Source organism: Fonsecaea nubica (genome assembly GCF_001646965.1).
Source record: "Fonsecaea nubica strain CBS 269.64 chromosome Unknown Scaff62, whole genome shotgun sequence".
Classification (NCBI taxonomy): Eukaryota; Fungi; Ascomycota; class Eurotiomycetes; order Chaetothyriales; family Herpotrichiellaceae; genus Fonsecaea; species Fonsecaea nubica.
Window position 1 is genome coordinate 1 of NW_019173735.1, and position 66,311 is coordinate 66,311.

General features: G+C 54.0%; 22 protein-coding genes across 22 annotated transcripts in view; 4 read left to right on the plus strand and 18 right to left on the minus strand.

Moving 5' to 3' along the window:
* Positions 1 to 641: 641 nt before the first annotated feature.
* On the minus strand, positions 642 to 2,301 carry AYO20_08141 (hypothetical protein; the record flags this gene model as incomplete). Its single annotated transcript, XM_022646422.1, has 4 exons — positions 642 to 1,509; positions 1,567 to 1,789; positions 1,856 to 2,114; positions 2,176 to 2,301. 4 exons carry the CDS (start codon positions 2,299 to 2,301, stop codon positions 642 to 644), a joined length of 1,476 nt encoding a protein of 491 aa, XP_022497545.1.
* A 555-nt stretch (positions 2,302 to 2,856) lies between these two features.
* Positions 2,857 to 4,551, minus strand: AYO20_08142 (protoheme IX farnesyltransferase; the record flags this gene model as incomplete). The annotated part of the gene is made up of 1 exon (XM_022646423.1): positions 2,857 to 4,551. One exon carries the CDS (start codon positions 4,549 to 4,551, stop codon positions 2,857 to 2,859), a length of 1,695 nt encoding a protein of 564 aa, XP_022497546.1.
* Positions 4,552 to 4,732: 181 nt separating this feature from the next.
* On the plus strand, positions 4,733 to 5,523 carry AYO20_08143 (hypothetical protein; the record flags this gene model as incomplete). Its single annotated transcript, XM_022646424.1, has 2 exons — positions 4,733 to 4,857; positions 4,905 to 5,523. The coding sequence occupies 2 exons, from the start codon at positions 4,733 to 4,735 to the stop codon at positions 5,521 to 5,523; spliced, it is 744 nt and encodes a 247-aa protein (XP_022497547.1).
* A 45-nt stretch (positions 5,524 to 5,568) lies between these two features.
* AYO20_08144 (hypothetical protein) lies at positions 5,569 to 6,711 on the minus strand (the record flags this gene model as incomplete). The annotated part of the gene is made up of 1 exon (XM_022646425.1): positions 5,569 to 6,711. The coding sequence occupies one exon, from the start codon at positions 6,709 to 6,711 to the stop codon at positions 5,569 to 5,571; it is 1,143 nt and encodes a 380-aa protein (XP_022497548.1).
* A 1,236-nt stretch (positions 6,712 to 7,947) lies between these two features.
* AYO20_08145 (hypothetical protein) lies at positions 7,948 to 9,846 on the minus strand (the record flags this gene model as incomplete). Its single annotated transcript, XM_022646426.1, has 5 exons — positions 7,948 to 8,652; positions 8,708 to 8,723; positions 8,792 to 9,465; positions 9,530 to 9,643; positions 9,754 to 9,846. 5 exons carry the CDS (start codon positions 9,844 to 9,846, stop codon positions 7,948 to 7,950), a joined length of 1,602 nt encoding a protein of 533 aa, XP_022497549.1.
* Positions 9,847 to 10,418: 572 nt separating this feature from the next.
* On the minus strand, positions 10,419 to 12,291 carry AYO20_08146 (hypothetical protein; the record flags this gene model as incomplete). Its single annotated transcript, XM_022646427.1, has 3 exons — positions 10,419 to 11,145; positions 11,229 to 11,440; positions 11,542 to 12,291. 3 exons carry the CDS (start codon positions 12,289 to 12,291, stop codon positions 10,419 to 10,421), a joined length of 1,689 nt encoding a protein of 562 aa, XP_022497550.1.
* A 489-nt stretch (positions 12,292 to 12,780) lies between these two features.
* On the minus strand, positions 12,781 to 14,538 carry AYO20_08147 (hypothetical protein; the record flags this gene model as incomplete). The annotated part of the gene is made up of 2 exons (XM_022646428.1): positions 12,781 to 14,274; positions 14,326 to 14,538. 2 exons carry the CDS (start codon positions 14,536 to 14,538, stop codon positions 12,781 to 12,783), a joined length of 1,707 nt encoding a protein of 568 aa, XP_022497551.1.
* Positions 14,539 to 14,899: 361 nt separating this feature from the next.
* On the plus strand, positions 14,900 to 15,532 carry AYO20_08148 (hypothetical protein; the record flags this gene model as incomplete). Its single annotated transcript, XM_022646429.1, has 1 exon — positions 14,900 to 15,532. The coding sequence occupies one exon, from the start codon at positions 14,900 to 14,902 to the stop codon at positions 15,530 to 15,532; it is 633 nt and encodes a 210-aa protein (XP_022497552.1).
* A 1,565-nt stretch (positions 15,533 to 17,097) lies between these two features.
* AYO20_08149 (hypothetical protein) lies at positions 17,098 to 18,510 on the plus strand (the record flags this gene model as incomplete). Its single annotated transcript, XM_022646430.1, has 3 exons — positions 17,098 to 17,392; positions 17,470 to 17,715; positions 17,804 to 18,510. 3 exons carry the CDS (start codon positions 17,098 to 17,100, stop codon positions 18,508 to 18,510), a joined length of 1,248 nt encoding a protein of 415 aa, XP_022497553.1.
* A 5,054-nt stretch (positions 18,511 to 23,564) lies between these two features.
* On the minus strand, positions 23,565 to 24,802 carry AYO20_08150 (hypothetical protein; the record flags this gene model as incomplete). Its single annotated transcript, XM_022646431.1, has 2 exons — positions 23,565 to 24,540; positions 24,600 to 24,802. The coding sequence occupies 2 exons, from the start codon at positions 24,800 to 24,802 to the stop codon at positions 23,565 to 23,567; spliced, it is 1,179 nt and encodes a 392-aa protein (XP_022497554.1).
* A 3,004-nt stretch (positions 24,803 to 27,806) lies between these two features.
* On the minus strand, positions 27,807 to 28,623 carry AYO20_08151 (hypothetical protein; the record flags this gene model as incomplete). Its single annotated transcript, XM_022646432.1, has 2 exons — positions 27,807 to 27,896; positions 27,952 to 28,623. The coding sequence occupies 2 exons, from the start codon at positions 28,621 to 28,623 to the stop codon at positions 27,807 to 27,809; spliced, it is 762 nt and encodes a 253-aa protein (XP_022497555.1).
* A 312-nt stretch (positions 28,624 to 28,935) lies between these two features.
* Positions 28,936 to 29,301, minus strand: AYO20_08152 (dihydroorotate dehydrogenase (fumarate); the record flags this gene model as incomplete). Its single annotated transcript, XM_022646433.1, has 1 exon — positions 28,936 to 29,301. The coding sequence occupies one exon, from the start codon at positions 29,299 to 29,301 to the stop codon at positions 28,936 to 28,938; it is 366 nt and encodes a 121-aa protein (XP_022497556.1).
* A 1,982-nt stretch (positions 29,302 to 31,283) lies between these two features.
* On the minus strand, positions 31,284 to 34,636 carry AYO20_08153 (hypothetical protein; the record flags this gene model as incomplete). Its single annotated transcript, XM_022646434.1, has 2 exons — positions 31,284 to 32,139; positions 32,187 to 34,636. The coding sequence occupies 2 exons, from the start codon at positions 34,634 to 34,636 to the stop codon at positions 31,284 to 31,286; spliced, it is 3,306 nt and encodes a 1,101-aa protein (XP_022497557.1).
* Positions 34,637 to 35,222: 586 nt separating this feature from the next.
* AYO20_08154 (hypothetical protein) lies at positions 35,223 to 36,805 on the minus strand (the record flags this gene model as incomplete). The annotated part of the gene is made up of 2 exons (XM_022646435.1): positions 35,223 to 36,600; positions 36,678 to 36,805. 2 exons carry the CDS (start codon positions 36,803 to 36,805, stop codon positions 35,223 to 35,225), a joined length of 1,506 nt encoding a protein of 501 aa, XP_022497558.1.
* Positions 36,806 to 38,245: 1,440 nt separating this feature from the next.
* On the minus strand, positions 38,246 to 39,590 carry AYO20_08155 (hypothetical protein; the record flags this gene model as incomplete). The annotated part of the gene is made up of 3 exons (XM_022646436.1): positions 38,246 to 38,793; positions 38,841 to 39,210; positions 39,276 to 39,590. The coding sequence occupies 3 exons, from the start codon at positions 39,588 to 39,590 to the stop codon at positions 38,246 to 38,248; spliced, it is 1,233 nt and encodes a 410-aa protein (XP_022497559.1).
* Positions 39,591 to 44,461: 4,871 nt separating this feature from the next.
* Positions 44,462 to 46,531, minus strand: AYO20_08156 (hypothetical protein; the record flags this gene model as incomplete). Its single annotated transcript, XM_022646437.1, has 2 exons — positions 44,462 to 46,349; positions 46,479 to 46,531. 2 exons carry the CDS (start codon positions 46,529 to 46,531, stop codon positions 44,462 to 44,464), a joined length of 1,941 nt encoding a protein of 646 aa, XP_022497560.1.
* A 7,027-nt stretch (positions 46,532 to 53,558) lies between these two features.
* AYO20_08157 (hypothetical protein) lies at positions 53,559 to 54,658 on the minus strand (the record flags this gene model as incomplete). The annotated part of the gene is made up of 4 exons (XM_022646438.1): positions 53,559 to 54,144; positions 54,202 to 54,437; positions 54,503 to 54,577; positions 54,629 to 54,658. 4 exons carry the CDS (start codon positions 54,656 to 54,658, stop codon positions 53,559 to 53,561), a joined length of 927 nt encoding a protein of 308 aa, XP_022497561.1.
* Positions 54,659 to 55,415: 757 nt separating this feature from the next.
* AYO20_08158 (hypothetical protein) lies at positions 55,416 to 55,918 on the minus strand (the record flags this gene model as incomplete). Its single annotated transcript, XM_022646439.1, has 2 exons — positions 55,416 to 55,526; positions 55,589 to 55,918. The coding sequence occupies 2 exons, from the start codon at positions 55,916 to 55,918 to the stop codon at positions 55,416 to 55,418; spliced, it is 441 nt and encodes a 146-aa protein (XP_022497562.1).
* A 534-nt stretch (positions 55,919 to 56,452) lies between these two features.
* On the plus strand, positions 56,453 to 58,099 carry AYO20_08159 (hypothetical protein; the record flags this gene model as incomplete). Its single annotated transcript, XM_022646440.1, has 1 exon — positions 56,453 to 58,099. One exon carries the CDS (start codon positions 56,453 to 56,455, stop codon positions 58,097 to 58,099), a length of 1,647 nt encoding a protein of 548 aa, XP_022497563.1.
* Positions 58,100 to 58,570: 471 nt separating this feature from the next.
* AYO20_08160 (hypothetical protein) lies at positions 58,571 to 63,724 on the minus strand (the record flags this gene model as incomplete). Its single annotated transcript, XM_022646441.1, has 1 exon — positions 58,571 to 63,724. One exon carries the CDS (start codon positions 63,722 to 63,724, stop codon positions 58,571 to 58,573), a length of 5,154 nt encoding a protein of 1,717 aa, XP_022497564.1.
* A 458-nt stretch (positions 63,725 to 64,182) lies between these two features.
* AYO20_08161 (hypothetical protein) lies at positions 64,183 to 65,094 on the minus strand (the record flags this gene model as incomplete). Its single annotated transcript, XM_022646442.1, has 1 exon — positions 64,183 to 65,094. The coding sequence occupies one exon, from the start codon at positions 65,092 to 65,094 to the stop codon at positions 64,183 to 64,185; it is 912 nt and encodes a 303-aa protein (XP_022497565.1).
* Positions 65,095 to 66,077: 983 nt separating this feature from the next.
* The window catches only part of AYO20_08162 (hypothetical protein), a gene marked incomplete at both ends in the record, with an annotated part of 1,961 nt that continues 1,727 nt past the window's right edge, over positions 66,078 to 66,311 (minus strand). The window contains one exon of the mRNA XM_022646443.1: positions 66,078 to 66,311. This exon is cut by the window's right edge and continues 260 nt beyond it. Coding sequence (XP_022497566.1) covers positions 66,078 to 66,311 — 234 coding nt within the window.

Sequence of the window (66,311 nt, forward strand, 5' to 3'; positions counted from 1 at the left end):
CTCTCTCTCTCTGTCTGTCTCGCATACGCCCAAACACATCACGCTCGGTTGGTGAGGGCCGGGCAGCACCGCCGTGATTTTGGCCAGAAGATCAAATCACTAACGCAGCCGTGCCCCGCCAAATTTAGGATGATGTACGATCAGAACCAAAAGGCCATGGGGAAGCCGACGAGCGACGACCAAAAGAAGGACGACATTCTGAAAAAGTTCATGAAGGAGCATCCCGAGATGGACTTTTCGAACGCAAAGATCGGATGAGACACGAGCGGCGAGCGAGCGAACCGGAAGATATCTGATGGGAGATTGGGAATGACAATGACGACTTGGTGGACAGCTCCCCCGATTTCCTGTTCCCTGTTCCCCGTGTACAAATTGAATGGATGATGCTATTTGGGACGTTATAGAACTCTACGATTTACGAGTAAAACAAACGGAATGAAAGCTACAGCATAGTCAAGGAGTTTCGACAGGCGGGTCGGTCGTCAATAGCGTCGGCAGCATTCCTCGGACCGAACGGTATGAAAACAATCAAGCTTGATACCATCAATAACGCATGCTACGAAGCTCTAAGAAATGTGGTCGAGGGAGTTGTTCCTGTCATAGCTTCTCGTCTCCAGAGCCCTCCTCATCCTTTCCAGGAGTTACAGCTCGTCCCGCTTGCCTGCTCCTCCAGCCTCTCTCAACCGCCACATCTGAATCCCATGTCTCGGCACCTCAGCCTGCAACATCCCACCGCCTTGAACAGTCCCAGCCGGCGTGCCAATCAAGAGGGGGTTGCTCTGATTCAGCCCCGTGGCCCAAGTTGTCTCGCTGGCATTATAGTACCCCGTCGCGTTTCCCACCGCAAGCGTGCCGTTCAATATCTGGGCTGCCACTTCGGTGCTCATGACCGTCTGGTTGCCCCAGACATCGAACAGATCCCAACTCTTTTGGGCATTCGTGTTTGTGCGCAGGCCGCCAAAGACGTCGACAAGGCTGTAGGACATTGAGCGCGAGATGTTGCCGGCGTTGAGGAAGGCGACCACCTGGTCGCCATTGCTCAGGCTTCCCTGCCACACGTGAACCTCTCCGAACCCCCACGCGTCCTTGTCGTCGACCTGTTGCCTGACTGTCCGTGAAACGGCGCTGACACTGGGGTCCTGTGATATGGCCAACACGGCTGGGTTGATGAGGATCGCGTAATCTTCCGGAGACAGTTGGTCGAGTTTGTTCCCCATGATCAATGGAGACTTGATGGCGGCCCACATGCTAAAGTGTACTTTGTATTCGTCGTAGGACATGCCGCCGTTTCCAACCTCGAGCATGTCGAGGTCGTTGTAGTATCCCGCTTGGGTTTTGCTGCGGATGGAGCTCGCCTTGCCAAGAATGTTCATGACCGAGCAGCCATAGCCAGGCAGCTGGCAGTAGTACTCGTCGGGACCACACGGGCACGACGTCGTAGGCATGGAAAAGCTGTCCTGGATGTCGCCCGAGATGCGGGCACTGTTGGCGATGGTGGACGCCCACTCCCTATTGCCGTGATCAGTCTGGGATCGGCCTAATCGCCTCGTGAAAGGAAGAACTTACCACGGTTTGTCGTCTCCCCAGTTACACAGCGAATACACAAAGTCCCGACCTGTACCGTTCAACGCGTTCGACATGGCGGCGTAGCGATCTTGGCTCAGCTTCGGCGTGCCCGAGAGGCCTTCGTTGTAGCAGTTGTCGTATTTCAGATAGTCTGCACCAATGCTCGCCCACCATGCGGCATCCTGAGTCTCGTACCCCAGGCTTCCAGGGTATCCTCCGCAAGCTGTCGAATTCAAGAAAAAATTTGGTCAGTGCCAGGAGACGCGTGACAAAAAGGCGGGCGACAAACTGTATTTGCCCGCACTGCTGTACACGCCAAAATACAGTCCATAGTCGTGCAGTTGATTGGCAATGTTCTGAAGGCCCGAGGGGAATTTGGCAGCGTTTGCAGTCAAGGTGCCATCCGCACTGCGATTGAGCTCCGTCATGGCATCATCGAAGATGACGACGCGGTAGCCCAGATCACGGAAACCGAGGGAGACCAGGCGCTCGGCGTTGGTGAGGATTGTGGACTCGTTGTATGCGAGGCCATAAGCGTTGTATGTGTCCTGTCACGAGCCAGTGGTCAACATATATTCAGCGTTAATCGAGTGCCGACAGGGGCCTTACCCAGCCCATTTGAGGCGTTTGAGCGAAGCCATTGTAGCTCAGGCTTGCCGCCCTCACGTTCTGCAGAAGCAGCGCAAGAACCAGTGAGCTGCTCCTGGCGGTGAACGACCCGAACTTGGAAGGCATTGTGGTTCCACAGAAAATGCAAGTCAAGTGAGCAGCGAACAGGAAAAGATGGAAGTGGTGAGAGGAAGGCAGCACCGGGAGGTGTCGTTATAACAATTCATAGTATTCTGCATGCACGCCCGTGGGATATGTTACATTTGCCCGCTTGAGCTGACGGCTATTGAACTGGTAGAGTTCCATTGAATGTTGGATCAACACTGACTCTTCCCCGCATTGTGTGTCGAGGAGACTGTAATTCAAAGGCTGAAAACGGCGATCTGCAGACTCATGACGCCACAGCACATCTCCTGCTGTGCTTTGCTGGTCTTTGCTGTACCTTGCCATGCAGTGCGTGCCTCGCTGTGCCTTGCAGATCTATTCCGGCGAGCAAGCGGAGATGTGCTTGTCCGCTCGCTCCGTGTTGATGCGGGTTGTACTGTGAACTCGGTACAATATACGCCGGTCCAAATGTCTGTCATGTCTGCAAAATCATCTCTCAGTTGTTGCAAGAATACATCTCGTCCATGTCCAGGAAAACGCCTTGTTGTGGAAAAGAAATAGCTTCCGTTGTTGGCCTCACGTTGGCCTCTTGAACCCCATCATAGCCAAATTAATGTCAGGTGGTGGCGGCCTTTGTCGAGCCTTTGACGGGTCCATCCCAAGAGTGTCGCCGTCGGTTTCGAGGTCACCCTCTTCGTAGATACTGGCGGGTTCATCGGTGCTGAAGAAGCCGTCCCATAATCCCTTCTTGCACACCAGCGCTCCGACCAGCACAAGAGGAAGCTGCCACACACTCGCCCAGAAGAGCCCCCTGGCACTTCCCCCCGCACCTTGGTGTTTCCAGAAGCGGAACGCCTCCCGAGTCATCCAGACATTACATGCCGTGCTGATGACGAGGAAGCCTTTGTCCACATATCCCGTAAAATAGAGCAGCGCGCATATGGGGAACATGGCCAAGGAGTACCTCAAAGCAACACGTCCGTTTCGAGCAGGATTCGTCCAGGCCAGCATTTTGTGGCCGGCATTTCGATAGTCTTCTCGAATGGTGTGTGACAAGGACATGAAATGAGGAAACTGCCAGGCAAACAAGAGGGCTGCCAATGCCCAGCCTCCTATCGAGTTCTCCGAAAAGAGTAGATCTTGCCATGAATGGTGTTCGGACGTGGCAGCTTCGCCCGCAGCGGCGCACCAACCCATCAGAGGAGGAATTCCGCCCACAATGGCCCCCACCCACGTGTTTGCCGCTGAGATTCTTTTCATTGGGGTGTAGACCCCAGCGTACAGGAAGATATTGAGAGCCGACAATCCCGCCACAGTTGGGTTGGTACCCAGGCCGAGTAGAAGCAGGCCAGACGCACCACAGACCAAGGCAAACACGGCGGCTGCCCGTGGAGAGACCAGCTTTCTCACAAGAGGCCGATTCCGGGTGCGAGTCATGAGAGCGTCGTATTTGGGCTCGAAAAGCATGTTGAGGGTGTTGGCACAGGCGCAGGACAAAAAGGTGCCAGAAGTGAGGAACAGTAATGTCAAGGTCGAAGTGGAAAGGGATGAAGTTGCCGACGAGGACGTGGAAGACAGGATTTCAGGGAGTGGATATAGACTATATGCCGACGTGGTCGAGAGTAGGATCAGGAAGGATAGTCGTGGTTTGGTCAGAGAGAGGAAGGTGGCCAGCCTGCGTCGGAAGACGGCTGACTTGGGCATTGCGGTGGCAGCAGTCGTCAATTGGGATGAAGCGTCCAACGGAAGAGATTCCTCGGGCGCATTCTCGGTGTTCTTTCGTCTCTTCCGTCTTCTGTGTGGGAGTACATCTGCCTCTGGTTCACCACCCTCCACAGCTTTGCTAGCTTCCGGACCAGTTTGAGCGCTCTGATTTTCTTGACTCGGAGGCTCTGCCTTGAAAGACAGAGCCTTTTCCAGTTCTCCTTGTGTCCGCATCCGTGTGACTTCGCCAGACACATCATTTTCCCTTCGTCCTGTCGGTTCCGCAACAGTGCGTACCGCAGCCAGCATCCCATTCTTGATCCATCCTCTCTCAATCGACGTGTTGGCCGAGAAATAGTCGTCCACAAAGCTCTGTGACTGGGCAATTGCGCTTCTCGAGGGTCTTTCACCTGGGATTATGCCACTGTGGAGCTTCCGGTTTGCTTGCAGGACAGATCTCAAGGTGCTGTGCGGTCGCAACGGTTGACGAAGACATCGTGCGATGCAGCTTGAACAGACGCGATAGCCAGATCCGGACAATCGGCCTGCTGCCGGAGCAGCAGCCATAACGGCGGTGATCTAAGCTGGCGGGAATCGTAGGGGGTTCATTGAACTACACGGGGTGGTGTGAAGAGTGAAGAGCGAAAGTCCAACTTTCCAAGAAGCTTGGAGTGCGGAGTTTGAATCTGTCCCTCATCAACTGACCACTCGCGTCCACAACATTACTACAAACTCCAAAGTCGACGATATGGCTGAGCTCACGACAGATCAGGTCAGATCCTTGGATCAAACGCGTCAAAGACTCTTAGCTCTCCATAAGTCCCTGGTCGCTCTGGGATCGGAGCTCGTGACTCAAAACCAACTTCCCGCCTGGTAGAGACGCTTCTTCTTCCAACTGGCTCTCGCTAACTGCATCACAGGCCAGCCCTCCAACTACATGCAAACCTCGTCTCTAACAACCTACAGACCATTGTCTCTCAACTAGCGGAGAATCGGGACACATATCAGTCTACCGTTGCCTTTCCCACACCCAAATTTCCAGGGGCTCAACGAGCCTTCATTCTCGAGACCCTCCTTCGAACAAAGCTAGAACCCAATGTGGAAGAGTGGGTGGAAGAGGGGGAGAACATCAATGCACAACAGCACAAAGCCACGTTTCGAGGGCTGTCGGACAATGACCGCAACGGTCTGTGGCAATGGGCACCTGGAGCGGCCAATGCTGCAGCTCGGAAACAGAAATGGGGTGCCGACTTCACTTTGGACGAGAAGCAGAAAGGCGTAGAGAAGGTATCCACGGGGCTACGCAGGGAACTGGTCGAACCTGCTGATGACGAGGGCGATGATGGGCCTGAAGAAGAGGAAGAATACGAGGTCAGCGATGAGGAGGGCGAGGACGAGGATGCAGACAAGATGGACGTCGAACAACAAGCACCAAAGGTTGAGGCCAACACAGCGTCCACAGAAACGAGATCTGCTTTGCCAACCGCCAGTCAGCTGAGTTTGGAAGCGTTGCACAAATTCATGACCACTGGACGGTGACCACCACCTGGGTATATTATGACTTTATTCGAGGGCTGCCGGGTCTCAGGGCACAGTGTATGTCCAACTGGAAACCCCATCTTTGCGTCCAAGATCAGGCTCAGTCGCTCCGTGCTCGGGCGCACCTATGTTTGAATCGTGCACCCAGAGGAAATTGACCCAATCGCCGTCATCCTTTTCCAAGTTGATATCGCGGTGCAATCTCCATTCGACTTTCACCTCGACGGTCGGCAACGACGATTTGAGGGTCTGCTCGAATTGCCATCTCTCGTTCGCAGCGAGCTGCTTTGCCACCAATAGACTGGACTCAACGACAATGGTCAATTTCCTCAGGGATTCAAGAAAGGCTAGACCCTCGGTGACCCACGCGGCCGTCCACGCGAATGCAGTGGAAGGACGTTCTTGAGAGAAAGGCGCGACCATCAACATGTGCAGCAACCCTACCATTGAGTCCGCCTGTGCCAACAGCAGGTCTCGGGTGGTCATATGGACCGACAATTCTCTCAAGCTGGTATCCGAGTCCTTTTCTGGCCTTTTGTCGGTTTCCGCGTTGCCATCGAAGCTGATCTCGTCACCAGTGCCGCCACCGCTCTGGCGCAAGGTGCAGTTAGTCTCTGTCTCCGTAACCCCGGCTATTGACCTCAGAATCGACCTCAAGGACCATGCTTCCGTCACACTCGCCAGCAGGTGCAGCTCCAGCCTTCGGATCGCTCGTCGCTGAAAGGGTTGCAGTGCGTCTATGAGACGCTTTGTTGCCAGGGTATTTGATCCCATCACCGCCGGGCACTTGACGCAATTGACTTGGAAAGGGATCAGGCGTGTTTCCTGGTAAAGCTGGCGGCATACAAGAAGAGACTGCACAATCTTATTGTTTCCACCTCTTGTACTCGATCCGGGACCCGAGACGTTGTATCCATCCCCCACCGCATTTGGGGCCCTTGACGGAGAGCGAGCTTGAGGTGGGAAATTTTCAGACGAGGTCATAAACGCGTACTGAAAAATCCTTTGCCTGAGCTCGTACGGGAGGCTGAGCAGCGGCGACCACGACAAGGCTCCGACTGCCATCCAGGCTGTGTTGTCCTTTGTCTGAGGCTGCTGCTCTCGATGTTCTTGCTCCTCCTCGCTATGAACTGTTTGCTGTCCATGAACCTCTGCAGGCGTTGATGGCTGGTCTAAATGGTGGGGCATCTTTCTGAGCTAGAGATTTTGGAAAGTGCTACCCTGGTCGCTATCCGGTGCCCCAGGCTGGCAGCGAGTGAGAGATGAAGACGGATTGCACAGCGAGGGAAGCTGGACGATGATCCCGCACACTTTTTTATTATTTTGGCAGTTGGCACCAAAAGACAAATCCCAAATTTTCACACTAGAGTGAGCCGAGCGAGAGTAGCCAAACTCGACACATTTCATGGTTTTAATCCCCAAGATGGGCAGCCAGCAGAGAGAGAGATGAATTTCAAATGTTGAGAGAGAGTGCATCAGCTCACCAACGTTCGCCGTTCGCCGTCCACCTCGGCTACATGGCGGCGGCTTCTCCCACACTTTTTCGTAAGGACTCAGCGGTGTGTCTATGTGACGGCACGGGGGGATATATATCGGAGCGGTGGAACGGTGGAACGGTGGAGCGTCAGGTATGGAGAACTCTTCCTACGAGGAGAAGGAAAGTCATGGCGCATGTACGAGCGGGACGACGGGTGGACAGCCGGCCATCGTCATCCTGACAAAGACTAGAGAAGGCGTGTGATATTTGGATTAGACCGGGAAGGAACGAACGAGGCTGTCAGGCGAGGGCACGCTTTATCGGAAAATGTCGCCGCCGCCACGCCTACGCCTACGCCTTGTACGTGATCAACTCAGTCAAGCACCGGCACAAATACATGTGCAAGTTACAGTTCTCGCACATTGCCAGTCACGCAAAAGGCCAACATGAGACTGACATCAGCTTACTACTTCTGGTTATGGTTTGTTGGCCGATACGAGCCATTAGAGCATCACTTCCCAACCACACAGTACATACCTAGGTACGTAATAATGTAATATGACCACTGGGACCGAGTATGGATGTAAGAGAGAGGAGAGAAAGATGTGAATGGCAATGGAATCGCGCTCAGTCTCCACTCTCTCTTCCCGCTCATCCTCTCCTTCACTCCACGTGGTGGCGAGTGAGTAGACGCGATGAATGACGTAATTACCTGCCACTTGTGTGCTGCTCGTATTTAACCTCGTTCCGTCTTCCGTAATAGTCCAATCGGAAAGGGTGTGTCTAGGTAATGGGAACAACACGAGGGGTAAGGATGAAATTCATGCTAGGTATATATGTAACAAGACGCAACGTATCCGGTGATGGTGTTACTCTTTCATCTTTTACACATGTCCCTAAAGCCGAGCATCCGACGCCGCCGTGACCACCCCCCAGATAAACCGGAATCACAGCATCGCCTTGGGCATCGCCTTGATGGCCTGCCTCACGCCGAGATCGGCCAGGATCTCCTCGGTACCGCCCAAGATGGCGTCGAACTTGTACGTGCGGTGGAACTGCTCGACGAAGCGGCCCATGCCCGTCTGGGTGATGCCGCGGCCGCCAAAGATGTTGACGGCGTCGTCGGCCACGTCGTGCGCGCACCGCGTCACGTACGACTTCAACAGCCCAATCGGCCCGCCCAGCAGCTTCGACTGCTGCGCATAGTCCATCTGGTTCATTTGGTAAGTGATGGTCTCGAGCCACGACTGGCACGCCTCGGTCAGCGAGATCATCTTGGCGAGTTTCTGTCGGATCACGGGCTGGGTCACCAGCGGCTTCCCAAAGACGATCCTCTGGTTCGTCCACTTGAGGCACTCTTCCACGATGGTGCGCATCCACCGTGTCACGAAGCAAACCATGGCCCAGCGCTCGTGGTTGAAATTGCTCATGATGACGATGAAGCCGTTGTCCTCCTTGCCCAGGAGATGGTTTACTGGCACCTTGACATTGTCGAATTGGATGAATGTCGTGGCCGCCGCCGTGGAATATGATGTCTTGATGCGTTTGGTCTCGATGTTGTCGTCCCGTGGGACCAGGATGACACTGAATCCCTTTTCGGTCTTGCACCCTGTCACAAAATAGTCTGCAAACATGCCGTTGGTGATCCATTTCTGCAACCATGTTAGTTCGCCAAATCCAAGATAGAGCGCATCGATGCGGTGTCACCTTTGTCCCATTGATTCTGGCACAGAAGTCAGTCAACATAGCCCATTTGCACAACAATCTCGTCAAAAAAAAAAAAAAACTCACATGTAATATTTGCCGTCCTCAGTCTTTGTGGCAGTTGTCCTTATTCCCGAAACATCGCTACCCGCAAACGCCTCAGTGACGGCAAGGCACATGAACTTCTTCCCGCTCAAACACTCCTCGGTGACTTTATCCTTCAACGCGGAATCATTTGCCCACTGCCTGACGGCCGTCAGCGAGATCATCATGCCCGCCATGTTTCCGTCCTGGAAGCCTCTTGCCATGGCGCGCGAGAGCTCTTGTGCCACAATCAAATCGTGGAAATAGTCGAATTCCTCGCCTTTGACATCGCCGAGCAGTTTGCGGCCGTGGAGGTGCTTGCCGGGCCCGAGTCGCATGGCGAGGAGGCCGTTCGCGGCCATCTTGTCGACCAGTTCCTGTGAGACGTAGGTGCCGTCGAGTTCTTTTTCTTGGGCTTCGGGGTAGATGTCGCGGTCCACGAACTCTCTCACGGCCTTTTGGAGGGCACGGTGCGAGGCGTTGTAGTAGGGCGTTTTGAACTGGGGGGTCAGCCACAGCGGCTCCGCGTACGGCACCCTCGACAGATCGCCAGGCTGTGGATCGATGACTTCGGGCTTCTCGTCTTGGACCGTGCCGATGCAGAGATCGGCGTACTTCTGGAGGACCTCGTGGCGGTGGAGGTTGTAGAAGGCCGTCGTGGCGTCCTGGCCGGCGACCTGTTGCAGAACCACATTGCCACCGGGATGGGCATCTATTGCAGCGCTGTTGTCAGCCCCATACATTCTCTCTCGGAGTCACGACCGGCCAGCTGCAGAAAGTGCTGTGTGATTTCGTCAAAGAGGGAGCAGCAAACGCACCGAGAAAGTCTGTCAGGTCGTAGACTTTGTGGTCGATCTGAGAGTTTGAGACAGTCAGTCAGCGCTCGACAAACGCGTCGACAAAAATTGGAGGTTGCTAGAGTGAAATATTTTGTAACGGATACTCTTGGTCCAGAGGGAACTTACGATGCACCACACATCGTCCTCAGTGTTATGCGAGGCAACCTCTGCGCGAGTATGTGTCTTGCTGGGGATTGTTTGAGATGCCTTTTGCGCCATGGCTGTATGTGAGATGATGTCAATGGAAAAAGGGAGTCAGGAAGGCAGGCGAGCGAGTAATCAACGTATCCCGTCAGTCAATATTCGCTCAATTCTCCCACAAAACAAAGAACTTCTTTAAGAATGAGAGTGGCAGCAGCGCGTGGACTGGGACATTTAACATGAACTCCGACTTGTCGGACATTTTGTCTTGTTGTCAATGAAACCGAGGTTGAATTCACTATTCCTCCAGCCAATCATGATCGACGTCAGAGACCATCGAATTGGCTGGCTTGTGATTGGCCCACAATACCCGGCTAAACCAGGCTGCACGAGGCTGCACAAGGCTGGGTCGAGTCGGAACAAACTACGGACATCACTCGGATTTTCCTTTGTCATACGACATTTCGGCTTGCAGTGATTAGACCTTGCATCCTCAAGCGACTAGTGTCGACGCCTCCTGCCTCTCTAGCATTTTGGAGTGGTGGATCGCACACCCTTTATAGGGGTAAGGTCCAAAAAGCGCTGGATCGAAAACGCCCACTTTGGGGATGCCAGGCAAGTTTGCCCTAGTAAGCCAACCTCCGCCACATCTAGTCCCGTGTCTTGCTCAGCTTCGCATTGACCACGTCCACAAGCTCCACCGCGGCTTGAATGTAGGGCGTGATGGTGTTTCGGACCAGGGTTCTCTGCTCAAAGGCGTAAGCCATCCCGATGAGCAACTCTTCACTGAAATGTGGCCCCATGAAACTGATTCCGAAAGGGAGATTAGGTGCGGTGGCATTCAGGTTACCAAACCCGTTGGGAGTAACTGCTGTGTCGGGAGGGAACGCTCCGAGAGGTACTGTTACGACGGGTGAGCCAATCAGAGCAGGGAAATTGGGCGAAAACTCCGTTGGCAACACCAGAGCATCCAAGGAGTAGTTGGCAAGCGCGCCTGTGACTCCAAGTGGACCGGCCAGATACGTATTCATGGTATAGTTCGACCAAAAGTCTGGCGAAGTGTTGTTGAAGCCCAGCTCTAGCGCACCGTCCCAGACTAACGTGTCACGCTCAGGCCAATCCTCCAAAGGAGATGAGTGAGTAAAGTTGCGAACGTCTGCCACAGAGTAGACATGGTTGGGATTGTGCGAGAGCTGTGAGAGATAGTTGGCAAGATCACTTATAAAATCCGCTTCCAGGACGATATTGGAGAAGTTGCCTTCATTGAGAGCGTCATAGCCAGTGAAGTTGGTGTTATCAATGATGGTCGCTCCTGCAGCGCGAAGGACGTCCAGGGCAGCGTTGAAGACAGGAACGATTGGTGCAGCAGTTGCGTCACTACAGACAGAGATTAGCTCTGTACCGATATAGAATGTTGACCGCTTGATCCGTGTCACTTCGGTCAGAACGGGGATACTGACAAAGATAGATCAATGAGGTTCCGTGGTACGCCAATCCTCTTTCCTTGCAGGCCCGAAAAGTTACATGCCGCTACGTAGTCAGGAATAATGTCGAAGGGAATTGCAGATGTGTAGTTGTCGTATGGAGACTTGCCCGCTATCGCTGACAGTACGTAGGCCGCATCTTTGACGGTCCGAGCCATGGGCCCGACAGTGTCTTGGTGTTCAGATATCTGAAGCAGATGCAGTCAGTGCTCTGACGGGAACAGTGAATCGACGTTGATGTGCTGGGATATCGAACACGGATCGCATGTCGTATGTGCGGGCCACTCACGGGAACAACCAGATCACGAGACGTCAATCCGACAGTAGGCTTGATTCCAACAAGATTGTTGACGTCCGAAGGGCTCAGAATGCTGCCATCCGTCTCAGTGCCCAAGGCAGCCAAGGCCAGCCCCAACGAAGAAGAAACGCCGCTGCCAGAACTGCTACCACTGGGATCTTGACCAGGATAATAAGCACCGACCGTCTGCCCTGCGATGGCAGACCAGCCGTTGCTAGTATTGAACGATCGGTAATTCGCCCATTGGCTCAAGTTGGTCTTCCCTAAAATCACAGCTCCAGCCTTCCTCAGATTGGCGGCAATTGTGCTGTCTCGAGGAACCTTGGCACCGGCAAGCGCATGTGAGCCGGCAGTATTGTCCATTTCATCAGCAGTAGCAATATTGTTTTTGATCAGTATCGGTATACCATGGAGTGGACCGCGAACGATGCCTTGCGCGCGTTGCCCATCGAGTTCTGCGGCGATAGAAAGAGCATCCGGGTTGAGCTGGGTCACCATATGCAAAGTCGCGTTGACTTCCATGATGCGTGCAATGTATGCTGTGACAAGATCGACGCTTGTGAACAGGCCCGATTCCAGCCCACGGATGAGATCTTCTGTGGTGGCCTCGATCAATGGGGGAAAATCAGTGCCATTAATTGCCGTGCGCTGATTCCAACATGAGCGTGCAGCGGTCAGAGTATTCAGGGACAGTGAAACTAGCAGGACCCCCAGCAGTCGGTATACTGATCCAAAGGCCATGTTGGTGAAAGTCGGACACGATGAAGGTAATGCACAGGATGAGGCCGACGGGAAGCTCTTTGTCCTCTTGAGTCGAGTCGAGAGCGGCTTGCAGGACCGGATCACGGATTATGCATACGTTGCCACGCAGATAGCTTGAGAGAGAGCACCCTGTACACACGCGTCGATCAGCGTCCATGTGGTCGATAAGCCGGGACCATTGCAAAAGGTTGCTCTGCCATTGGCTGATGCCTTTGTCTTGATCTGCATCGATACAGTCGGGCAAGGCGCTACCCCACAACATTGCAGACGAGCAGACTTATCGAGCTGCCAAATTAGGCAGCTCAAAGTCGGTGCACTGACCAACACAATTCCCGTGAAATGCATCAAGCCGAACAGCAAGGTCATCATGATTCATATTCAACCCTGCTGGAGATGTATACCAGACACTGGTTTGGCTTTTTGGCTCGAAGCACTTTCCGGGTCATTTGGTGGATGCATTGCTCTCTTCTAGTGTGCGCCTACTTTGGCTGCTCGCCGCGACGAGAGGACCCTTTTGACTTCCCTCAGGAGGCCAACAATCAGCGGAACTCCGACAGGGCCCAAGAGTGGAAGGAGCACGGCGATTTTGTGCTCGTCGGGAAAGTAGACCTGGCCGACCATGGATTTGTCGAAAAAAGCCTTTTCGCTGTCTTTGAAGGCAGTTTTCGCATGTTCGAGAGTGAGATCGAATCTACCTTCGAGCAAGAATTTGCAACACGCTTTGAGGTTGGCAATGGAGTCGTCGACTAGCTGAGCGACGTGTCTCGGGATTGGAATGTTGCTGAGTCGTTGAGCCAGTCGAGCAAGTGATCCCAGACTAGACGCGGCATGTAGGGAAAGGGAAAGAGCTGACAGGCGTTTGTAGGCATCGAGTCGTAGCTGAAGCGGCCGTGGCGGGGCAGAATCACCAGGATGCGAGACCCCCAGCAAGGACAGTAATTGCAAGGCAAATGTCTCAAAGGGCAGGTGCAAGAGCTCTAGATCAAGATAAGCAGGTACCATGTTGCCGTGGACAGCGTGCAGGAACAGAGGTGGATTGAGAATTTGTATTCCACCCCATTGAGGGATCAGCCACGAATTTTCGTCAACCCCATCGACGCGCAGAGGTATCTGATCCCTGGCTGGGACATAGAGGATGAAGTTGAGCGTAGGTCCATCTCCAATGGAAGGCGCTAGAGGCCACTCTGCAGAATTCACAAACGCTGTGAGCTCGTTCTGCTGGAGGAAAGTGCCGTTTTGTCCTTCTCGGCGAGTAGGTTGGATGGTGGGAGGGAGAGTGGAATACAGCTGCACCTGGGTCTGGATCTCGAAATCGGCAATGGACGAGAGTGCTTGTACAAGAGGGCCAATGTGGTCTCGAAGTGCTTCGTCAATGTCCCACCCTGCAGGAGCACCGCTGGCCGTAAGCAGAGAAAAGGTGAGATGGAATTCGGGAGACGGTTTGTATGCTCGATTGAGCTGCTTTTCGACTTTGACAACGACATCGTACGGTTGAGATCTCAGAAATGCCTGTGCGTTGTGAGCGTGACTGGATAGAGAGACAGTCTGAAGCGCAGCAGCGATTTGTTCCTCTCTGAACAGAGCATAGAGGCTTTCGGCAAGAGTTTTGGCAGTGATTCCCCCAAGACCAGCCGGTATACTGGCACGTGCAGTCGCCGTGACGCTGTCGAGAGTGAATGCAAAGTTACCCTCGGTGGGTTCAAGGAGAATCTTCAATGCGGGCGTTCCATGGTGTAGGGATGCAGGATCATCACCGCACTTCCCGCCCATTTTCTCTTTCTTTCCACCAGCGGCCTGGCCATCCCGTCCCAAATTGACCAGGTGAAGTCTTTGGTGGAATGTCGGGTACTCGTCGAGATCATCCAGGGCTTGCTGGGTGTCCTGTACGAGTTTCTGGGCGTCGGAGCAAGGTAGATCGGAGGCAGAGAGCCAGATATGTAGAGGAATGGTTGTGGGTGTACTCTAGATCTGTGATCAGCATCGACCCGCCTGCGATACTGGTGTGTGGCTTACAAGTCCCTCTGCCCAGTCCAGCATGTCCTGCAGTGGCAGGCTTGCCCGATAGATCGAGGTGGTTTGCCACCATACTGGGAGCCCCAGCAGTACAATCACCACCCAGAAGGAGAGTACAATCTTTGTTCGCAGGCTCACAGCTTCGGGTGTTTCGGGGGGAGGTTGTTTCGACAAAGGTACAGCATCGGGAGGAGTGGTAGGGACTTGCTCCATTGCGGCAGGTCCAGGTACTAGAGACGCAAATCAACTATCGGGTTCGGCTGGGTATTCCTCATGACACGTCCATCACGACCGGGGAAGCATTGCTGGCCTCTAGATATAGAGGTCTGTTGGCAGTTTTACAAGGACAATGGAAATTCGGTATTGCAACGTGTTTGCACGATTCAGACGCTAGCCTGGCAACTCTCCACCTGAGTCAGTAATTTGAGCAAAGCCCTAGCCATCATCACTTTTTTGTCCCTCGATGCTTATCCACTCTTTTTCAGGGCCCAACGCTCACTTAGACATGATGTATTTGTTATAACAAGAGATCCAGTCTCTCTATAATCTGCCCTTGGAGATGTTTGGGCCAAACATGGCCGTTCGCCGCACGGCTAGTGTTCTACTCAGCTCTCAAGCTCGGTTCGAGTCGGCCGTGTTGATATCATCAAATGCACGACCGATACAACAGACGAGAACACTCTTCGACTCACTGCTGTCTTCAACACTTGGGAATTGTGCGCTTCGTTCTATGAGTCACACCAAAGTTCTACCGTACTCCGCCGCAACGGTCTTCAAAGCCGTCTCTGACGTGGCTGGCTACCCGACATTTCTACCCTTTACCATTTCCTCCAACGTCACATCAAGGGATGCTGCGGGCTATCCGACCCGAGCTAGTCTGAAAGTTGGGTACGCAACACTCGGCATCGAGGAAGATTGGGAAAGCATCGTCCGGTGCGATCCGTGTCGAGGGACCATCGAGGCGAGAAGCAGCGAGGAGCACAGTAACGGCCTTTTTGAGACACTGAGTACGAAATGGCTCATCGCACCTTCAAAGACGGCAAACAACAGCACCGCTGTCAAACTGAACGTCGACGTCAAGTTTCGAAATCCACTCTACGATCAAATGTTTGCCCAGGTCGAGGGTAAGGTTGCAAGTACAATGATGTCTGCCTTTGAAAAGAGGGTTGAAGAGCTCCATGAGCAGCAGAAAAAGCGGCCGCGGTGAAGGGCAGAGTGCAGCAAGGAGCGGAGATTGATTGCCTGGGACATACATGCGTCAAAGGCCATAAATTCCTCCAAACACAATCACATCAAGGAGGTTGTTCGCCTATCCACCAGTTCCTGAAGCTCGCCGCCGCCTCGGAGGCTCGACCAAGACGCGACTGAGCGCGTGTCAATCTGCTTCATCCACCCAGAGTCAACCACCCCAATTTGTTGGCCTGTTGTTTCTGGATTGAGCAGAGGTACCAGCGAAAGGGGCAATCGGGATGGGGTCATCCAGGTCGTTTCATGGCGACGACGGATCAACCACGCTCAACACTCCACTCCGCTCCGATCGAACATATACATGACGATCTGTGCGCGACGACGATTTTTTTCATCCCAAGCTTGTAAAGGGGCGATCTGGATCGGGATTAGAAAAGGACTATATTGCTGAGTGATAGAGCGCTCTCCCTGCTCAAAACTGTATTGTAGATAGTCCTAGCGGCTAAATGTATCAAAATGCATACCCGTACACTTTCAACCTGCGGGACCGGCAGTTTATCACAGCATCACCGCATCGTCACAGAGTCATAATCCCCAAAGCGATGGGACCGAATGTCATGGCTGGGCGGCTCGAGGAGAGGGAGAACCGGAAAGAGGGACTACCGATCGAGGTGCGGCATATTTCGCTCGCTGGTGTAGAAAAGGGAAAACTAGAGCTACTTGCACAATGGATAACCAAACGGGGAATTTTTTTTTCGTCATAATTGGTAGCTCGTACTCGTCGTTTTCATTGGGCATCTCGAAAAGAGAAATGTACTCACTCCCTCGTACCGAGTAAGAGAACGTGCCAAGTCGGTAGGGCCTGTGATACACACAATCCACGACAACAAGCAACAAGCAACAAGCAACAATTCACGACCGAACCCCAAACGGGGAGAGGCCGACTAACTAATACTCGTGCAGGACGTGTGACAAGACTGGAGGTGAGATGCCGGAGCTGGTGTGCTTCTTGGTGGATGGGCCAGGGCCTCCCCCCGTAGTCGTTCACTAGGCCCGCACCTGCTCCCACCACTCAGACGCAGCCATCGCACTTCGTCACATCCCGACCATGCCCAACTGCCAATCACTCGCCTCCTCCAAAACCTCGTCCACGCTCATCCTCTGCTGCTGACTGGCAGATCAGCTTTCTTTAACCGCCGAGTGATTCTGCAAGCCACCGCAAGCCATGGAAACATCCCTGGCTGGCTGCAAGTCGCAAGTCGCAGTCGCAGACTCGCAGTTGCAACTCCTCCTCCTCCATGCTTGCCGCTGGCTGATGCTACGGAATTACAAGTCACCATAGCACAGCACAGCACAGCACACTGACACACCCTCACATTCTCACGGAGAGGGGCAAAAAGGGCCGCCTCTTCCCTCCACACCTTTCAGCTCTCCTCTCTCGCTGGTCAGGGGGCCTTCAAATTTTGGGATAACATAGAAGCGCAGCGCAATCTCTGGGTTGCAATCCAAACAGACTCGCCCGTCTGTCGGTTTTTGCGCTGGAGCCCTCTTGTTTCATATGTCGCTGCGCTCCCCGTCTGTGTCATGGCCTACTGGCATGACCGCCCTGCGACCGGCGCGCCTCCCTCGATGCTGGCCATAGTTGGCCTGTTGCTGGCCGTCCTCCTCCGCGTCACTACCGCCTTGCAGTCTGTCGCCGGATCTCCCTGCGAATCTGTCTGCGCCGACGCCGGCTCCCTCGAACAAGTCGTCCTCTGCCTCGATGCCGACTACCGGTCCCTTTCCACGGGTCGAGCGGTCCAGAAGTGCGTGGCTTGTCAGTTGAACAGCACCGCGGTAGATACGGCGAGCAATGAGACGGACGTAGAATGGGCACTGTGTATGACAAACTACTTGTTTTTCCCTGTCAAAAATATGTTGGAAATGCTGAGACGTGGCTTTTGCAAAACCTCCCAGTGGCCCTTCGTTACACACTCGCCGGGTGCATGTTTGCCATCCCCGAAGACCATATCTCGATCAGCAGTCCATGTCAAGTCAGCTGTGCCCCGCTGAACGCCTCAATCGGTTACCACGTCACGAACGACAGCTCGACCGCTCAACCGGGCAACGAGTTCTGTGCCGCCGACCCTTTTGACGACTACACAATCAACCGTTGTGCCACTTGTTACAGCTTCATCCCGCAGCAGTTGTACCAGGCAAACTGTAAGGCCCCGCGCTTCTTCTCCTTGCTTTGGTCCAATATGCGTGAGGTTCGTCTACCCTTGCTCACTTGCTCTGAATCATAAAATAGTTCTCCAAGCTCTGCACATCGCATGCCGCCAGCCGCCAGAACCGGGTAAACCGTTCTTTCCAGACGCCAAGGCCATCTTCAATGAGACACTAATAGCCGGGCCCGCGCCGCCATCAAGCAATACGGGCCACCGCAGCGGGCTCCACGGATGGAAACTGGCTGTGGCTATTGTGCTGCCAGTCATTGGTGGCATCCTCCTCATCTCAGGGACGTGCTGGGGTTGTTTTATTTTCACCCGCAAACGTCGCCAGCGGATGGCCCAAACCGGTCGCATGAGCCGCGTGCACGAATCGCACGCCGACAGCATGTACTCGCCCATGTCTGCCAAAGCTGAAGCCTGGAAAGCCGAGAATCTCCCATGGGGCGTGGTGGAACCACCGCGAGAAATGCACGCCATTAGCCCGACGCTGCTGCACGCGAAACACCCGAGTCCAGGCGTCGCGCAAGGCCGTTGGAGTCATCAGACTGGGGGAACGGGAGGGTCGGAGCAGACCACTCCCTTGAGAAACAGTTTTCAGCGTGAAGCTGTCGGCCCCGGACCAGAGCAAGTTCGAGATCCGAATCTCCATGACCAGTACTTTGGCGTTGGTGAAGACATGGATGACTTGCCTGGACCCAGTGGCGGACACGAGTATTATCCTGAGCAGCATCAGCATGGCCTCGGACAGCTCCGAGTGCCTGATGATGAGCGGGGAAACTTTATATGATGGCAATGCACGGAAAATGCACCACGCCTCGTGACGAAGGAGGGAGAGAGAGGGAATTCTACGATGAAACGACCCGAATGTGATAACCCCAGTTGTTGAATGAACCCGCCTGAAAACCACCCGCGAAGATAGAGCGATGGGGAAGGTTGTCAGGGATTCTTCTTTTTCGTATATACTGGCCGATTCTGCAGGCTTTCTGCAATTCGGTCATGATCCTTAAGCAGTTGGGAGAGGTTCCATGATTGCCTGCAACTGAATGTACCATAGAAGTCCCATACGAGACTTGGAAGAAACTTGATTGTTTGCCATGGAGGAAGACATTTCAGGCAGGGTGTCGTCCTGTCCACCGATTTCTTTCGAAATTATACAAGCAGTGGCTCTTTTTCCGTGATCCGGCTCTGTTTTTGGTAGTGACTTGGCTGATCAGGGTCTTTGACATTTCCCACCGGATCGACGGTTGCACAGCCTCGTGGCTGGTGCGGATTCCCTGGCTGGAAGTCAGAAACGGATCCAGACTTCGTTGGTTCTTCGTCCGCAAAGTGCAATGTTGCTGCAGTCGAACCTCTTGCTGTTCATCAGCTCCAGTAAATATTTGCAGAGGTTTCAATGCGCATCTTAAACCTCGTCCGCGGCAATGACGTTCGTAGTGGGCTCGCTCGCCGGCTTCAAGGCCAGATTCAGTATCAGCGCTCATGTAAATTTCGACCCCCTTTTGCCTGCAGCCTTGTCTTGTGTCTCTTGTCAGCCTTGCCAGTTCTTCGAATGTATTTCCTTGCAAAATCTTTGAGGTGCCGCGATGTCCCTTGAATCTTTTGAGGCCGGGTTTTGTGTTCGAGAGTAGGCTGGGACAATTGCCAATAGAACCTCAAGTCGGCATCAGCCATCAGGGCTTAAATTGAGGCTAGCTCAAAGGACATTTGCACACCCTAAAGCCCCAATGCCGGCAGCACAGATCATTCATATCCTTCGGGCCTATTTTGTAGAGTTCTTCACAACCAACAGTATCTGTGTAAAATTGATCTCTGTCATTTGTCTACCTTGTCAACTGTGCGTGTGACAACTGGTTTGGTCTGCAGGGACCACGCGCATGTAGAGGAGGGCATGAGGATCGAGAAGCAGGACAAAAAACCTGCTGTTCGCTGAGGAAAAAGGTCTGTGGCATTCCTAAAACAAGTCAGCTTTCATTGGTAGGGCATGTTAAAATCTTCGCACATCAAAACGGTCCATTGTGAATACAAAACACCGTGGCTGAAGGCGGAGCAACGGGTTCAGGATGAGCACACCCAGCACAAAACTCGTTGTTGGGAGAAGTCGCTTGCTTTGCAGATTGTGTAAACCCAAAAAGGCTGAACAACTTTAACGCTTGGAGACGAGTGCCCCTTCTGGAAGCAGGTGTGCTGCAGAAATATTCTCAGAACGTCCTGGGTGGTTTGGCTGCAATCTTGAGCCACCAACGCGTAATGACAGGGGAGTGAAGTTTTCTGGAACTGTAGGAGGGGGCGTTCCAACAGACAGTTAGGGTGTCTGTCTGGTGTTTGGGTCACTTGAAGGCATCTTGTTTCATCAGTCGCAGAGAGCCTGTTAAGCGCATTGTTAGTATCATGATGAGGATACAAGATTGATCATCAAGAAATCAGCATGGCTAAGCGTATGTGCAACAAGGCGGCCGTGGAGAATCGAGCGCCCTCAATGCGTCCTGAGTGTGCCCTGCGCAGGAGCCTGCCGAAGAGCGTGAAGGGTTTCCCAGATCGGACATCCCCCTCTTGTTGTGTTGTGACAGCGTCATAGACGACGACAATCTTCTGCAATCTTCCAAGCGAACGCTACCCAGCAGGCAATAAGGCGGTTAATCGACAAGAGTTGGATACGGTGAGCGCAGTAGGAGCACGGCAGTCCCGTTGAGGATCGACAGCATTCTTAGACAAGGTTTCAGATCATCGTTCCCGTCGCCAGCAGACGCCTACAGAGAAGAGACTCAGTCCACAGCGAGAGGATGTTATGTCCAAACTACCTGTGGAGGCAGGAAGCCAGAGAAATCACCTCGAGGAGTGTGTGCCGTGCTCAATTACCCAAGGCCCAGGGCGCCACGAAGCGAATAGCGTGCCTCATCTCGCCTCACTTTTTGTGGCCACGAATATGGCAAACACGGTTGGATCCATCGTAGGACAATTTGCCGCTAGACGTCGTAGCCAAAAAGCCACAGGAGAGAACGTCACATCCGCGTAGAGCGGTCGAGTGGTCAAAGAAACAGTGAACATTTGAAGTGACACTTGACTGGCGTGACTGGACAAAAAGCGGTCTATCTGTCCACGAATGACCTTTTTTGACCCAAAAGAATTTCAACTGCCATGGCCAGAGTCGGAAAGTTGCTGCCACTGCGAAGACTGGCCACTCGGGGGAAGGCACCTCCGTTTGACTCACCCGATATCTTGGAAGGTGGCAGCAGGAGACTGATGCCTTCGTACAAAAGTACTTGGTACTCATCAGTCAAACTGCGGAAGGCTGGACAAAAACAAGTTGCTTTCCCCCAGATCTACTAGCCATCTGATTTGCCAATGCAACCTTGACAGAACAATCTTTCAGGCCTGTCGAGTTCTAGAATTCAAACGTGTTTGAAGTTTGAGGCTCAGTTACCTCGGAGGCTAGGTCATTCCATGTTTCACCTAAGTAGTCCGTGCTCGCCTTGGATCGACCGCCGCCCCGAGATGGTCGTGTACGCTTCGGCGACGAAGCCCGAACCTAGTGGTCACAGAACAACAGGACTTGTGCTCCGAAAACTGGGGTCGGTGTGGATGAACTCTATCTGATCTGTGCGGCAGGCCACATATGCCCTGCCCTGCTAACATTTTCTCAGAGATCCTGGGCAATGGACCTGTTGACAGGCGGCAAGTCCACTCACCGAAAGGTAGATTGTGATCTACATGTCAAGGTTCCGAAGCTTTCCAACGTGCAGAACGTTCTTCGCATCACCGCCTCAACCCACGCTGCGAAGTCCTCGGCAGCGAAGCCCTGGCTCTAGCCGCCCTCGTTGAAGATCGTCTGGTTGCTGCCCAAAGTCATGTCTTGCAGCCAAATTCCCTGTCGTTTGAGTCACTGACGAAAGGTACATGCTGGTGGAGTGGGGGAGCGAGGAGGTGGCGACGTCGATGCCCAATGTACACGGAAGGTACCTGACGAGGTGGGCAGTTACGAAAGGAGCTATCAATGCCCGGTAGTCACAGAGCAAAGCCCTGTAAGGTCCAAAATTAGTGACTTTGACACCAACGCCGTGTTTGTACTTGGGTCGAGAGCGAGTACAGGTTTAGGGAGTTGATAGAGCTAGAAGAGCCCGGATTCTCTCAAAAGGACACCACAGATGGAGCTCTAGAATTCTGCAGATAGGAAAGAGCAGGACGGCCCACAGACAATCAATCACTTCCAAATTGCCCAACGCATGTTGGGGCACCGTGTACGTGCTCCTGGTGCCAGGGTTTAGCGTCGAGGACCTCGGCGCCCACTTACTCCATCATCACTCGGCAAGACCCAGAGTAACTCGAGGAACATGCATGCTCAGCTGGACGACGGGAGCCCAGCAAGCTTGGTGGAAAAAGCAATGCAGTGATGGCTAATAGGCCAGGGTCTCCCAGAGTCTTCCACGTTGGACCTGTCGGCTCGCTGCTCACACCGTATCTCCCTCGCAGCATCCCACTCTTGCATCATCATTTGCCTGCTCTTCACGTCGCAGTCAAGCCATGTGGCATCTTTGTCTGCGCCCTTCCACTGCCCAATGTGAGGTCCTTGCTGGGCAGCGGCCCTCGTTCGTTGGGAAGGCGCTTGGGTCGCAAAAGTCACCAGGCAGCTTTTGAAGGCGGTCAACAAATGATTGCACTCGGTGCTGCTTTGAAGACGTAGAAGCACCGGACATTGACACGCGTGACGACGGCTGTGGTGACTCAACCCTTCTCAAGGCTTCCTGTCCGTCGAGAGCGTCGGCCCCGACCTCTACCTCCTTCTCCCCACTCGGAAATCCACATGTTTCTCTGCAGCGCCTGGTCCCTTCACAGCAAACGACCTTCCTGTATGTTCCGATCTTGCCAACCTTCGAGTTTGAGAAGACGAAAAAGGCACGTCTGCCCCGACCTGATGATGCATTTTATTGACGCATCAATTCCGTACCTGGGTCACACAACGTCGTCGTGAGGGACATTATACTCCACTTCTCTGTCAGCGGACCACACATTGTCACCCAGTCGACGTGGAAAGGATAATTGGGGCAACCGCTCCTCGAGGCTCGATTTTTAACGTCGGAAAGCCGCCTAGCGAAAGGCAATGGCACGGGGGCATCGTGGAGAAAAGCATCTGTCTTTTGCACGCTGTGACGAGGCGGTGGTCAGCAAAATTGTTCCTTCGACATGGCTCACAAAAGCAAGGAAAGCCGAAAGTCTGACATACTCCATACCGGGAAAGACCCAGAGAAATCCTTCATTCCGCCCCCAGATGTACAAGTAATTTCGACCGGGGGCCTGGCTGCAGTTCACAATTGCATTGTTCTTGGCTGGAACTTTTGTACAATCCGATCCGTGGACGCCATTATCGTAACTTGTAGTCAGTGGGTACCTTCCTCGGTCGTCCCGGCCTTGAATCGCGGTAATGGCACATCGACGCACCTGCTAATCCATCTGGTATTCTGCGTTGCTAGCCTATTCGTGGCTTGTGCCTGTCACGAAAAGCGCCTTCCGAGTAAATGTCGGTGCAAATAGGAACGCTGCGTTTCGTCTCAGCTGGTGCGACATACAAATGGTCTTTAGCTATGGCCTCAAGAATTGCCCCTCCCCATTTACTGGACTGGGTGCCACTCATGACATGGTGAGGGAAAAAACAGGCCAGCAACAAAGTCCGATCATGAGCCTGCACGATCTCGCTGACACTCAGCATGGGTATTTTTGCGGGCGGAGAAATTTCAGTGGCCTCCAAGGAAAATAAATATCTGGCATGTGCATCATTGCAGGAGGATAGGTCCCCCCCTTCCTTCGCAGAATGGCAAAGAATAAGCAAACATGATTGCGGGGACTCTTTCACTGAAATCCCAACCCTCTGAGTCTGGCTCTTCTTTCGAGGATTACGCTCTCGGTTTGCCTATATAGAGCGTCGAGCTGTTCCATAGACAATGAATCCATCAAGATCTTCGCGACCTGCGTGGCGGCGCTGACTAGTTGCAGCATATACCGGTCGTCCTTTGGCGTTCTGGGCTGCTGGTCTCTGTTGTTTTGCTTGACGGCAATAGAGTTCTCTAATGTCGTGACGAACTGTTTGATTTGGTTGTCGTAGAGCACGCGGGCTGGGATCCTTCGCTTGGTGGCGAGTCTCTTCAATAAATACGCCCACTCGGTCCACTCGCGGTCCCCCGGCGTGCGGACCCTGGGTTTATCCCTTTCTAGCGGGATGGGAAACTGGTATTTGGCGACAAAGTGAAAGGCACAGCGGGACAGAATATCATTCACACGAGAGGTGATCTCGTCCTGCTCCTCGACGTCGAGGTGGACTGGCAGCGAGGGCAAAGCCTGTGACCGTGCGTGCTCCTGTTGCGGTACCGGCAGCGGAAGCAGCTGAGAAGGCCCGTCGAACTCGTCTTGGTTGAAAGGTCGTCTCCGCGTGTGGTAGCGAGTGGCGGTCCTGCCCATCTCGGAAGCCCGTCGATTTTGCGTTTCCAGGTCGTATTCTGCATAGCCCTGACTTGTGGGAGACCCTGTCTGAAGAATAAAACTGTCCTGGCTCTGCCTCCGAAGCGTCATGTTGGGGTCATCGGGATTCGACCTGGGTGGCAGACCGTGTTGCGGATACGAGCCCGGTTCAGATGCGAACGTAGACGACTGTGATACAAATGAGAGTGGTCGGAAAGGATCGCCCACAGGAGTCGCCGTGGGTATACGAGCTGCGTTGTGGATCTCTAGAGGGAGCCTCTGCCGCAGCCTCTCCGACCGCTCTGGAGATATGCGGCCGCCAGATTCCCCAGCAAACGGGTCGTAGGTGGACGACGGCCACTGTGCAAACCTAAGGCGGGTCGCGTGTCAGCAGAAGGAGAATCGAAGCGTCTGCGGTGCACGACGTACCTGGAGAAAGAAAATGGAGACGAGGTATCGGCCAGCGACCTCGCGGTAGCCGTATCTTGCTGCTGCCTGGAAAACAGAAAATCCTCCTTCTCCGACATGCCCGCGGTATTGTCTGTTAAATCAAGAGCGAACTGAACCCCCGGGGCGACTCCCGACGAGTAGGTAGAATGTAGATTGCTGATCGGAGAGGTCAAGGCCAACATGATCAGAGCGAACCAAAGTGGTGTGCAAGCGGAAAGAAAAGAAGAGAACAATTCGAGTTCGGAAGGAGGTGAGGGTGTCTTGTCTCCCACTACGGCCAGGAGGGTTGTCGAATGATCTATGGCCAGGGGGCTTCGTATAGGGCACTCATCAGGTAATGCAGCATAATTTTTGATGCCGAACTTGGTCTGGCGGAAGGGAACAACAAAACGGAAAACCCGACAACGAGGATATTGAACTTGTCAGTGACGGCACGTGGAGAGAGGAGGGACAACGCGAATCAGTTTCGGCCCTCAGAACTATGCTTGAAGTTCTCTGATGATTCCCACCGATTCCGCAATCCCCGGGAGACTCTACTTTCTTACGAAAAGACCCACACGGACAGGGGGGTGAAACGAAAGTGCCATGACCCTGAGCAGCGGGTTGTTCCCGACGGCCATGGACGAGGCGTCGAGGCGCTGCCGTCCATTGTACACCAGTTTAGCAGACTGACAAGGTCTGCCTTAGCACTTCCAAGGTAAGGGCCCTTGATTCGCTGCTCGCAGGCAGGGAAAAAGTTGGGGCCCGCGTAATAATAAAGGTTTGGAACCTTGGTTGTTCTGGAAGCCCGTTAATCTCTTCTTGGGAACGGCGGCGTGACCGGCCAGGAATCCCCCATCCCTGGTTATTTTGGGCTGTTGCGCAAGTATAAGGTTTCTTTTGATGCCCGAGACGCGTTCAATGGACGATTCGTGCTCTCAAGGTCACGGTGAGCTGCATCACCTGCCAGTCACGCGGGTGTTGTTGATCGACGCGTTGTTCAAGAGATGCTGGACACGCAGGACGTACACGCTGCTAAGTCCGTCTAGGACGATGGGGTGTCGAGTTTCGCACAGCCCTAACATGGAGAACAAGGGTTGCGAGAACGCCTCGAGTGGCCGTTTCGAGTATAAGCGGTGGATCATAACCCCTAAGATTCGGTCGGTGGAGCATAACGGGTGATGAGCGTGAGGCGTTGGGCTAGCGAGTCGCATGGGTAGCCCAAGGGTACCCAAGTCCTTTTCAGGTATCTGAAGATCAATTCGTCGCAAGATCTGGTAGACCGGCTATTTGCTTTGGTGAAGAATTAGTTAGCCATCACAGTGCAAGCATGTCAGAGCAATGGCTGTGCATAGGTGCTCAAAGACAGATGACAATTGCAGACCAGGGGTGCATAGGGGCAAAAAGTTCCCGAGTCACGAAAAGGGTTTGACCATTACAACATATTTACCCGTAGAGCCATGTACCTAAGCAGCAAGTAGTGAGGGTGCCGAGGGCGAGGGTCTCGCTGATCGCACCCGTAGTGTAAGTAGACGAAAGGTGCAGGACTGGAGAAGACCCATTTACACTATTGCTGCCCAAGCTCAATAGCTTGCCCTGGTGCCGATCACGGAGATGATCTGCACTGGCCTTGGTGAGGCGGCAGAATTTTCTCGAAGTAGGGCTGCGAAGCCTCGAGCGAAACAAACGGACTGCGGATTCTATTGTACTTGGTGGCCCCTGCCGGAAAAGGTGTCCTTTGGCCCGAACCAGGAACAGTCTGGTCTTTACAGGGAGTCGGGGACCACATCAGGTCATTGGAGTGAGAATATGTACCCCGTAAAGCGCCGAGAGTCTCAGCAATAGTTGGGTGAGGGCAGAACAAACTGGATTCGGTGGTAAAGGCAGGCGACCCGACGGTCAGAAATCCAGTCCCAGTTTCCCGAGGCTCCAAAGGATCCATCTCTTGGAGAAGCGTCAGGGTTGAAACCGAATAACGAAGCCCAGTGCTACTCCGTACAGGTGCTGTGGGCTAAATAACGAGTCTAGGATCATGGGGTGCCGTGGAAGCGGGAAGGTAGTGGAGGCAGCGGGACGAACGACTCGTCAAATGGAGGACTCGGAATTTGGAGTAGTTGTGCTTCGCAGGAACGAGTTTGGAGAGAGACGGGTCAGGATTGAGGAAGGCTTGATGAGGAAGCCAGCGGAAAGTGGATAGAAGCTGTTTTAGAAAAGGGGAAGCTCGAGGTGTCTGGGGGGGAAATGGATATGAGGAGGAGCAGGAGGAGAAGGGGATGGAGCCTCGCTATTCTGCAGCTTTACCACTTGCCCTGCACTTGTTAGCACTGGCGTCTTTCCTGCGCCTGCGCCACCCGTCAGTGCCATCCCTGCTAGCGAAGATCATTGGCTGTGCGACTGCCAAGAACATGGCGACGTCACTGATTCCAAATGCTGGGTTGCACCGGCCATTGGATCCAGCACCAAACATGAGACGACGAACTGGTGCAAGGCTATCATAGCAGCAACAGCAGCACCACCAACTCATTTCCTTCTTTTCAACCCGTCACCAGCCACAGGGCCTCCCGAGGACCGAGGCATACTCGCACAACACTTGCATCGATACCAATCTCTGGACAGCTGATAGCGGCCACGGATGCTTGCTCCTTCCTGTCATAGTCGTGCTTTGCTCAGAAATGGGGAAATACTACCTGGGTACCTGCCTAGCCTGCACCACCATCGTGCCTCCGTCTTGTGCATGCTTCCGACGGCCAGGTACCCGACATCCCCCCCTTTGTGCATGACTTTGGCCCCCTTCACTAATTTTCGCTGGTGCTGCATATTTCCAGGATCCCCAAGCAGGTACCCGGCAGCTTTCCAGGTCTAAATCCTAACCTGGGTAAGCACTGCTGGGCAAAGAACACACGTCGAGTCTCAATGAACCCTCAGATGCCCTTCTGCCGATACCATGTTCCTAGCTTCTGGCACCCTACCACCTTCGAGTACCTCTGGCCACCATGGCGAACCCTGCTCAACGCCATCAAAAATCGCGCACCCTTAAAGCACCGATTCTCCGATTACATAGTGCTGACCTGATCTTATCATATGGCGAAGTCTTTGTCTACTACTACAACCGCTGCCCCTGCCCCGGCACCTTTAGCTCAGTAGCGTCGCCGACGCATTCCCCATTTACCCACGCGGTGGATTTCTCGTACGTCCTGCGTATCATCATCATTTGACACGGAAGGAGCCTCTCGTCAGTCTTTTAGCATAGTGCTGATCCGCATTGACATCAGTCAGCGCCTTGGTACCTTCAAAAATCTACCGGCAGCCAGTGGCCTCAAAAAAGATGAGAGGAGGAGACGGCAGCACTCACCTCACAGCTTGTCCTAATTCCAGCTTCAAGGCCTACTCGAGGGTGATAGCCGAGGATCCTCCTGGCTTTAGCACCACTGGCATACCGCATCGCGCAGGCGTCCATCACGCTTCCACGCGAGAGGGTCGTTGGAGTGCCCGAAACTCGGGTAAAGACTTCCGCGACCAAGCCTAGGACCCATGCCAGTCCTTCTGGAATGTGAACTTCCCAGGCGGGCGGAAAATGCCCAAACTCTTTCCAAACAGCAAGGCTGAATTCACGAAAAGAGACGGGTTCGTTGTTTTGGATGAAGAAGATATGCCCAGCGGCGCTTTCCGCTCTTGTTTGACCATTGCAGCCACGCTTTGATCCCGCTGATTGCAAATCCAACAGGTTTTCGACGGCAAGAACGTGTGCGTCAGCCACATTGCCAACGTAAGTCGTGTCCCAGAGATTGCTGGCGTCCCCAATCACCCAGCGAGTCTCTTGTTTGGCAATGCAGGCGTGAATTGGTGGTATCAGCTGGTTGTCCCCTTCACCAAACAGCACCGAGGGTCTCAGCACGCAGGTCGACATTTTCTGATTGTTTGCTTCCAGCACTATCCGCTCCCCTTGAGCTTTACTCTCGCCGTATATGGACGACTTGGGTGCAACTGGCCACCTCTCATCAATGTTGGCATACGGCTGGCTCATGTCGTCTATCACAGCGCAGCAACTACTCGTATACACAAATGCTTTGCATCTGCTCATTCTGGCCGCCTCGACCATGTGCCGTGTCCCTTCCACGTTGACAGTTTTGACCAACGCTTCCAGGCGTCGCGCATACCTGCCAGAACAAATTGAATGAGCGACTGTGTCTCGTTACACTAAGAAAAGTATCGAGACCAATAGAAGTGCCCGGCGCCGCAGCACATCTCCCCCCGAGGGTAGAGAACAAGATTCGGCGCCTCGAATGGGAGCTGCTATCCGGGAACCGCGTCGTTCGCATAGCACGACGAAACGTACCTACCTCTCGCTCAACGACGGCACAATACCTGCTGAGTGGATAACGGCATCTGCGTCGATCATGGCAAGTGCGTCCATGACGCCGGCCTGGTTCGTGATGTCCGCCTGGACATAGTCATATTTGCAACCCCTGAGTAAGTCCAGCTCATCATCTCGCGCGTCAGGGTTTCCTTGTCGTGGATCTTCAGCCCTGTCGAGAATCCAGACGTGCCAGTCGGGATGGAATTCCTGCAAAGATCGGACAATGGCTGAACCCACAAATCCAAGACCTCCTGTCACTATGACTTTGATGGAGCTGGAGCGGTTTGGTGGTGTCTGTTGGATGGAGCCAATGGTTCCTGAATCTCCTTCCGCAAGCTTGGCCATTTCCCACAGCTGCCCGCTCCAAGAAAGTGCAGAGTCAAAAGTGCGAAGTCAGGGGTTTTGGTCTGTCCAAGGACTTTGTAAAGCTTGGGACAAGAGACAGTTCACATTGCATTGAGCTCCCGGGCAGTGCTGGTTGTATTAATCATCACTCACATTGGAGGAGACGGCAAAGCGAATGGGAGCGAGGAGAAGTCGCCCGTGCAATCACACCACACGGGAGCCCATTTGTCTTGCTCCGCATCATGGTTCGCTTTGGTCTGACTTCCGTATCATCCGCCGGAAGCACCAAGCAAGAGCCCGTCTGACAGCAGCAATTTCCGGACCGGTCCCCACAGCAAGGCTATACCTGGACAAGTACAAGTACAAGTCCAATGTCTCCATCAAGACCCCTGTAGCTCCACCCAACTGAAGACGGACCTCGTTTCCCTTTTGGTCCTGGTGCATGAAGCATGGAGTTTATCGAAAAGAGGGCTATCTCGCTTGTAAACCTTCGAATGCTTCTAGAGCTTCCATTGCCCACGCCATTCTTCGCCTACGACGCCATCAAACCGGAATCCTGATCGCCCTGCGGTCAAGTTGTCTTCAACGCGGATCACTGGAGACTCCCGTAGGTACGGATTTCACCACTTTGCAACTTTGCGAGACGTGGAAGTGGGTCATGTAATAATGCAAGGATGATGCGAGGCGAGGCGAGGTGAGGCGACAACGTTCCCAACGGCGCGGAACCCCTGCAATTCCGCAGTCGTCGTCACTATTTTTATATGCTCGTCTTCGCTCCTCCCACGTTACCTCGTACTTTCAATCAAAATCCAGGTGTGATTTGTTTTGCTCGACAAGGGCAAGCGCCACTCCAACAATACGAGCACGAGCACGAGCACGAGCACGAGCAGACCAGTGCTCGTTCGTCAATTGCTCTCGGTACCACCTACCCAACCGACCTTGGTCGACTCGTTATCTCGCCTCTACTCCTCATCCCGTCCCCCCGGTTGGCGAGGGATGCTCAGGTACGTACGAGGAAACACCGAGTATGTATTCGCGTTGTATCAGGCAGGGTCATACTTTCGGCTCCGAGTCGCAATAATGGCCAACAAGCCAAGGTCTACACGAGAGAGAGTGCACTCGGTACCTAGACGAAAGTGGCCGACCTCTTGTGAAATTTTGCAACCTTGCAACTTCGCTTCCGAAGCGATGCGGAGTGGTCTGTCACGCACACTCACTCACTCACGCATGTGCCGTGCCGCTGGGCGATTCGAGGAGTGATGAGTACGAGTACGGGTCCCTGTACCTGTACCTGTACCTTTTTGAGAACTTGGGCGAGGTCCTGCAGGAAATCGATTTCCCCCTAAACTTATCTTCGTGTTTGTGTTGGTGTTTGAAGGCGCAGGCAGGGGATGGGTCACGCGACCTTGATTCGACTATTTGCTCTCTACCGAGTCCTTGGCGAAACGGCGAAGAGGCAAAGGAAACGGAGGGAAACACAATGTGAAATGACAATGATGAAGGGAGGTTTTGGTCGATTGAGCTCTCCTTTTTACCTTTTTCATTCGGATATCCAGATATCTCATCTATCAGTCTGTCTGAGACTTGCTCCGCGTCTGCTTGATTTCGTCGCATCGCATGGCATTGCGCGGTGAAATCCACTTGTTGTCACAGCCCAGTTTTTGTTTTGCTTCTTTCGCGGCCGCCGCCGCTGCTGCTGCTGCCTCGTTCATTCCCACATTTTTGTAATGCACGGCAAACCAATTGAATAAATCACATGACTCGCTAGGTAGGCCCGTGTCCTCCTTCCTCCAAGAAGACATTTCGAGCACAATACTTGTAATTGTAGAGCAAAGCAAAAATAAAGTAAAAAGACAAGCGCGGCAGCAAAAATTGGTTAGAGAGGTTACCTAGTCGTACAAAAAAAATCTCCAAGGAAGGCTCTTCTCCCTTGTCCACCCTGATGAATGGCACAGCACAGCACAGCATGAGATAGCGGATCACTACTCATCGTCGTCGTCGTCATCCACGTATCGAGGTCCTCCTGCTGCAGGGGTGGGCGCGTCAAAGGCGCCGCTGGCGTACGGTGTCGGTGCACTTGCAGCAGGGGTCGGTGCGTCAAACACGGCCAGTCGATTGGCTTTCAACGGCTCGCGGTTTGCGCTCTTTGCGAAACTCGGGGGAGCTGGAGTCGGTGCATCCTGTGGTGCGGTTGCTGATGCGCCTGGGGTCGGGGCGCTGAGATATGGAGTGTATGCCTCGTCGTCGTAGCGGCCAGGTCCAGACGCAGACGGCGTGGGCGCTGAGATTCCCGGAGTCGGCGCATCGTAAGGACGCGCGCCAGGCGTGGGAGCCGACGCTGCAGAACTGCCGGGTCCGCCCCAGGCTGGAGTCCGTGACGACGCCGGGTTATATGCTGGAGTGCGGGAGCCGGCTGCAAAGGCGTCAAAGCCCTGATTACCAGAAGAGCTGAATCCGTGGTCGCCACCGTAGGGAGTCTTTGCGCCGGAGCTCCACGCTGGTGTGCGGGAGCCTGTGTTGGTCGAGTAGTTGCCTGCGCCGCCGTACGAAGTCATGCCACCACCTCCATACGATGTCTGAGAGCCCGAAGCCCCCTTCCACGATGGGGTGCGGCTGGAATCGAGACTCGCAGCTCCAGGACCACTCCAGGCAGGCGTCCTTGACGAGGAGCCCCATGCTGGAGTTCGGCCTCCATCCATGACGCCCATGGGTGTTCGGCCTCCAAAGCCTGCATCGGGAATCCGGGAGCCGGGAACACCAGGTCCTGCTCTGATTGCCGATGGGCCGCCACGCTGCCTGATCCAGTCTTCATATCTTGTCCGGTTCTGCGAGTTGGGGCTGTAGAGTGTCAGCAGAGCAGATGGTACAAAAGACAAAGAACTTACTCAATGATTGACAAATCAAACTTGCTGACATTGATAACCTTGTTCTTCGTTTGAAGTTCAAGTCTTGCTTCGCCAGCTGTCGTGTCTTTGACAAGAGCACGGTGACCTTTGTACGTTCCCTTGTTGATATGCACCAGCTTCCCCTGAAGAGGATCTCGCCCAGGTCGCTGTGGAGGCGGCATGGCCATGTCTGGTCGCTTCATCTGAAGAGCGGGATTCATCTTGGTCAGATCTGTAGTCGGGGCTGTGATGCGCCCACCCTTTGCCGCCGTGGTGATGACATTTGTGCACCGGTTGACCCAGATGCCCGAATTCTCGATCCCGAGCTTGTTGTGGCAAAAGACATACCCTCGGTGGATATGGAGAATCGTTCCAGATTTCCCTTCTCCGCCAGACTCGCGGACCACGTCGCCTATGCGGATCTCTGAACCATTCTTATCCGTCGCGACCGCATTCTTCCGGGCTTCGATCTTCTGGATCTGCGATGGTATCTTTGTCATGACCGAGCCATTCTGATCAAGAATCCGAACCGAATCCCGGTCAGCTCTGATCACACACCCAACCGTCGTGGGATCGACCTGCACCAGTTCTTGCACGTCGAACTTGCTGGTTCCTGCACCACCACTGCCCGAGTCGGTGGCTTCCCGGAGATCTTTGCTAAAGACGGTGATTTCGTCGTTGCTGTTGTTGGTGAGGACCGTGACCTTATCATCCTTGATTCGCAGCACCATTCCCACTTCGTCGCGGTACTTGCTACCACCAATGATCTTGACGTTGTCACCCTCCTTGAAGCGTTTCCGCAGACCCTTGACAGGCACCTCGACGAGCTGGCCGGTCAGTTCGCCCTCGGACACCATAATGGAGACAATGTTGCCATGGACAGCTTCTGTCTTGCCGACGATGCCTCTCTGTTCACCCTCGTAGACCTCGACCTCATCGCCAGGCATATAGTTGCCTTCAGCAGTCGTGTTCCGCAGACTGTGGGCCAGAGTTTCGAGATCAAGCAGCTCGGAGCCGTCGGCGGCGGTTTTGGTGAGCTTTGTGATCTCCTCGAGCTTTGGGTTGACGTTCTCGGTGATGAGATGCTGCAGCTTGAACTCTTTGATCAGAAATCCATTCTCGTAGGTGTCGCCCTTGTAGGTGAAGCTCTTGCCAGTCAGCCCTCGGTTTTGGGTGACAAATCGCTCGTGCCTCTTCTTCGCTTCCAGCTCGTTGAATAGCCTCTGTGGAGGTCGATTTTGAAACGTGTTGATCGGTCCGAATGCATTTGGTCGTTTGCGCTTTGCATCTGCAAGAGCCGGTCGTCCCTGGTCCTCTTCCAAGCCGTAGGAAAGCCTAGGGACCAGGCGGAGTGTCACTTCGAGACCATTGGTTTCGACGTCCTCGATCATGGCCAAGTCGCCCATGTAGAGACCTCGCTTGATGCGCACGTAACCACCGACTTCCAGCTCCTTGTCCTTTCTGGTCCTCAACAAGTCAGGCATTTCCTTCACTGGGACCAGATTCATCTTGGATCGCGGATAGACGTCCGGGACGTTGGTCAGGGCATCTTCGACGTCGCTCTTCTTCAGAGCCTCGACAAAGATGTACCCGGCCATAGGACCATCGCCTCTTTCAAAGACTGAACAGATTTGCAGCTGGTTCCGACCCTTGCTCTCAAAGTATTTCTTCATGATCCGGCTGACAATTTCTCTCTCTTTTCCAGCTTTGCATCGAACTCCCCAGATACTTGGATCGTTGACGTCCGGCATGAGCAGGTTCTGTGGCACAAAGGAACCCTGGCTCAAGGCCGTGGTTGTTCTTCGACCGTACCGCTCTTTGTAAGCGGCCGCCTGCTTCTCCAGATCCATCGACGCCTCGATCTGCCGCTGGCGGTCCAGCTCTCTGTGTCTCGCGTCATCCTGGTCTGCTTCGGGGGGGAGGTCGTCGTCGGGGTGATTCTGCTCGATGAAATCGGGCCCAAGATCGTCCTCCTCGGCTTCGAGTTCATCGTCATCCTCGTCGACTTCGGCTTCTTCTTCGAAGAACTGATTCAGGCCTCGCCGCCGGCGCTTTCTGGGCCGACTGGTGATTGCATCTTCGTCCTCTTCATCGTCTTCATCTTCATCGTCCTCGTCTTCGCCGTGCAGGTCCTCACCCTCGCCTTCGTCATCTTCACCGTTGTCCGCCTGCTCTTCTTGGTCACCATCTTCATCGTCCTCATCCGGTCGCGGTCGTCGATCCTTTCTCGCAGGAGAGGACGATTTGTTACCGTTCGTGGTAGGTGCAGGACGGTCATCGTCTTCGTCTTCGTCGTCATCACCAGCTGCTTTGGCGCCGCGCTCGGTCTTTACATCTGCTTCTTCACCCTCCTCGTCCGACCCGCCCTCGTACCCAGGGTTGAAGTCGTTGTCCGATTCTTCGTCGTCTCCACCAAAGTCCTGGTTCAGCCACGATTGTCCTGAAGCCATCTTGGTTGATCAGGGGCAACGAGTGGCCGCTTCGTGGGGGTCGAGGACTCGGTAGCTGGTCGTAGAGCGACCTTGTAGGAGAATATTAGACAATTCTGGGGTTAAGAAATGGGCGAGGTGATGGTAATTGTTGAGCCCAAAAGAATCCCCCGATGGACAGCGCAGGCGGTTTGGATGCTTGGCGGGAATTCGATATCACGTGACTTTATGGAACTGGTCGCTTATTGGCCGCAACTCAAAGCTGGCTCAATGGATGCTCAGACTTTCAGGTCAACACAGGCAATGCCGGGGGAAGGGGCCGTGTTGGCTTGGAATAATTGATCATCAGACAGCTCAAGCAAGGGACCTATGTGAGGACGGATACGCATTCGCCAACAACAATATGAAGATGACTGATTCATGTCTCTTTTGTGCAAATGCTCACGACTTCAAGATCTGGTACTGCACAATCAGGATCTCGAGCTTTCTGGACTCGCAAATGCTATGCCCGATACCCTCCCATTGTTCTTTTGGGTAGCCTCTTGCTTCTTGTGGCAAGTTCCTTCACCCCGACAGTCAAATTTCAATCCTCCTTTCCTCTGTCTCATTACAACTTCAATCCCAGATTAACGTGCACCGCCTTTGTTTGGGTATATGCCGCCAGGCCAGCCTCGCCGAGCTCTCGTCCGATGCCGCTCTGCTTGACGCCACCAAATGGCACTCTGAAGTCCGAATCGTTTGACGAGTTGATCCAGACCATACCAGCCTCAATCCTGCCCGCCACACGGTGTGCTCGCTCGATGTTGCTGGTAAACAATGCGCTGCCCAGGCCATAAGTCGTGTCATTCGCCATGCGCACCGCATCGTCCTCCGTTTTAAATGATGCAATGACCACAAAGGGGCCGAAGATCTCTTCGCGGTAGATTTTCATGTTGTCTTTGACGCCTGTGAAAACGGTGGGCTCGATAAAGAAACCCTTTCCGTCACCGACGTTCTTGTACGGAACACCTCCGGTTGCCAGGGTCGCGCCTTCCGACTTTCCACTCTCAATGTATCCGAGGACTTTCTCATATTGAGCCTTGGTCACCTGAGGGCCTTGGAACGTATCGTCGGCAAATGGGTCGCCGACCTTGGACGTGGTCTTGACAACCTCTTTGAATAGCTGAACGAATTTGTCGTAGACACCTTCCTGAACAATCACGCGGGAGGTGGCCGTACAGATCTGACCCATGTTTGACATGATGCCAATGTGGGCCCATTTGGCGGCTTGCTCGAGATCGGCATCGTCAAAGACAAGAAGGGGTGATTTGCCGCCAGTCTCCAAGGTGATGTTCTTCATGTTGACGCTGGCTGTCTTCATGATTTGTTTACCTGTGGTGGTGCTGCCAGTAAAGGCAATCTTGTCCACATCCAAATGGGAGGCGAGAGCGTGTCCTGCTTCCCTTCCGAAACCATTCACAATATTGATGACACCAGGAGGGAAGATACCCGGAACGAGACTCGCGAGGTAGAGAATCGACAGGGGCGTCTGCTCCGCGGGCTTGAGAACTACAGTGTTGCCGCATGCGAGAGCCGGTCCCAGTTTCCATGCGGCCATGGCCAGAGGGTAGTTCCAGGGAATGATCTGGCCGCAGACGCCAATGGGCTGCTTGAGGGTGTAGGCAAACTTCTGGGGGTTGGTTGGGATTGTCTCGCCATGAATCTTATCCGCCCATCCCGCATAGTATCGGATGGTGGACACGACCTCGCCCAAGTCCTCGTTCAACGCGACACTGTATGGCTTTCCGTTGTCCCACGTCTCAAGCGTGGCAAGTGTTTCCTTGTTTGCCTCGAGGACGTCTGCGAACTTGTACATGAGGGCGCCGCGGTCCGTGGCAGGGAGATCGCGCCACGAAGGGTCATTGAAGGCTGCACGAGCGGCTTTGACGGCCTTGTCAATGTCATCCGCAGAGGCCGCCTCGACGGAGCAGATTTCCTTTTCGTCCCTGAGCAGATTGTAACGGTCAGTACGAGTTGCAACCCAAAAGCCCAGAGTCCAAAAGGGTGTATAGAGGTCACTCACGAGGGGTTGATGCTGGTGATCTTCTCACCCGAACTCGCCTTGACAAACTCGTTGTTTATGAAAAGACCAGTGGGCAAGGTGATTTTCCGCCCATTGGGCGCAGTCAGCTCGACTTTCAGATCTGCCATCTTGGACAATGACTGGCGGGCAATGGAAAACGGTCGTAGATCAAGATGCCTGTTCACAGAACAATTCCAGGGTGGACAGCGAAGAGAAAAGGACCTCGAAGTCAACAGCAGGAATCTCAGCGAGGACTTGGACATGTAAAAGGACAAAAGTCAAAGGGAGGGGGGAGAAATCCTGTCAAAAAAGATTTGTTATATCTAATCAACCAGGACAGACCCGCGTCAACGCCCTTTACCAGGTGAACAGGCCAATTGACACACGTTGTTGTGTCGACGTTGGAGCCACCCGCAAGCTATTTTTTCGGGACTCGATTGCCTTGTTTGGAGCTGTCCACGCCCACGGCGATCGGCGTGTCGTATTGTCGTAGTAACGGAAAGCACCCAGCAAGTCGCTGAGCTCCGATAAGAGGCCAACAGAAAAGAGGGGAACTGAGGGGCAACGACGATAAAGACTGTACTAGGCTTGTCCGGCTGCGCCTGCCCTTCTTGGCTTCACACCTTCGCACCTGCCTTCACAGGAAAGGAACTTCAGCCTTGCGCACTCATCGTTTTTGCCGAGGTTCGCTCGCCATCTTCCAGGATCAAGGGGCGAGAGGCTGTGGAGGAGGCTGCCGCTGTTCTGGGAGCGCCTTCCTGCAGGCTGCAAGAGCGGAAGGGGAACCAGAGTCCTGGTACTTAGCACACTGTGGGCACCTCTCAAACTCGCAAACTCAATCGACTTCCACGTGAATGGCCAGAGGCTCAAAACAGCAGGCAATGGCGAGACACTTGGCTCCTCCTTCCACTCGTCGATAGACTCTCCTCTATGAAGACACCTCATTGTCCCCACCAGAAATCCAGAGGTCCGGCACGAACAGAAATACCGGACGGAAGGATTCGAAAGAAATCGAGTAGATACAGACACGCCGTGGGGAGAGACGGCTTGTAACCTGATGGCGACCTACAACGCACCTCTGAAGATCTGAGGGTCTTCCAGCCTAGCCGAGTTGTTGACACCTGGCCACCCAGCCAAGGAGCCCGACGGCTCTACACAAGCGCCCGAAAGTGGACAGTAGCAAATGCAGCTTGCTCGTTTGGGAAATGAGCCTGCCTTCATGTAACACTCGCGCATTCGATACGAGCTTTGCACCAGGGAATGCATCCACGGAGCCAAAATCAAATGTGCGGTATCGAAATTCGAGAATTCCTATGTCAGCCCTATCGCTGTGTCTTGCATCATCCTTCCTCAAAGGTAGTCAACACCTGGAAACCCTGACCAGCTTCCAGGTACTCCCAAATGTTGTGAGCACAGCCGTCTTAGTTCAGTGTTGCTCCATTTACAAATTTGTGCATCTCTTTTGCCACTATCCAGGTCCTGTTGTGCCCGGTTGCGCAGGGTCGTTCTTTCACTCCGCCACAGCACTTGTTACCAATGTCCGAATCGCTGCCGTGAAGTTAGTCCGGTTAAAGCGACACGTCGACTTGAATGGCGCCTGTAATTCCTAGGCCTAGAGCTCCTTTCGAAAGTCCATTGACTTTGTCGCCGTCGCTGGCGGCAGTGGTCTCCTCGCCTTCGCCATCAACTTCCGATTCGTAACCTCCCATGACATCCCCATGTCCCAAGGAAATTGACTCTCCAGCCTGATCAAGAATGAATCTCCATTCCTCAGGTGTGACCGCCGAGACGCTGAGCCGACTCTGCTTCAATGTTTGCATATTCTCCAAGGCTCCACCAGGCTTTGCAAACGACTTTAGCTCTTTGAGCGTGACAAGGTTGTCAAACTTCTTGACGAATTCGACGTGGACGAGTTCCCATTTGGGCTTTGCGCGGTCGGACTTGGGATCAAAGTAGGGATGGGCAGGGTCAAACGCCGACTCATCCATGGTATGTTCGCCGACGATCCGCATGACACCTGCAATGCCGGGCGTGGCACAATTGGAATGATAGAAGAATGCCAAGTCGCCCTTGCGCATTGCCCGCATATTGTTTCGAGCCACAGGGTTGCGTACGCCTGCGTTTTTGTCAGGGTTCGTATCACGGATGAACACCAGTACTCACCATCCCACCCCTCAGGCTCCGTCTTGGCAGCCAGGTCGTCGATGGAGAATTTGACATCGTGGCCTTTTTCGATTCGAGACTCGGGTTCGGCCTTCATCAACCAGTATTGTATGTCATGGTCAAGCGCGGCGATCTCGCCAGACTTGTTTGCATCGCCATTGCTCGTTGCGGGGTGTTTCTCTGAATCCGAGGCATCTTCAGACTCGGACTCGGACGATGCATTCTTCACCTTGCGGGCGGCTTTCGCCTTTCTGCCGACCTTGGCGGTTGTTGTCGTCGGAGTAGGCTTCTTCGCACTCGGCTTCTGCTTTGCTGCGCGAGCTGTCCGTGTAGAGGACGTGACGGACGTGGACGTAGTGGAGCCTGTTAACTGAATCAACACCATGCACAACTTCGCGTCAAAGGTGAGCTCGACGGACTTTTAGTTTTTTTTACAGCCGATACCGCTGGCTTCGATTTGACATCTTGTTTCGGCGCAGGGGAGGCTGTAGCCTGGGGTGGTCTCCCTCGCTTCTTCTTCACAATTTCGTCTTTGGCGCCAGCCGCAGCCGCAGCCGCAGCCGCATTCTGATCGCTAGATGAGCTGCGTCTTGTAAAGGTGTACCGGGGCTCACTAACAGAAGACCGCTTGGGGCGACCGGCCGGCGCAGCTGCGGGGTTGTCGGAGATCTCAGAGGTGCCGCCGATGCGGACTTTCTTGGTGGCCGGAGTGCTGGCCGTCGATGAGACTTTGCGCTTCCTGGGAGGCATGATGCTTAAATTCTACAGCGATATGGCAAAAAGTCCGCGAACTGAGTAGAGCGACCGTGCACACGCCGATTTAGATATTTAGCCGAGGCACAGGAAAGAAGGAGAAGACAGTGGTTGTGGAGACAACTGAAGTCCAACCAGACAAAGATCAGAAATGTAAGTTACTGATGAAGGGAAAGAAAAGGCTGTGGATAGACGCGTCGTCGCGTCGTTTGATCACGCCAAGCCAAGCAGATCCAGCCCAATCAGGTTGCTTGCTGGTGTCACCGGTAAGCGAGAACAAAGTGAGAACAAAGTGAAGAAGCACCAAGACATTTGCCATGTTTGATGAGTGTCTATTCAGAAACACAACAATCAATCTCCCTTTGACAGCGTTGGTTTCTATCATTAATCGTCTTTAGAAACCCCTCAACGGCAATGAACTAAGAAAGTTGATACTGGATGTGATCACCAATCTCGACAGACTGCCAATCCTCCCCTAGTACCTCCAAGTTTTCCTTTCGTATGACGAACAGAGACAGAGTTCAGCCTGCTTTCGCGTTGCTGACGCTGTCTGGCACGTAGCGACGGCGACATCCCACGATGACACTTATGCCTCAGGCTTTCAGCAACGATGGACACGGACGTCAAGCCCCGCGGAGTCCGGAGTTGCTTTGATTGCCTGAATAAGCATTCCGCTTCCTCGCACCTCTTTCGCAAAGGTCGGACATATAATCCAACAAACGGTTAATACTCCTCCAATCGGCACTTGTCCTAACTGACAGCAGCAACTCCCTTTTCCATTCAGCCCGATGTCGCGTGACTGCCGACCCTACCCTACGAGGTACCCTCCAAGCGGATCTTTTGTTGTGAAATCATGGTTCGGGAAAGACGCGCAGGATGGGAAGAAAAGAGACCCGACTGCCGGATGAGGGCAGCGGACCTTGTCAGGCTGTCGGGGCCGTTTGTTGCACGCACCGGAACAATTGCTCTTCTCGACGATAGCGCAGCGTCTAATGCATGAGTCGACTGTGAAGAAGGGTGTGACCAAGGCAGAAGAGATATGGGATCGTTTGGACAGGAGCACAAGTTACGAGACGGAAGCCAAGACGAGCGAGGCACGGGGGGGAAGGCAGGGAGGTCACAAGGATACCAACCCCAAGAACCAGGGCAGATACCCTGTCAAGTTCCTGGTGCAGTCAGTTGCCCTTTTTGGATCTAGCTGGCAAAAAGAATTGTCCGAAGGAACGGTCGGATTGGATTTTAAAGCCCATCAACGGCCCCCCATGAACTTTTGCGTAGGTACCCAACCCGTCCCTGCAAGCCACGTGTTGATTTCCCCCGTCCCCTTGCAGATGATCTGATGTCGTGGCTTTTTTTGTTCTTGTTCTTTGCCCACACCCCTCCCTTGTCTCTCGAGTGTGTTGCTTTCCCACCCCCCTCTTTCTCTCAAAGGACATTGGTCCAGGTCGTGAGACTACCTCCAACCAAAGATGAGGACCAAGTCACCTCTAGGATGCTATTGCCCAGTAGGTGCGAAGCGAGGGGGTTTGAGAGCGGGGGTGGTTCAGAAAGCACGCAATCAGCAAACCATCAAGTAACAAAGGTGCGCTTGCTGCCTGGTCAACTACGACTAGCACGACGGAGACGGGACGTAACGAATTCGTCAAGAAAGGAGAATAGGAGATCCTTTCCCAGACCTTGTAAAGCCCAGTCGCCGCCTCCTCTACCGAGTACTTGTACAGGAATGTCACCTGCAGCTCGACTGCATGCCATCACGCAAATCACCTGCCTTTGCCTTCTGCCTCCTGATTCAGCCACCAGCTTGCTCTGACCAGGGAGATGGTTGTATTCGCCTGCCTCGCCTCCCCGCAATGATCGCCTCTTTGAACTCTCTCCCGTTACCAGGTGCTCCATCTGTCTGGTTTGGTTTGCTTGTTCGCGAGGGCGGAAAAGGGGGCCAAAGTGACATCAACACTCTCTCACCCATCACCACCCATCGCTTGCAGACCAGAGTGATTACTGGCAGCATTGGGTCGCAGGGGCTGGCCAGTATTGGTAGTGGTGGTGGTAGTGGTGGAGAAGTTCGATGCCACTACCATCATCACCACCACCTCCACCACCATCATCGTTTTGTAGGTATCATCACCCGCCAACCACGTGTTGTTTGCAACTCGGGGAACCACCAACCACCCTCTCGGACTCCCTCATCCCTGATCCCTGCTCCCTGCTCTCCTGCCTGGGCCTACCAAAAACATGCTCTGCAGGAATGCGGCATGTCATGCAATGCAATGCAATGCACTGCACTGTACTGCACCGCACCGCACCACCTCGTCACGTCCGGTACCTCGTAGATTTTTTTTTTTGACAGCTGCAAATGCAATGCAGCCTCTAAGCGGTAGCGTCGGTAGCGTCCTCGGTAGCGTCGACTTGTTTGCATTGCTTGGGCCGCTTTGCAGCTTGCCAGGAACATTTGGGAGTGGATGCGTAGCGTGCCGTGGATCTTGTCCGTCTTATCTACACACCTCTCTACCTCCAGACACACGAGTATCTATGTACCTCGTGAGCAGGTAGGTAGGTAGGTAGGAGGTGCCTTGTACCTCTTTCCTTTCCTTTTCGCCTTGTCTTCCTTGCTTCCTTGTTTCGTCCCGGTCCGGTCCATTGTCCCTGTAGTGTCAGGTCGCGTCATGTCGTGTTACCTACCCTACCAACAAGGGATCCCACGGCTTCGTCACAAGGACTTTGTCTTTTCTCCCATCACCTTCTCCATCTTCTTCCTCTTATTCGCGATCCTCCCTCCATCCCGGGCCGAGCCAGTCGCGAACGTGCCCTCCAGGTTTGTCGGCTGGTTGGTTGGGTGAAGAAGGATCGAATCAAAATCCGGGAACTATGGCCCCTCCCCCCCTGCCTTGTTGTTTGTCGCCCAACCCGTGAAGCAGCCAATACGAGTGAGTGAAGTACTCGTACGTGTAATAGGTATTGAGCAGACTCGAGGACCGTCTCCGGACAAGAAACTCGTACGAGGAGTAACAAAAAGGAGCATGACCGGCTGGATTGGAATGAACGTGTCCAGTATTTTTAGACACTGCCTCCTGCAGAGGACAAAAATCAAGTCTTGTGATCTCGCGCCATGCAAGAACCATCGAGGTGTATTTGCTCGGGTATCCCCGATCTTTCGTGCATTTTGACTGCCCTACCTTGGGTACATACATGAAATGATTGATTGAGGTGCCTACGAGTAGGTACATACATACTCCGTACACGTACATAAGCCTCGTGGTCATCTCGTCTCGTCTCGTGTCGTCGGGACCCACAGTTCAGCTTCAGCCAGCCACTGCTAGAAACGGCCGCAACCGCAAACGGAGGCGAAGCGCATCCCTACATACATGCATCCATGGGGGAAAAAACTCTACGAGTATGATGATACACCTTGGCTAGTTGATAGCTTCGGGGATCAAGAGATGATCGTCGCTTGATTGCCATACTCGTACAAGGGCAAGGACGACTAGGACTAGGCAAGGTGAGGCGGCTGGCGCCATGGGGGGGAATCCTGGCAATTGGCATCTAGCAACTCGAGTGGTTAGCCTGTCTGCGAGCTGCGAGTATTACTCGTACAAACTCGAGGATCGGGACCCCGTCAGCAATAACAAACAAATGGGTATTGCATTGCGTTTGCTGGCCCCCCCTTTGTCTCCTCTCCTCTCTTCTCCTCTCACTCCCTGCAGAGTTCGAGGTGGAAATGTGGATGTTGCGCAGAAACGAGCGAGCCAGCACCCTCCAAGCCAAGCTAGAACCGGGTCAAGTCCTTTTCTAAAGAGAAATTGTCAATCATGCCAACCAATCGTCGTGCACGAAATGAGCTGTTTTCCGGATCCGGTCCAATATCTGCGTCAGAAATCACCTGTTCAGACGTCGTCATTGGACATCGAATCTTCTTCGCAAGTGCTCTCTCTCTTTCGTAAATGCTTTGGCGTCAACTGCTGGGTTAGCCAGGTTGCCATAACCAGGCAAGCACCAACCTCTCGCATCAGTTGAGAACCAGTCATGCCTGCTGTCATGCCGTCAATCTGCAACTCGGGTCCTCGGTCGGGGAATCAAAGCGGCGGCAGCCCGTCATAACCCACCACGACAAAGGCGTCACCCTGGTTTCTGAGAGTTACTGGTCAAGGCTGGCTCTGTGGCCCTTTTCGATCAAATTGGCTGCCAAAAATGTCTGGTGGATTTCCCCAATAGGTTGGTCCACGGCGGGTGGGAATTTGGGACCACAAGCTGCCTACTGCGCTGTGTGGCCATCTGTGAATACAATATCTAAACAATGGGTGTCTGTGAAGCGTGGGGTCGTCTCTCGTGGATAAATATACAAAAGTACAGTTCACCAGCGATTTGGTGGGTTCAAAAGTTGGCCAAAAAAATACTCGTAGAGCCTTTGCTGTCTTCCGGTGGGTTTTCTGGCTTCTTTCTCCTGCAGTGGTCTGGGACTGCTATAGTCTGCCTCGTCTCTGTCCAATGGTCCCCAACGCCACAGAGAAGAAAATATTAATCCAAAACAAAAAAGGAATATGAGTGTGTATGTGTGTGGAGGGTATCTCGCAGGTCTTAACACCACGACCGATGTGGGAAAAAAAAGCAATTAGTCAAGGAAATGATGCCAAAAAGAATTGTGGTGGTCTTCCAATTTGTGCAATAAGAAAACGGGCAAGCCTGTAAAGCCCTTGTGACGGCAAGCGCAATATCCCATTCTGATCTCGGTCATTCGTAATCATGTCCCACCACGGCGGTGAAGGGATGTCGCTGCTGAGGTCGCCCTCATTGTCGTCTCTCTAGGAATAGTCATTTCGAAGGGTGAAAAGGGGGGGTTTTAATGGATCACTTGATGCCGAGAATCGCCTTTCTCACCGGCCAGAGTTCCAGCTCCTGTCAAACGGATCTCTCCGAAAGGGGTCGTAGGATTGCGATCGGGTGACGGGAGGAGGTGGTGGCGGGCCAGGTGGAAACGCCCTGGACGCTCCAAACATGCTCGGGACCGGAGGCGGAGGAAGTGGTAGAGAGGGTTGTGACGAAAATGCTGTGGCATAGCCCGGCGCAGGTGGTGAATGTGTCTGCCGTCCTGTAAAACTAGGCTGGTAATCGCCCGTTCGACGGCGTTGACTCGAAGGCCCAGGTTCGTTGCGTTCCCGCGACGAGTCGTCAGACACGGTGGGAGTTTCCAAGAGACCACTCGATACGTGAGGACCTCCAGTCGTCGCACCCGCCACTCTGCGCTGCTGAGGCGATTCTGGCCGTGGTAACAGCTGCGCTCCCGACACATACCTCATGGCCAAGTCCCGAAAATAATTCCTCTCGGACAGATAGTGGTCGCGTTCTTCGATCAAATCCCGCAACTCCTGCTGCAAACCTGCAATGGTCTGCGAAGCTTCCTTCTCTTTCTCCTTCCTGCGAGCGCGGAAGCGTGCCGAAGCCCCGGCATTACGCTTTCTCTTCTCGTCCGCCACCTTGGACGCTTGTTGCAGGTCCAGCTCGACGGGGATGTTCAGTGGGCCCTGGTCGGTGTTCAGAGTTATCTGATACGACGCCGGATCTTGCTGGTAGCCCTCGTGCAGTCCATGGTGTCCTGGTGCTTCATGAATGTACAATCCTCCACCGCCCGCCGAGATAGCCCTGAATGGGCCGGGTGCCTGAGGCGCAGGTGGCGGCTTAGACGCACTATATCGATACCCTGGCGAACCACGGTCGATGTTGCTATATGGAGGCTGCCCTGTTGAAGATCGCTCAGTCTGAGAGGTGGATGCTGGCTCGGCTCCACGGGCGACAGGGCTTTCCTGGACGTGTGCTGAGCGAGGCTGTCCTGCTTCCGGTGGTACCATGCCACTCAAATGTGCACCGGTCGCAAGTGATAGAGGAGGAAGGGGCGGAATCTCCGATGTCTGGTACTGGCCTGGTTCGGCTGTGTAGAGGCGGCTACTGGTGCCTGCTGGGGGTGGTAACGGCTGGATGGTGGAGTGAAAGGCCGGGTTTCTTCTCGTTCCCAAACTCGCTGCCCGCAAACCCGGTGATTTCGGGGTGAGCACACGCCTGCCCATGCGTCCGGAACCCGGCTCGAATTCTCGGGGAGGTGACCTTGGGTCTGCGCGTTTTCGACTGCGCGGGGACTCGGTCGGCGCGGCTATGAGAGTTTGGCTGAGGCTCATGGCGTGCTGAGGGGCGAATCGGACATCGGGAGAGGATGTGTCTTCAAGCTCTGCCGCAGGGTTTAGAATGCTGTGGACGCCCAAGGCTCGAGACGGAGTCTGGACGTTGGACTCGGCCGAATGTCGACGAGACGAGATTCCCAGACCCAGGTCCGGCACAGCTCGGGCTGGAGCGATGCCACCATAGCCGCCATAAGGCTCCGTCCGAACCAGACTCGCGGTGCTCGGTCGCGAGGATTCTGCGCTTCCACCAGACGGTTGAGGTTGAGGAATTCGTCCTCCGGCAGTGGTGGGTGTGGTGTCTGCCGATCGAGGGGATGGTGACATGTACTTGTTATGAGCCTCCTCGTGCGGCTGGTCCCCTTGTCGCGAACATGGATGACCCTCCTGCGGCACACCTCCGCCTTCCCTCCTCCTCCACCTATCCTGAGGTCCTGTGGGAGATGTCGGACTGGTTTGGCGAGACTGATAGTCCCAGGGCTGCTGAAGGTATCCCGAGTTTGGAGGGGACCTGGGATAGTGCTGGAAGGTGGAAATGGTGACGCCGAGGGTAGCCAGATTGAAAGCCTCGTAGCTACCTTTGTGTGTGGCACTGGGCAAGGTCAAGTCAGAGGAGGGGGGAAAGGACTAAGTGGTAAGCTCGCGCGAAGCCAGACTTACAAGAGTACTTCTAGAAAAGTCACTGGCACGCCGGGAGGGTCAGAGCAAGGTTACAACACACGCAAGGGCCAGGAAGCCGGACAGAAAGATGGCGCATCCCAAGATCACAAGCATTTGCGCAACCCACTCTCCCCTCCCATGGACTTGTGTGAGGATCGTCCGATAATTCGTCTCCTGGGTTCAATAGAAGCGGCAAATGAGAGTCATCAAACAGCAACCCTGGTCCTGAGAGGTCCGTTCGCAAAATAAAAAAACAAGCAGAACCAGCACAAATGAGGCCAGGCAGCCCCGGAAGCATTTAGATGAGCGAAAGGGCAAGGGAGAACAAATAGTCTCGACAGGCTAGCCTGAGGTCAGCTCGTAATATTTCATCGTCGGAGTGGGCAGAGTAAGCAGAGGCACTTGGGAGATGGGGGGAGAGAGGAAGTGGACCGCTGCAATTCTCTGGGACGGGGAAGCGGGTAGCATTATTTGATGGTGTTGGAAAAGCGAGATGCTTCCAGGCTTTCTAGCGTTGAGGCCCGTCTGCCTCGTCACGATCTGAGTGTGTCGTTTCTCTTTCTCCTCCCCCCCTCTCCCTCTAAGGTCAGGACGCTCAGGCCCAACGCCGACGAGGAGGAACTTGGGTATCCATCGGTGAGCAGGGAAGGGGAGCGAGTGGGTCAGCGCCGTCCGACGGGTTTCGACCATGCGAGAAGCCGATGGGGAATGGGAAGGGAAGAAGCCACCAGGGTGATTGAGGATTTCAGACAGATTCGAGCCTAGTCTAGGGACACCGGGATGCAAGGAAGCTAGCTAGCTCCAGACGAGGTTTACATGGTGGTAGGCTCATGGCCTCAGAGCATGGCCTTGTCAAGCGCGTGATGGGGGACCCAGCAGGCGGGATGATGGCATCGCTGGGCAGCAACCTGGGTGATAGCGCGCCTTTGTGGGTGGGCCGACGCAAGTGATGTGGCGCTGCGGGAACGTTCGAGTAGAGGTAGGTACAAGTTACATGTACCCTCGTTAGTTAGTGCCAACGACGAGGTACGGAGACTCGTAGGCAAGATGGCGTGGGGCTGAACGGGCTGATTAGACTTCTGGGAGGCTTTTGCTCTTGTCATGAACTAACGTCCGCTTCGTGGGCCTTTTTCCCTGGCGCTCTTGGTGTCCCTGGCAAGCCCAGGGGCAGCGAAAGTCGGGGGATCCACAAACTCTCACGAAATCCTGCAGGACCTTTTATTTTTCTGGATGGGTTTGAAGAGCCCTTGGAGACGAGATCCCCATGACCTGGAAAGGGTGGGTGTCCTCGCATCCAGAGTGGTCCAGCTCTTTTTTGGTTTTTGGTTTGTTTTTTTTCCCACTCATGGTGCTGCGAGCGACGAAGCGGACGGTGGGGAAAGATTTCGTCCGTAGGTACTCTCGGTTGGTAGGTAGGTCACGTACTCGTTTGTAGGCTCTCGGGATGTAGGTAAAGGTTGACCGTTAATTGACGTTTGCGACTTGACCAGGGGGTTTGTTGACCTGACCAGCCAGATATGGGACAGGCGGCCAAACCCAAAAAAATACGAGTGAAAAAGCCACTGTCTACCATGCATCAGCCATGTCAGGCATGACGAGAGAGAAAAGCCACCACAGAAAAGAGAGCGCGCTAGTGTCGCCTCATTCATCTTGTCCCCGACGTCGGCTTGTATCCCCCCGTTGTAGTTTTGGGTTGTTTCTAGTGAAGATGGCACGGTGTGCGAAGTTCGTAGGTAAGGTACGGAGTACTTGATTTCTCTCCGAAGCAAAATTATTCGCTGTTGCGTGCAACCGTGAGGTGAGAGCAAGGCGAGTTAGGGCCCTTTTTCTGCCCGTCCAAATGTCCATGACTTCCAATTGGATCGCAGCTCCTGTGGCATTTCGCCTGGGATCAGGCATCAAGGACTCTATCCTTGCCCAATGCGAACCATGATTCTGCTTTGGGGGTGCGAGTTGCCCCAATTTGTTCCTGGGGGGCAATTGAAACAGGGTACGAGTACCTACTTTCCCCTAGTTGTACCTGGTACTCCGCACCTGGTATCTACAACCTACGGAGTATCAGGGAACAAATTCACCACTGACAAAAGTTCCCACTTTCATTTCGAGAACATCACGAGGAACACCTTCCCATCACTCGAACAGGTGAAGCGTGGACCACTACTCCTTAGTCCAGAGGCTTGCGATCTCGGCTACCTGCGGTGCCTACCTCTGGTAAGGACGAGTAGCAACTAAGCGCAAGTATTGGATAGATTACGACCTGTAGGGTGACACTTTCCACGAACCTCATCAAAGGGAAATCAAAAAAAGATATTATAGCCAGGCTGCCACTTCAATGATTGGGGGTCCAAGCTCCCTGAGAGCCCCAATTGCAGTCCGTCTCTCTTGGACTACTTACTACGTCCAGTATGTACGGAGTGACGGAGTAACAGCAGCACAAGTAAACGGGGTGACGTTGCCTGGCGAGGGTTAGCCTTCTTGCATTCTGTCCTGTCCCAAGTACTCCTACTCCAAGCGGTAGGCACAGAGTAGAGTTGTCCTGGCCTGCCTGGTTCCAAACAAACCTCGAGTTAGCCTGTCACGCCCTGTCCCGGTAAATGGTCCGCTTAGGACGATCACGTCGATCACAGCATTTGGCCGGGGGCCAGGGTTGAAGGGAACATCAGCACCTTTCCCACCCCCCCTTTGATCTCGCTCGCATATCACACGTACTTTCCGAAACCAAAACCAAAAAGGTCCCAGGTTGGACCCTCGAAACGAAATCCGTTCACCGCTTCAGGATTTCAATTTGCGCATCCTGGTGCAGCCAAATGATCCCATTTTTGTGGATCGCTCTACATACAGAGTACTTGTCATAGGTACCCACGGAGGGGACTGACCCCCTTGCCAGCAACCCCCGTTAGGCGGATTTCGCTAGATTACCGAAATAGCGGCAGGCAGGAAGTTCTGGTAAGCTTCGGATTTATCAAGAGGCACAAGAGTTGTACGTGTAATGCGATGGCTTTGGTGCTGGTGGCATGGAGATATTTGGTACAGTGGTTGGTTGTCCGTCTCTACTCACTTTGTATGTATCTGGCTAATACAATACAGAGCAAACGCCCCCAATGGCTGTCTGTCCTCGTACCGCCCTTGAATCCTGTGCGTCGATGGCGACTATGTCATTGTATCCCTTTTGGGACACGTACATACGTAGTAGCGTGGTGGGAATCCAACGGCCACTCTTTTCCCTCTCAAGGTTCAGCCGGGCTGCGAATGGAAGAATGAGCTTTGTTCAAAGTTCGGCCGCCTTCCGTGCTGCAGTGCGAAGAGATCGTTGGATTCGATACTGGCGCCTTGATCCACAGGCAAAGGAAATCAACGGACAACGTGCAGATCATTACCCCGAAATGCTCAAGTTGGACGTCAAGATCGCTTGTCCCTGCCCACCACTGCCACCACTACCGCCATTGCTTGCCATGATGAGCCCCAATCTATTGATGTTTAGCCTCGACACCACTAGTCATCTTCCACACTAGCCTCATTGTCGACCACTGCGCAGCCAGATATGGTGGATGTGTCAAAGCCATGACAAAAAGAACGCTTGCTCTTTTTAACAATCCTGCAAGCTGCCTGCACGCCCTCTTGGAAAATTCTTGGGGCTTGATATTACTTGGGACATACAAAATTTCCGTTTGGCTGGCGACATCTGCAGCTACTGCACTTGCTAACGCCTTTTTCCCTGAGAGCGCGCAGCTGCAAGGTCTATCTCGACTGGGTGTTTTGGTACAAATCTCGTGTTGCAGCCACCAAGCTAGAAAAAGCCGTTGGTGCCATACCATTGGGACAGGTCTTTTTGTTACACCCACCCACCCACCAGAGAGGCAGGGGATAGGCGACATGCAAACGAGGACTCCTGTACCGAGTAGACTCGGAGCGGTCTGGTCGTCGGGGAGCACATGATTGTGACTGCCTCCCAATGGTGTCTCTTTCTAGCCTTGTGGCTGCCCTAACACGATAACTCGGTTGACATTGACGTAGTGGGATACACATTGGTCTTGTGGTTTGACGAGCCCCGGGGATGAACTCTGCCAAAGCCGCATTTCGCATTTGTGGTCGGCTATGCATAGCTGCTGTGGCTGCTGCAGCTGCACCTTCTGGCGTCATGCAGCACCAGACCAGACCAGACCAGGACTAAATCACCATCCAAAACGGCACCACCACCTTTCATGCATGCAGGTAAAGTGTGGGAAGGCACCACCAGCAACCCCCCTTCATGACTAACGAGTACTAGCCCAGATCACGGTCAGAAAAAGATCCCAATTGGCAAGAGAGGAAGCCTCTACGAGTTCTTTCCCTCCCTCGTGACTGTCCTTATCGTAGTATCTTGCATCTTGGGCGTGGGATGGACGAGGCACGTTTTTGGGGGAAATGATGTCGCCTTCCTCAAAAGAGCAAAAGAAAAGAAAACAATAATGAGGGCAAGTGCTGATCATGGAGACCTGCAGACCTGCAGACCTGCAGACCTGCAACACCGTTGAGTTGGCTTGTATTTGCAAAGCCAAGGAATTCGCCATCTGTCTTGGATGCGAGTGTGTACCTTCCTCGTATTTCTGCGTGAGTTGACAGGCCAAGTGCTATCTCTCCTTGCCTCGATCAGCAATCCAACTTCCAGAGGCGGTATTTGCTTTTTCCTCACATACTTTTTGTTCTTTGTCACGTTCTACGGGTGGAATCTCCGAAAACCCTCGAGTTGGTCTCTTGGGTGTCTTGGTGCCGCGACGCCAAAGAGGGAGCTTGTGGTGGAAATAGCATTCCACCTCTTCCAAAGTAACAGGCAGGTCCCACAAAGCAGAGCTTATTTGTTGTTTGTAGCTTTTGGTCCATTGGGGTCACTAAGAAGTGGTCACTTGATACGATGCAAAAGCAACAAAGCAGCCAAAGCCATCGGTGCTACCTGACCGCCTTGTACAAACTCCAGCGTGAAGCTCCTTTTTCTTCTGCGAGAGCGAGTGAGGTGTGAAGTGAGTGAGGGGTAGTTTAGCCCAAGCAAAGCCCCAAGTCAAGTTGTTGTCCAAAAAGAGGGTCCGTTCCAGCATGGCATGGGCCACGTGGGAAAAATGCCATCCCGCGCACGCCCGGTGAGGCTAAACACCAAGGGACCCTGGCCATTGCCTAGTCTGGACTGGAGGCGGCAAGTGGGCGTTCAAAACACCCCCTGCAGCCGCCCACGCCGCTCTGCCTCGGTGCTGAGCTAGCTTGTCGATGGTCCGTTATTCCTGATGACGCCTGCCGAGCAAAAAAAGCCACCACCGGTACCGCTTATACCGCTTGACACTGGTTTCGTCACAGCCTTCATCTCCCTGTTGCTCTGCTTTGGGAGTTGTGATCCCCACTGTGGAATGGGAAGAGGCTGACTGTGGGAAGCAGGCAACAGGTTCACCAGGGGTCGACCCCTTCTCTTTCTGTACTACTTGTACCACCATTTCCCCCCCTTCCCCAGACAAGCACGAGCAGAAACCTTCACAGAGTTTCCCAGTCCAAAAAAAAAGGGGAAATTGGAGGATCCGTTTCACAGGGTCCAAGCTCGCCAGCCACGGCCTACACTTACCGGCGAGTCACCAAGTGCTTCAAAGCATGTCCCCTCACACCGTCACCATCACGTCTATTTCCGGGGCTGGGAAACTAAGCGAGAGTGTACGAGTAAGACAAGTTTCAATGCAGACCTTTGTTCGGATTTATTCTCTCTCTCCTGAGAAACCCAAGACCTAGACGACTGGCGAAAAGAGAAAGGCACAAGTCAACTACCTACATACGAGTACTTGCTGCACGCAGCTTGATCCGGACTTTTGCAGATGACAGACGGCAGAGGGTGCGCGCATCCTTGCCCTTTGAAACGGTACACTCGTAAAAAACCCAAGCTTGGCCCCTCCATTCCCCGAACGCCGTTGTGCGGCATCATATGACGAGCCGATGTCGACTTCTAAGCCCTTTTTGGCCGTTAGAGTCGCAAGCTAATCACGTCAATCCATCCACGGCGAAGAGGGTGAGTTCCGGTGCCGTGGGACGGGGATGGTGGTGGATGCAATTTGCGCAGGGGGGGGACTTTGTAACCACTGGTGCACGGTGAACAAAGCAGATGAGCCATGCCTGCGGATTATACAGCGTACTTGCACAGCGTAGTAGTGCTACGTACAAGCACAAAACGGCGGGAGGTAGGTAGATTGGCACAATCAAACCTTGATTTTCTAGCAAAGGGGGGTTTTGTGTGTGTGTCTTGTAACGAGCACTCGGTACTGCTTGTACTTACACGTCCCCACGAGTACTTGTACTTTGTACCGAGTACAAGCACAAGCAGCAAGTACCTAGCTAGCTACGTGTGAATGTACATAACGTAGCCCTCGTTCAACGTTTTAGTGATACCCTCTAATACCCTCCTCGGGATCTCCCCTTCCTGGGATCCTCTTTCTTGGATCCAGAAAACAACCTCGTCTAAGTGTTCGGTAAATAGCTATCTACCTATTTATGATCACCGACCGACCTTGTCCGAGACCCGGCCAGCGAGACTAGGCAGGGCAGGGCAGGGCAGGGCGAGGCAAGGGTTTGCTAGGCAGCCTTGTCGCAAGACCCCGGTCAGGTCAGCCCTGTCATCTACCTTGAAGAGATGAAAGGATCCTTGTCGGGATTTTATTGATTTTATGAGACAATGACAGCGGGAAAAAAAGGTACCGAGTTACCAAGTACAAGGATGAGAGCGGGCGGACAAACACCAAGGGATACAAGGGAGACCAGGGAAGGGAGACTGATTGTATGAGGTACTACTTGGTACTTGGGTGATTGACGTCGCTTCCCCTTAGGTACCTTACCTTGCCTGGGCGGGTAGGTGCAGCCCTGTCCTCGAAGGCCTGGGAAACTACGAGGAACACAGTGCGAAGCGAGGAGGTATGTGATTAATTGCCCCAACTCCGTCATCTCTTTTTTGCTCAACCGCCGGTTCTTATTGCCTTAACTCAACAGGGCAACTCTTCCCGTTTTTGCTCCTAATCCGAGGTACCTAGACGAAATGCCCAACCAAATCAAAACCTTTTAATCTCGCGTCTCGGATCACTGATTGTTTCTAGAAAACACGAACCCTTGCACACGAACAAAAAAACCAGAACTGGGGTCTTTAGTCCAAGCGAGCCCTGTACTTGGGCATGCCCTCGACGCCGACGTCAACCCTGAACAAATTTCCGGCGAATTTGGCCGAATCCGGGTATTTGTCAGGCTGGGACTCTTTGGCGCTGGTGATGAACAGCGCAGTGCCCGCAAAGGTTGGGCAGGTGATGTTCCGGGTCGGGAGGTGGACGATTCCGGTGACGGCGCCTTGGGGCGAGATCCGGATCACCTTGGAGCCGCCGTAGCAGGCGTGCCAGATGTTGCCGTCGACGTCCATGGCGTGGCCGTCCGGGTGCACGCCCTCGTCGTCCAGGTGGAAGAAGATGCGTTTGTTGGATATGGCCCCCGTGCGCGCGTCGTAGTCGAACGCGTACACGTTCTGCGGTGGCGAGTCCGTCAGGAACATCGTGCTGTCGCCGGCGTTCCAGGTGATGCCGTTGGGAATTTTCATCCCCTCGTGCATCGTGTGCAGCGTGCCGTCGTGGTCGAGCCGGAACAGGCACCCTTCGTCCGTCACTTGCGATATCTCCGGGTCGACGAATGCTTCGACCCAGAACCGTCCTTGGGTGTCGACTGCGCCATCGTTCGACCGCATTCTGAGTGCTGGTGTGAGTGACATGTTCGTCGATTGACCCTGTTCTGGGAGCTCTTACCTCCTCGCCTTGTCCTCCGCGTCTGCTCCCTTCCAGTACTTGGCGACATACTCATGCTCCCCGGTTTTCAGGTTAAACTTGGTGACACCGTCCTTTGCGCCGGCCAGGATAACTTCTGAGGGGTCAACACCCTCGATATTCGCCGTGACTCCAATCGGCTGCGACGTGTCGATGATCTTGACCGACTCGGGTCCTTTGGCGAGGTCGATGATGAAGAGCTTTTTATTGTTGATGTCCTGGATTAGACTCGTGGTCAGCTGGGGCAACAACGATGCAAGTGGTCATGTCATTATCCACAAACCATGTATCGAAGCTCATTTCGCTCTTTGGTATAATACGGACCTTCACCCAAGCTGCATTTTGAGGGATAGTATGCCTGGCTCAAACCTCAGTAGAGTCCTCGAGGGGTTTTTGGGACCCAACAAACCTCTGTAACGGTCCACTCTTGTATACCCATTGTGTTGCAGAGCGACTGGTCTTGGGTGTTCTGAGAATGTACGAATGAAGTTTTCTGCTTGCAGGCAGTTCTCAATGGCGAGGGAGTTCGTCTGTCTTGATTAGATGCAGGGCGTACGACTTTACATCATCATGATATATGATAGAGTGGTGGGTGAGTGGTTTCGGGCTGCCAAGACCTTCAATTCAATCAACCGTAACAGTCGATTTAACAGCCTGCAAGATCTGAACTACGCTGCATGCCATTGGCTTTGGATAAATTCAAGTGGTCCCAACAACAGAAGAACGGAGTATTTGCCGTCGACCGTCGAAAGCTATCTCATCAATCAGCGCCGCTGTGCCGAAGATGACCCGAATCTCTGCCGGAGCATAGCCTGTAGTGCCTGTCTACAAAATGGCGGCTTCTGAGACGCGACTTGTTCGAATCCTCGATCAGCCTTTGTTCGAGTCTCTATATCATCCCTCCAAGTTGATCCTGGCTCTCGAAAATGTGATCGTGGCTCTCGAAAATGATCAATCTATCACTATCCCCGCGGCGTACCATGCGTTCCCCACTATTATTGAGTCGTCGCTCTGTGAACTGTGATAGGATCAGTGCACGGATTTACTTATCCTTTGCAGTCGACTAGTCCTGACAGCCAGACTCGGGTGCATCTTCCCCACGACTTTGGGTGTATCTGGACGGAGGACTTGAGTCGATCACGGTGCTGAGTCCAGGACCCTCCGTCCACCAAGCCTGTAGCAACTCCAAAGAGTGCTCAAGCTCGAGCAGCAGGGATGATAAAGGCTTTGATTGCCAACGTAGCATTTCCGTCGTGCGAGCGTAACAGCTCGGTAGCCTTGGTCTTGGAAAGATCCAGCTCTTCGACCTGTGCCCACGTATCAGCAAGTTTTGGGACAGCCCGAAAAGAAATCCACGGTAATTGCGCACCAAAAGATTGACATCCTCGGCCGCGATTTTGACCTTCTTTTTCACCTCGACCTCCTTCTTCGCCTGCGTCTTGGTCGTGTCCTCCTTTTTCTTTCCCACGCCGCTGGCAATCTCCAGTCTCGACATGGCCTTTCCCAGTGCTTCTTGGTCGGCCGCAGAGGGCTGTCTCGTGCCACTCTCCCCGTTCTCGGTGGACATCTCGTTGGCATTGAGAGAATTGAGCGCCGCCGCGGCCTTGCGGTCCTCGGCGTTGTTGGGCAGGTTTTGGGAGGTTTCGTCGTCTGCGGCGTCCGCCGCGGCGGTAGATGCCGATGGAATTGGTTCCGCCATCTCGACCGAGTTGTCTGGCTGGTTTTGGGGGGGGGGCACGAAGAAAATGGGTATTGTGTCGTGCGATGCAAGAGGCAAGTGTTTGAATCTCCAAGTCCCGCACTCTGCAGGTCACAGCCCGCCGTTACAAGGCGCTAGCCTAAAGGGGAATAGCGTTCTATCAGGGCCTTTCAAGACTCGAGGGACGTCGAACTTCGCTTTTTCAACCCACATCCGACGATAGGAAGCAGTGCAGTCTTTTGGTCTTTAGGAGAAATTTCATCCATTGAGTTGCTGAGCATCTTGAGAGTCTACACGTATCTTTGCTTTCGGCCACGTCCCCACATTTCCTACCAGCGGTGACTCATCCCTTGTATACCTCTCGCATATTGATTCTTGGAAACCACCTTCTAGACGTGCTTGCGAATCTCGGCGACTGTTTTTGTTGGGGTCGACATCTTGCAGAGCTGTCTCACATCCCGAGGGAACTCTCACTTCCCCGAAGACTCGACCCTGGGGCTGTTTGACAAAACCTACAAGGGCGGTAGATACACCATGGAGACAAACGGCCCGGCCAAGCACGCCGCGACGGGTCTCTGGACGCCGTCGAGCTGGAAAGCCAAACCCATCGTGCAGTCCGTCCAGTACAGCGACGTCAAGTCCTTCGACTCCTCGGTCCAAAAACTAAACACACTGCCCCCGCTGGTCACGCCGCAGGAGATTGTCAAGTTGAAGAACGAGCTCCGCGAGGTCGCGACGGGGAACGCCTTCCTCCTCCAGGGAGGCGACTGCGCCGAACTGTTCGACTACTGCAACCAAGACATGATCGAGGCCAAGGTCAAGCTCCTCCTCCAGATGTCGCTGGTGTTGATCTACGGCGCCAAGAAGAAGGTCGTCCGCGTGGCGCGCATGGCCGGCCAGTATGCGAAGCCGCGCTCGTCCCCGACCGAGGTCGTCAACGGCGTCCCCATGCCCAGTTTCCGCGGCGACATCCTGAACAGTTACGAGGCGGACCCGGCCTTGCGAGAACCCGACCCCAAGAGACTGGTCGACGCGTACTTCCACTCGGCCGCGACGCAGAACTATCTCCGCGCGGCGCTGGCGAGCGGACTGGCCGATCTGCATGCGCCGCTGGACTGGAGTCTGGGCCACGTGCGCGATCCGACCGTGCGAGACAAATACCAGGTCATCGTGGAGCGGATCACGGACACGCTGGACATGATGCGCACCATCGGGCTGGACACGGGCGGCGGATTGGAGACGGTGGACCTGTTCACGTCGCACGAAGGCCTCCTGCTCGAATACGAACAATCCCTCACCCGAAAATTCAAACATCCTCCAAACCACCATCACCACCATCACCACCAAGACCAAGCCGCCGCCGCCGCCGCCCACCACCGCCCATCCTCCCCGACCATCACTCACAAAAACCTGTCCAAGACGCGCAAGACGTCCCTGCCGACACAGCTGCCCCCACCCCTGCCCCCGACAAAGGGCTACTACGACACGTCGGCGCACATGCTCTGGATCGGCGACCGCACGCGGCAGCTCACGCACTCGCACGTCGAGTTCTTCCGGGGCATCGCCAACCCGATCGGCGTCAAGGTCGGTCCCAGCATGCCACCGGCGGATCTCGTCCCGCTCCTCGACATCCTCAACCCGGAGCACGAGGTGGGCAAGATCGTCCTCATCACCCGCTACGGCTGCGACAAGATCGCCGCGCACCTCCCGGCCCACATCCGCGCGGTGCAGCAGTCGCGACACCACGGCACCGTGGTGTGGCAGTGCGACCCGATGCACGGCAACGGGCGCAACGCCACCGTCAGTGTTCCTCCCCCCAACTCATCATCATCGTCATCGCCATCATCCGCAGACGCAGCAGGAACACCCAGCGGCGCCACCACGACCATCAAGACGCGCCGCTTCTCCGACATCCTCAGCGAACTGCACCAGGCTCTCCAGATCCACCGCGCCCACGCCTCGTACCTGGGCGGCGTCCACCTCGAATTGACGGGTGAGGCCGTGACCGAGTGCATCGGCGGCGCCGAGGGCCTGACCGAGGAGCACCTCAGCCTCAACTACGCCACCTTTTGCGACCCGCGCCTCAACGAGAAGCAGGCCCTCGAGCTGGCCTTTTTGGTCGCGGGGTTTTATCGCGATGCTTCTTCTTCTTCTTCCTCCTCCGCTGCGGCGGCGGCTTGATGTGCTGTGCTGTGGTGTGTTCTGGTGTGGATGCAAAATTCGTCAAGGAAGGAAGAGAGGGGAGTACATACTTCTGATGGCGGCAAGACACCTGGCGCAGGAGATGAGATACCATCGTATGAGGAAATGGACGGGACGAATCTAGGTTAACAAAACGGAAACAATGACAATAGGTCTTCATGTTCGTGTTCATGATCATTCTCGAGCTCAGTCTCAGTCTCAATCTCAATCAATCTCAATCCTATCCACTCCACACTCCACGCTCCACTCCACTGTGTTCTGACAATTGATCTGATCAGCCTCTCCCAACCATTACTATCAATCCCCTGTCCAACGCTCAATGCCTTTCGTGACCCGAAACGCCAAATTCACAGTCCAATCTGCTTCGCATGCATGCATGTATATATCACACGTCCAAGTCCAAAACCCCAGTCACATTCTGTTTCACTCCTCGAACTCATCAGTGCCACATCACTCCTTTCTCAGGGGACTCCCGAAACGAGGTTGAAATCCCATCCCCGCGACACCCACCCCCAAAGTCTTCCTCCTGGCGTCCAGCAAGCCCTTACCCGATTTGCCCTGCATCTTGACCTGAAACTTCTTGTCACCACTTGCTTGCGCTTTATCCGGCGCAGTGCTGTCGTCGTCTTCGTCACGATCAAATAGGCTCTTGTTGATTTGTTTTGGAGGGGCGCTCATTTGCACCAGCTCTCGTCCCTTGGCCACAAGGTAGGGAGTCAGCGGCGTCGCTGCGGTGCGAGGATCGTAGTCCACCTCCAGGGAAACAGACTTTGGAGTCGACACGTTTGTGGTGAATTTTTTGGACACGACTGATCCAGGCGTCTCCTTGTCCTGCTGGGCCATCAGGGCACCCACGTTGGCAGTATCACCACCTCCCCACATTGTCGCCGCAGTCGGAGAGTTGTATGTCGAACTAATCTCCGATTCATCTTCGACCTCGACGCCGTTTCCACGGTCCTCATCTCCTCTGGCGGGAGTTTTGGTCAAGTCCGTCTTCATCTCCCCAGTGAACCCCATGTATTCGGCAGAGAGGCTCCGTCTTTGGTCTCTGCTAGTTGACAAAAGTCCATTGGCGTTGACGAGCATTCTGGGCTCCATGGACTTGCGTCTGCGGGAGCCACCCCGAGGCATGATGCTTGCATCGACAGCGAATGCGGACTCGTCGAGCCACTTGCCTTCGCGCATGCAGTCGAGCACCCAACTGACCCCGACGCAGAGCACTTGGCCTTTGGCAGAGCGGACCTTTTCCAAGGTGCGTTTTCCACCATCCTTGTAGACGACGTGTGTTATGCCAACATTGCCGATCAAGTCACCCGAGTCGGTAGAGTCCTGGTCGGCGGGAGGAATGCTGGCTCTGGGATTCCACCTCCACTCTTTGACCACTCGCGCTCCCATAGTTGTAAGCAGGTCAATGTAGAAAGCTGAAGCGTCCATCCCCTCGCTGGTGTGGATGTCGGTGTGGACAACTGCACCATGAAGAACACCATTTCCAACTGGCTTCAGGGGGTTCCGGCCGGTTTGTGGAGTCCTCGCGACAGACTTTGGCTTCACTGAGGTGCTGGGAGTTTTGGCCAGGGCGACAGTAGCAGGCGTCTTAGGCCCGGAAGTTCCTTTTGAGGGCGTGAATTTAGGGGTGGCATTGAGTCTGTTGGAGCTTGACTTTGTGCTCATTGCGTAGCGAGGTGTTGTAGCTGTTTTTGACTGCCCAGTAGAAGGGACAATGCTGCTTCTCTTCGACGCGGCGGCTGGCGTTCTGAACAAGGCAGAGCCAATGCTGAGGACACTCTCATCCTGTTCAGCGATTTCCGTCTCCTCAACATCATCAGACATCAATTCTTCCTCCGGCAAATCGATCCCATCAAGCGTGCTGTCGCCAAAGTCGTCGGCGGTAAAGCTCATTTGGCCAGGTGTCGTCAAGCCTGAGGCGAGTGAATTTGCTGGACTGGGTGCAGCACTGCGAATTCGTCTCTGAGGTGACATGGCCACATTCGCCTTCGGGGTTGCAACAGGGTCCATGTTAAATGAGGGAGCGTTCAAGATGGGGCCTAAGCTACGTCGCTTGACCGCTTGTACATGCGAAGAAGAAAGCGACCGCGGTCTTTTCCTCTGAACTTTAAGTGGCGATGAAGCAAGAGGAATCTCTCCTTCAGGGCGAAGCGGGACCTTGGACACCACAGTTTGAACATATCTCGGGAGACCTGGATCCGGACGGACAGGAGTTACGTTGAAATCCATTTCCTGGATGACACTCTCGACATATGCAGGAGCGTGGTCGTTCTTGGGTGGGGAGGTCTCTATGCTGGCAGCAGTGACTTCATCCAGCTCGTCCTCTGTGTCAGATGTGGCGTTTATAGCATCCTCGTCTTGTTCTGCACCTTCAGGGACACTTCGATCGATATCGCCGTACTCTTCTCGGGCTTCGTCAATCACTTTGGCGTGGCATTCCCCGCTTCCCTCGGTAGGCGACTCTTCCATTTCATCCGTCTCAGACTCATCTGCCGACGACTCAATGGGAGCTGTGTTTTCATCGCCATATGATCCAGAAGAAGTGGAAACAGAAAGCATAGATTGCTCTTCATTCACCGTCTCGAGCAAAACAGTGGGAACTGTCACGTTAGCCTCCTGTTCGTCGAGAGCAGCTTCCGTATCGTGCCCATCTTGAGCCGCAAGATCTTCAGCTTCATTTGCCAGAGCCTTGAAATCGACCATGGCGGTATCGGATGCGTTGGTAAAGTTGATCAAGTCAGTCGTCAACTCTGCCGTTGTCTTGGCCGCCTCGTCTCCAGATGAGGCTTCAACCTCTCCGTCGAATTCATCAGGCGTATTTTGCTGTGAAACATCTTGTGCCATCAGGTTGTGAAGATCTTCGTCTTCTACAGCAGCATCATCGTCTTCTACCTGATCTTCAAAGTCTCGCGCAGCCATCCCATCAGCGAAGAAGTTAGGCCCGGCGGGGCTTTCGGTAGTGGAAACAGCCAGAGAAAGCCTGCTGGCTATTGACTTTCGTTTCGACGATTCCCGCCCTGGAGTATTAGGCCTGCTCAGCTCCACAGCCCCAGTAACGTGCATCTGAGCAACAGGCGAAAACAGTCCCCGTGACCTGGAAACGGCAGAGGCCTTCTTTTCAGGACTGGCAGCACGCCAACCTTGGACTTGGGCGGCCAGGGGAGTGAAACCCAGATTTTTGGATGCACTCTCTGGGACAACTCCAGTCGAGAGACGAGACCGGATGTCCACGCCGCCGGTGCTGGGTCGAAAGATTGGTCTGAGAGCTCGATTGTCTGGTGTCTGTTCTTCAGCGAGTTCATCTTCCGAGTCGTCGTCGATTTTTCGAAGGCGGCTGAAGAGACCACCCGATATTCTGGGTTTCTTTACAGGGCTCTCCACATGTCGTTGGGCGTCTTCCGAAGCGTGAGCGCCGACGTCTTCGACAATGTCCGAGATCTCCTCGTCAGATGGCTCGTCAGCTTCAAACTCAGGATCCACGATAGTCTCATCTGCATCGACTGCGGAATCTGGAGCTGTGTTGTCGGTGGCATCAACTTCCATGTATTCCTCATGATCGTTCTCCTCCGCAACTGACTGAACATCATCCTCAACGGCCGGTTCCTCCAGAACCATCTCCTCGGCCAAGGTCTCCTCGACGGGCTTCGACTTGTCCACCTTGAGAGGACTTCTGATGTTCAGCACCGACTGGTCGAAATCGACGTCACCGTCCCGTTCCTCGGCCAGCTCATCCTCACTCAATCTATACACCCTTGCCAAACGCTGTGGAGAGACTGACGATCTGAAATGCGAGGACACTACAACTTCTTCACTCTCTTCATTCTGCAGCACTCCCTCGTCGACTGACGATTCCGGTGATCCTTGCTCGGAAATCTTTCCAAACGATGGCGACACCTGAGCAGGCGTCCGCTGCTTTGAAGCCGAGAAGAGGCGTCGGGCAGGCGAAGACAACAAGGAGGTCTTGAGTGGAGTGGTTCGCGACTTTACAGCGGATGGCGGGAACACTAGTCTATCGGACAGGCCTCTCTTTGGAGACTGATGAAGCATGGACTGGGAGTTGCAAGGGTCCAGAACCAGAGCTGCGGTATTATGGATGTCTGGAACATTTGCCCGGAAAATCGTAACGCCCTCGGGCGCTCGTCGAGGGGATTCTTTCAACGAGTCCTTGGCTGGAGAAGCCTGGCGGCGCGGCGGGCTCAACATAGCCATAGCCTCTGATACATGGTTTTTCTGAGGTGATCCCAGGTGGAATGCGGGTGAGAAGTCAAGCTTCTTGATGGGCGACAACGGTCGTGTCGCCGAAGCCGCGAGTCCACGTTTAGGCGAGAGGCTCAGATCGCGAACTGGTGTCTTCGCGCCAGCCAGTTCATCTTCTTCCTCGTCGTCACTTTCCATGGGCATTGCCTTTGCGACTTGTGTTATCTTTTTCGGCGTCAGTGCTCGGGCCTGCATCTTTTCTGTGACCTCGGTCTCTTTCTGAGGTTTGGATGCCACAGCTTTCGAGGCACCTGCTGCTCGAGTGGCTTTTGTTGTTCTGGCGGTGGCAGGCTTCCGAATCGGTTTGGCACGCATGCCGGTGGCTGTCGTCTCGGCCTTCTTTGAGGCAGTTGACTGTGCCTTTGTGCTCTTGGACTTGGCCGTGGTTCTGGGTCGTTTATTCTCTTTCTCGTCGTCATCCTCAGGGAGAGCTTCGAAGGTGACTTTCTTCTTCACGGGAGCCACAACACTGACAGCAGGCTCTGCAGCGACAGATGAGTTCACGGACCCGGCCCTAGCTCGAGTCTGGCGAGTAGTGACAGGCGCAGGTTTATGCTCTTCCGCCGATGGTACAGGAATCTTCTCCTTCTTCGGCCTCGCACGCGACTTGGCTGCTGTCGACGTAGAGACCTGTGGAGGCTCTTCTTCCGGCTCCGGGTCGGTCTGCACAGCTCGACCCCGTCCTCGCTTTTTGGGTTCTGGATTCTTGCCCGCGACATTTGCGGTCTTGTTTTGTTTCACAGCCGCAGATTCCTTCTTACTTCGTGATGTAGCTGGCTTCTTCTCTTCTGCCGAGGTCTTTTCCTTCTTTGCCTTTGCAGATGACTTCTTCGCCACAGTGATTTCTTCTGAAGGGGCTGTAACGACTGGTTCAGGCTGACAGTCATTCTGTGTTAACGGCGTGACCTTTACTCGACGTCGAGGCGCTGCTGCCAGACCAGCAGTCGCGATAGGGGCGGAGGTGTTTGCAGTGGTTCGCGTCGAGGTCCTCGATGGCTTGACAGGCGGCTTGGTAACCGTGGCTTCCAACACTTCTTCATCGTCGTCATGATCACTGGCATCCTCCTCTAGCACAGGCAGCACCTTGGCCGACCTCGTGTTTGCTCGTCCACCCTTTGTGCCTTTACTCGTCGTTGCCTTCTTGGTAACTCGGGATTTTGCCTCCAGGGCTTTCGCACCGCTTGTCGTGGGTATGGGCGCGGCTTTGGTGGTTCGTCGCTTGGACGTTTCTTCGATTGGTGTGGTCGCGGTGGTGGTGGTGGTGGTGGTGCCGGCGTCAGCTGCTCGGGCGCGGGTGATGCGGCGAGGCTTCGCTGGGCTTACAGCTTTCCTCGGCGCCATTTCAGTGGTTCCAAAGTCCCAACACCGGATGGAAGGAAAATTGCAGTGCTAGACACTTTGGTATAGCACAATTGCCCGAGAAAACCTGTTGTTAGTAGTACGGAGAAAGAGAATGGGTGGATGCGGGGAAGAGAAGAGACTGAGACTCGATACACAAACCATTGTTTACAATCTGAGATGTTGACATGGCCAAATCAGGGTTAGCGTCACGACTCACCCAATAAGCCTGTTGATTGGCTGTCTCGCTCGAGACGAGGCTGATCTGAAAACCCCTTCACTTCACTGGCCCAGATGAGTCAATGCAGCTTTTTCTCGTCGTTGTTGACTATGTATATATCTTCATTATTAGTCATTTTTCTATAGTTATTCGTACCCAATCACATCAACTTTTAGCCCAGTCTGATGTACCCTAATCTATTACGTATATTGACATCACCCCTAATACCCAAACATTATGCTTAGCAGCTCAGAGAGTACAGTGGCGTGGTTGGAGGAGGTGAACCAGCGCCCACAAGCCCAAAACTGGGACTGGCGCCAGTGTCCTGAAGAATGTACCACCAGGTGTTGACGCCTTCACCGAACGCTGTGCATCCGACCTCATCATAGTAAGTCTGTGCATTCTGGACCGAAGCAACAGCTTGTCCACTGGTGGGACCCGACACGGGCCAACCTGTTTCAGTGATCCAGACAGGCTTACCCTGAGCGGCAGCAACCGTCACGTCATAATCATCCCAAAAGGTAGCGTTGGCGTTGTCGATGCTGTTCGCTTTGGTCGTCTCATAATAAGGATATGCGTCCACACCAAGGAAGTCGCAAGCTCCAATCAGGTCGTTTTGGCTGGAGTTGGTCCACACATTGTAGGTGTCGACGTGACCAACGGGCTTTCCTGCGGCCGAGGTACCAGCTATGGCCGATCGAACTTGGTTGATATAGTTGATAATGGTGGCTGGGCCCACTCCGACACCAGAGTTGTTCTCGATGCCGATCGGGGTGATGCGGTAGATGTCTTCACTGCCCACGCTGATGCCAGCAATCAAGTCGGTGAAAGCTGAACCATATTGTGCGATGGCGGCATTGAGTGCGGCGACCTCGTTGGCGAATATGGCGTCCCCAGCAGAGGCCCACAAGCCGAGCAAGAGGGATGTGCCGGTGCTGATGGCTGCCGGGATGGCAGAGATGGGAGTGTTGGTGGTTCCGTCTTGAATCATGGTGTACAGACGGGCAGAATCAAAGCCCAAAGCCTTGGCCGAATTGAATTGACCTTCAAAGGCAGACTGGTCGTTGCCCGCGGAACCATAATTGAAGCCCTTGTATGCAGCGAGAGTGGAAGGCAGGGCAGCCACAATGGCGAGAATTTGTGAGGCTCGCATATTGTAAATATTGTAGATATGAGATGTATGCGAGGTTTGATACGAGCGTAACGAATGGATAGATTTGGGAAAAGGAACAAGTTCTATGGCTACAAGGAAGATCGGAATCTGTTATAAGCAGCACACGGCAGGGCACGAATAAATGGAAAATCGCAAAGGGACGAATATGGTTGGGGCAAAGCTTGAACAAGTCGGGGAAGGTTCTACCTCGAATACTGACTTCAAGGTGGCGGCAAGATCGAGGCGCAGGAGAAACAGATGATGGTGGTAGAGGAGGTGGTGCGAGTGGAGGTATTTTCGTGAGAGAAAATGCTGCCATTCGACGGGATGATCAGGGCAAAAAGAGGGTCGACATGCTTGGTTCGTCGCTTACGACTCTGAAGCGACGCACAGACTGGCACGCATAAGCAGGCACTGGCAGCACCATGGGTGCCAGCAGGGTTTTTGGCAGGGGAAGAAAAAGCCGTTGCCGAACGATGGGTACGAATAGAGAAAATTCTGATGGGAGGTGACAGCATCCAGTGGATTGGCGTAGCAGGGATGGTGGGGGTTTAGCATGATGATGGTGACGTATGTTCTCAAGGATGGTTTCGGAGGATTCCTCTGGTGTCTATTACAGGCACCAAGTACCGACAACTCAGCTGCACCTGCCAACTGCACAATTGGCAGTCGTACCTGCATCATACGAGTCCTTACGAGCTACCCAAGTACCAACCAAAAAGTGGGCCAGTCAAAAACTTGCTCCGCGTGCTTCCATTGACTCTTCCGTCTGAAACTCATCCATTCAGAGTCCCCCTTGGTGCCCTCACGTACTTGTACTCGCACAAGTTCCTCACAAGCCCTGTTCCTTCCACGGGTTGGTGTCGTGACTAGCAAGTCAGCTCGCATCACCCGCCCAGGCAAAAGAGAACACCCTAAGAAATGCTGTATTGTGTACTTGTATAGCCACCTACTCCGTACAACCGCTGTACATGCAAACAAAATCACAGCTTCATGCCCAGCGCCTTGTGCACCTTCAAGCTCTGTCGAATACTTAGATCCAGCATGATTTCCTCGCTGCCTCCTGGGATCTTGTACGCCAGAGTATCACGGTACAACCGCTCAATCTTCCCACCCTGCCCACCGCGCGAATAAGCCAGGCCACCAAATACCTGAGCGGCCTCCTTGGCGCAGAACTCGAACGTCGTCGTAGCCTGAGCCTTGAGCCCTGCAATGGC